This window comes from Elaeis guineensis, chromosome 11 (assembly GCF_000442705.2).
Source record: "Elaeis guineensis isolate ETL-2024a chromosome 11, EG11, whole genome shotgun sequence".
Lineage (NCBI taxonomy): Eukaryota > Viridiplantae > Streptophyta > Magnoliopsida > Arecales > Arecaceae > Elaeis > Elaeis guineensis.
This window is the reverse complement of record NC_026003.2, coordinates 16,115,974-16,176,921: the sequence shown is the minus strand read 5'-3', so window position 1 is coordinate 16,176,921 and position 60,948 is coordinate 16,115,974. Positions and strand designations below refer to the sequence as shown.

At 36.8% G+C, this 60,948-nt stretch overlaps 1 protein-coding gene across 2 annotated transcripts; it reads left to right on the top strand.

Moving 5' to 3' along the window:
* The first annotated feature begins 2,028 nt into the window (after nucleotides 1-2,028).
* On the top strand, nucleotides 2,029-39,289 carry LOC105061540 (probable serine acetyltransferase 2). Of its 2 annotated transcripts, XM_073245386.1 has the most exons (11): nucleotides 3,249-3,446; nucleotides 3,569-3,628; nucleotides 4,155-4,290; nucleotides 4,442-4,537; nucleotides 4,661-4,685; nucleotides 7,390-7,473; nucleotides 20,462-20,556; nucleotides 22,859-23,064; nucleotides 27,755-27,828; nucleotides 27,934-27,993; nucleotides 38,959-39,289. In XM_073245386.1, exons 1-11 carry the CDS (start codon nucleotides 3,439-3,441, stop codon nucleotides 38,985-38,987), a joined length of 873 nt encoding a protein of 290 aa, XP_073101487.1. In that variant the 5' UTR covers nucleotides 3,249-3,438; the 3' UTR covers nucleotides 38,988-39,289. The 2 variants fall into 2 exon arrangements, with proteins under 2 accessions (XP_010943924.2, XP_073101487.1); XM_010945622.3 differs by lacking the exons at nucleotides 4,155-4,290; nucleotides 7,390-7,473 and adding an exon at nucleotides 2,029-2,486 and having other exon boundaries at nucleotides 22,898-23,064.
* Nucleotides 39,290-60,948: the final 21,659 nt, after the last annotated feature.

Sequence of the window (60,948 nt, the reverse complement as noted above, 5' to 3'; positions counted from 1 at the left end):
ATTCTTGGATGATCTCTCCTCCAACATGCCATACAACACCTCATCCGTCAAACAAGTCCTAATCATGGCACATATCTTTTTCTCCAAGAATACCCACTGCTTGTCAGTCATCTCCTTCAGTCTATCCTTCAAGACCGAATCCAATCCCATCTGAATTAGTAAATCCTCCATCCTAACTTTTTACATGGTGAAACTCTCCTTTCTATCAAACTTCTCAAATCTAACATTCAACCCACTGCTTTCCGTGATCAAACCAAATCACAAATAGCACAATAGGTAGATCTGAAAAATATCTGACTAGGGAGGATGGATAGTAGCCCTCAGATCTCTTCCTTCCCCACAAAATCTTGAAAAATTTGATCTGAAAATTACTACTGAAAACTGATCCTCTACTAATCTGAAATTTTCTGCTGCAGAATCCTCTTCCTCCTCCATGCTCAACTGGCTCTGATACTAATTGTTAGCAACCTGGTATTGCTCCAATACCAGCCATGGACCAATCTCTTATGTGGAAACTTGGATGTTAATCTAGCAAACTGAAGAAGAGACAAAGAGAAGCATGGTTGCTGAAAAATCTGCAGGCGTGCAGATTTCTGTGCGACAGCCTCTCCGAAACACCTCCTTCTTCTAATCCTCCCAAGATTAGATCGGAATGAAAATAAAATAATAGAGGCACGATCAACCTAGGAACCTATTATTTTAATGCCTAAAATTTTTGGAGCTTAGGTTTGAGGAACCAGCTCCAAGAAGATGAGACGTTCAGGATCCTTGTGCAGCAAATTTCTGGGACAGCAGCCACTTGACAGGATTTCTTCCTCTCCCAAGGTCCTTTCTATACCAGATCTGAAACTCACCTTTTCAGATCTAAAAGCTCCCTTGGATGGCAGCAAGAAGGTAGCAAAGGGGGCGGCAATCACTAGGGAGCGCTAGAAATCCTAGCACCTCTTTTCTTTCCTATTTTGATGCAGCGGCTAAAAAATCCTAGGATTTCTTACTACTAGTAGCATAGAGGAGATAGAGAGAGAAAAAGAGAGAGAAAGTTGAGGGAGAAAAGAATCTTCTATTAATTTCCTCAATCAAACTCATATACAATGTATATATCTTATATACAATGTCAATGTGACTAGATCCAAAAACTCTCATGGCTAACTCAATAGGATTGAACTCACTCCAAGCTCATGTATACTCATGACTTGACTTAATCTCACACCGTTGGACTCAAACCTAGCCCAATATAAGTTAGCTCCTCAAGGTCCAAAGCCCCTATACCTCAAGACTGTGAAGGCTGACATTTTTCACCCTAGAATCCAAAATAGCCCTAGATCCTTTGAGCTAACTCCATGGCTCAACTCCTGACCTCCCAAAACTTGAGAACACTACACCAACTCCTACATTATCGCTACTGTAATTAATATCACTGTTACCATCTCTATTATCTCTTTTTTTATTATTATTGGATCATGATGATTATATTATTAAAAATAATTGATTATACTAAATATATTTATATTTAAAAATATAAAAAATAAAAAATATTTTTATCAGAAATAAATATAGGAATGAACAGCATTTAAAATTTGACCACATATGGAACTTTTCCTTTCTCATGCATTGCACCAATGTCGTATTGCCATATAGAATCAACTAAATGAGTTAAGAATGTCATTATTCATCAACAAAATATAAGCCCAGCAGCACAAAAAAAAAAAAGAAGACATTATTCTTTTTTAAAATATTATTTTTTTACCCGCAGAAGCTAAATGATCGTTATAACACTGTTTTTAAATTTCTGACCGCGGCAACATAGCGTAGACCTGGCAATGTCATTATAGGCGTTACAAGGGCCGCTTGTTTTGCACCGTCAAAATCGATCAAACGGTTGACATCACTCCAATGAATTTAGCACGCTCATGAACTTTCCAGTGGTCAATGCTTGCTAGCCGCCCGGGCCCTACCCGGAGTGGGGCCAGAATCGTGATTCTCCCGGAAGCCACGGGCTTTTGTAGAAGCCCTTTGCCTTAGCGTTTTCTGTTCTCCGCAGCTCTTCCTTCCGCCTCTTGTTTTTTTGGTTCTCCCTCCCCTTCGTCGGTTGTTCAGGGGTGGAAGGAGTTTTGGCCGGGGAGGTCCATCTCGTCGTCCTCCTCTTTTTCGGAACCCTAGAAGTTAGCGTCTGGAGAAGAAACCCTAGGCTCTCGATCTTGGCTTCTCCGCAGGCGGAGAGATCTCTCTCGGTGTCTTCGATGTCGTGCAGCTGCCTTGTTCTCCAAGAAGTGGAAGACGGGGAGGAGGCCAAGTCCAAGACTAGGGTTTCTTCTTCTTCTTGTTCTTTTTCTAGTTTGTATTCGGGGTCTCGGAGATGTCGGTCGGAGAACATGTTCCCGATCTACGCCATGGGGAATTGGAAGCTGAATTCCATTGCCCGGACGATCCTTGATTCCGATGGCGACCCCATTTGGGACTCTGTGAGGGCCGAAGCTAAATCCGAGGTCGTAGTTTTTCCTTCTGTTTTATTCTTCCTTCCGTTAACTTAGTCAGGCAGTGCAAAGCAATTTCAATTGTGGTGTATATAGATCGGAAATTGTACGATCAGTCAACAAGTCCGATCATCCAACGCGGACTGTCCAGATTAAATTGGAAGTTTCAATTTTTTAAAAACGACTATTTTGACGTGGTCATGGGGGTTAATTTAATTTATTCATACATGGGTAAATGTACACACAGGGACAAGACTCCAAAAATAGATGCATAATGATCCTGTTCCCTGTATTGCTAAAGTCTCATGATGATTCTGACAGATATTGGACATTTTGTTCCCCTTAATTTCCCGTTTTTCCCTTTTTCTTTCCTTTTTTTTCCCTTCTTTTTTGGTGAGTAGATATAATAAGATGAATTGATCCTCCACTGCTTGCCGCCTTCTTTTTCTCTCTCTCTCTGTCTCTCTCGTTGTTTCCTTTTAGTTGGAGGTGGTGAGTTCCTCATAAAATGTGAGTGCATGAATAGTCGCTAGAAAGCCAAATAACTGCGTGACCTTCTTGCTATGCACAATGCATTATTATAGTTGCCATGTTCATCTGGCTGTTAAACATTAATAGTATGGCATTATCAAGATTTTCTCATGCTTGCAAAAGTTTCATATTGTTGTAATCAGTTCATATGATTTTTTCGTAATTTGACCTCTGCAGTTGGGATAAGGTTAATGGTTTTCTTGTGCTCACAGTTCCTAATCAGTATATATGCATATCTTTCAGGCTGAGAGGGAGCCAATTTTAAGTAGCTTTTTGTATGCCAGTGTTTTATCTCATGATTGTTTAGAGCGGGCATTGGGGTTTGTACTTGCTAACAGGCTCCAGAACCCGACACTGCTGGCTACTCAACTAATGGACATTTTTGATGATGTTATGATAAAGGATAGAGGTATTGGACGCTCCATTCGTTTGGATGCTCAGGTGATTCCTTTACCTTAATGAAGGAATCTGTGTTTCACTTGCATCTATATCTTTATTAGCTGACGATCTTTGCCATTAACATAGGATCATTGACCATTTGTACAAATAATTTTTTTATGCAGGCATTCAAAGATAGGGATCCTGCATGTGCATCATATAGCTGGGCACTATTATATCTTAAGGTGTAATATTCTTTTACAATATCTGATGACTATTAGTGGGCCTTTTCATGCATGTATGTATTTGTTTATTGCAGGAAGATGGGTGGTTACTTGGGCTAGGGAAGACATTTGTGGTGCTTTATATTGTTTTTGAATTAGTTTATCTTGTAGTATATATTATGCTTTAGTTAGAACTGCATGATTGTTTATGTACTTTCAGGATTGTCATTCCTTGCATCATATCATATAGCACATGGATTGTAGAAGCAAATGCTTTGGATGTTTGATTTCCCCTAGGGTGGAGAGCAGATAGCCATACAGTACTACTCATCGTTGGTCTTATGGATTATAATTGTTGATATCTGGCTTAAGCATTGTTTACTTTCTTATTTCTTGTCTTATGAGGTAGTTTGAATACTCGTTGATTTCCTTTCAGGGTTACAATTCTTTGAAAGGATATATCGGCATGTGTATTCTTGGAAATGATATCTCAGCATGTTTATTATAGAATTATAAATTTTCTTTCTTGCTTTTTTGAAAAATACAGTGTAAATGCTACTTTCCAAGTTCATACCGATAACCTCATCCTAGAACATGCACTGGGGAGGGGAGTTCCATCAAATGGACCCAAGTCCCATTGGCATATGATCAAATGCACTGGATGCTTGCTTTGTTCCCCAAGTGTGAGCACACAGCAATAAAGTATTGCTTATGAATAGGCTTATGGATATCTATACATTGATTTTTGGCATTTGTACTTTTGGCTTACTCATCCTATGTCATATAAAGTATTTTGTATTTATTACAAGCAAATACTTGTTTATTTTCTTTCAGGGCTACCACTCTCTGCAATCATATCGTATAGCACATGCTTTGTGGAACCAAGGACGTAAGGTCTTAGCCTTAGCATTGCAAAGTCGAATTAGTGAGGTGATTTCTCCAAAACATTTATCTTCATAAGCGTTGTTGATCCTCTTCCCTAAACACTAGTGGCAAACAGCGTGTAATTGTTTATCCTTTCTTATGTGGATTTCTTCGTTTTGTTTTGTGTAGGTCTTTGCCGTAGATATACACCCAGGTAATTTTACTTCTTTCCATATAGTGTTATGCTTTTCTAGAAAGTGCCAAACTTGGTAATATTATAAAGGAGTTATTTTTACATTATGAAGTTTCTGTTATCTCATATTAGTTGTTGCATGCTTAGTACAACAACACACCTGTGGGACCTAATGACTTGAAGATGTGTGATGTTGCTAGTCATAGTCTTTAGTCATTCAAGTTAGGTTGGTTAATATGAAGTTTGGCATTTTCTTTTAACTTTGTGGACTTGTTTCCACCCTAATAAAGAAGCAAATAAATAAATATATAAATAAATAAGGAAAGAAAGAACTTTAAAATGTTGGATGTATGCCCTAGAAGCCAATTTTGGCTGACGCATATCATATTTTTAGGATATATTTTTGTACTTTATGGATATTTATATTATCATTCATGTTTTATGTGTCCATAAATTATTCAAGAGATTAACAAGATGATGACACATATTCTCAAAGAGTTGAGAATTTGAGACGTATCATTGATGGTTAATTCTTAAATTGCTCTTGGTCATAGGATCATTATGGGGATGGTGATTGATCCAGATAAATCAGTGTATGGATCGCTTCCTTCGGACAGATGAATTTCGAGTCTGCGGTATAGTGATACTGGAGCGAGAGTGTAGGTGGTTGTTAGAGAACAACTAGCATTGAGTGTGACCAACATGAGAAGTCATATGGATGTCTGCTCACTCGTTAGTGACTTTCTCGATGCTGCAGTTGCATGACTGGTCATTTGACTTGCAGTGCTACAGCTACTCGCAGTGAGGCTGCTGGAGTTTGACTACACATAAACATTAGTCTCAATGAGCCATTGTAGTGGATGTTGGCGACAGTTGGTCCACTGTAGGAGTAGAGTGTGCATCAAGATGGGATCTATCAATCTTAGCAGAAGGAAGTAGTCCTATGGGATTTAAGAAGTTGAGTCTTTAAGTCTATGGCTATAGCAGAGTGATTAATGAAAATAGTTTCTATAAGAATCACATATGGATTCGAGTTGATTGAATCTATTATATGACCAATGATGAAGTTTAATGATTCATCTATGACCTGCCATCTGATTGAGACTCACGATAGAGAGACTGTATCATATGTTAACTACATCTAGAGATTCATCACCTTTCATTTTGCTGGATTGCCACTACATACTGCTAGGTGTCACTGGTGGATTGTGAGATCTACGGACATCATCTCGATGATCAATGATCCTTGATGGATAGAGTTGGAATGGTTCCAATCCATTGAAAAGAGTTTCAATGATATTGTGATAGAGTTCACAATATATCTCATTACCAGATAGAATAGAACTTACGGAGTCACACACAAAGAGATATTTGACTGATCAGATGGTTGAATTACGATTATGAATCGTGATAGAATTTGATTATCAATTTGATTGATGATTGATTCAATGCAAAAGTTGCAATAAGTAACTCGCTAAAGAGTTAGTGAGCTATAGGAGGATTAATTAGCAATTGGATTGCTAATTGACTCAATTTGATTGAGCTATGGGGCTTGCATCAAGTTTAATTAAATTAGATTTAATTTGACTTGATATGGATTTGGTTTGATTAATCCTAATTGGGTTATGAGATAATCAAATTGCATAGAAGAATAATTTCTTGTTGAATTAGGATTTGAGTATAACTGAATTCCTAATTAGACTAGAATTTAAACAAGAGTGTTTTGAGTTTCTTTTTGGACTAAAAATTCTCATTTTCATAGGTGCACCAAATCTTAATTGGATTAGGATTAAATTGAGTTTGACTCAAGCACCAAGGGAGAGTCCGAAAGGACTAAGACTCCTCTAATTAGGTGATATCTAATCTAAATAGTTTGGGCTCCTAATTAGATTTGGATTTCAATCTATTTGGGTCTAATCAATTTCTAATACGATTAGAATTAATTAGAGTTTAAATTAGTTTAAATCAGTCATCTAAAGAAGAGTCCTATGAAGATCAAACTCTTCCTCCATGCGCCATAAAATAAGCCGCCATACCAACCAAATTTTGATGCCAATTATCCCACGCCCTATTCCTTTTTTTTAGTGTGTAAGAAGCCCTCTTAATCCCCTTTCTCTGTGAGGTATATGGGCACAAAAATCAGAAGGTGGTGGGCAGCACAAAATCTAGAGTCCTAGGTGGTTTGGACTCTTATCTCCTACTCAAAATCAAACTCCTCTTTGCCTATTTAAACTTGGGTCTTATGGGATAGTTTGAGAGGCTGATAGAGATCAGATTTGACGTGAAAACCAGAGGAGATATGTGCGTGAAAAATCAAAGGAGAGAGAGGGACGACGTGGTGCTTCATGGCGTGAGGTAAGTTGGATGTAATCCCTTCTTTCTTACAAACAACTAAAAATTGATTGTTAGGACATCTCTCTCTCTCTTGTCCTTGTTTAGACATGAGTTTTTTTCTTCTCTTTGTCTAAGAGTTGGACAAAAATTTCTACATCTTTAGCGTAGAGATTTGATGCATGAGTTTTGGAAAGAAAAGTGAAGAAATGATTTTTCTCATGATCTCTAGCATAGAGATCCACATCCTCTTATTATCTTCTTTTTCTCTAAGAGTGTCTTGAGAGAAAAGAAGATTTTTAACCATCAAAATGCTATCTCTGCAAGGGAGTTAGCACCCCGATGAGATCAAGAAGCTTCTGATCAGATTGAAGTCTCTTGTGGATATTCGTAGAGGCTGAACATTTGTGCGGTTTCAAGGGACCTTCGAAAGACATCCATGATCATCAGTTCGCGGTGAAGATTGACTCGTGCCAAGGTATGAAGTCTATTTATTTTTTTCTATTTGATTTCTGTATCTGAATCCTATCTCACATATGTCGATTCTGTTTATAGTTTTAAGATTTGATCTTGTGCATGTTTAGATTAAATTAGCTTTAATCTAAAAATTTTTAAAATTCTGCTGCATATTCATTTTGAAAAATTTTACATGCATGAAATCATGAAAATCCAATAGTGATATCAGAGCCACGTCATATACATGAGATTAAGATTTAGATCTGAAATCTGTAGAGAAAAATTTCAGATCCGAAAGTTTTTGATATCGTTCTGACATAAGGTTGTGCTGACATAACTTGTTATGCTGAATGATTGTCCTAGAACGATATTAAAATTTTTAATTAAACGAAATTTTAAATCTGATTTTTCATCATATATGTGATATATGTTTTGTTGTTTAGATCTAAAAAGAGTTTCGAAATTTATTTTATTTCGTATATATGATATATAAAAGTATGTTTAGAGCTGAAATTAGTTTTTATGATTTGAACTTATTCATGTATATGGATATGTTTGTATGTATGATCTGAAATTGTTTTGAGATCAAAATTTATTTTTCATACAAAGAATTTAGATCTGAAAATTTAGATTTAAGATCTGAAATTAGTGTTTGTGTATGAGGGATTGGTCATGAATAGATCAAATTAGGTCATGTAATTGGATTACATCTTGAGTTTCTGATTTGATTACAATGGGTCTAAATCGATTTAACAGTTGATCAAATCGAGTCAAGTGTTGATTAAGATTAGATCAATAGAGCTTAAGATCATACAATTATTGTTGATCGAATCAATTGACATCTATATGTAGAATCGGAACCTAAGGATCTAATTCGGTTCTATTGCTTGAATCTGATTCACCTAAGCTAACATATTCGGATCAATTAACCAATTGGTGTCTAAGGCAAGTAATTGAAAGATGATTATTTAATTGGTTTCATTTGCTGACCTAGTTAATTTATTGGTGTCTAAGGAAAGCAACGGGGGGAATCCCACCAATCTCTATTTATCTGATCAATTTGAAAGATTGAGTTTCAAATATGGTTGCTTGGCGGTTTGGTTTAGCCCATGCCAATTAGATCAATTATATGATGATTGATTAGATGAGATCTAAATCTAAAATTTTCTATAAATATTAAGTCCAATGATCTTCCACCGATGTAGATGTGCAGGTGTGCTATCGGCGTTGATTGTTCTCGACTGATCACAGTGGTTTAGTTGCATCGGAAATACGCAACCATTTTATTAGCAAAGAGTTACTCCAGGATAAAGATGGGGTTGGACTTAATAACTGTTAGGTGAGGGACCCAATGATGGCTTTACAACTGCTTGTGAACGGTAGATCTGACTTAATTAAGAAGTATGGACAATAACTGTTAAGTGAGCCTACATGACTTAGAGATCAAGTAGCTGCAACATACTTAGAGAAGCATCTGGATAAAGAGTTATCCATGATTGGTGTGTGTGTTATCAATAACTGTTAGATGAAGTACATAGCATCAGTGGGACCACAGCACTCATTGGAAATCCAATGGTCGCCTTAGGGTTTTCGTTTCTCCATCCGGAGAGTGGGAGATCTGATAAAATAGTATCTCTTTTTGAATCTAAAAGTTTCTAAAGTAAATTATAAAATAAGTACAAACATCTAATTAGAATCTTTGCTCTCTGATGTTCATTGTGTCAGCTTCCAACCCTCTAGCTTAAATCCTAGATATCAATCGATTAATCGAAATAAATTACATAGACTGGCTCACAAATCTAAGAATCGTTCTTAAGTTTTAGAAAATTAAGCAATTTTCTCTATCAGGTTATTCTAATGCTAACAACATGACCAACCCAAAGTCAATGAGCTATACTTGATGAATGGATAGACAATGACAATAAAAATATGTGCTATATGTTGAAGTCCATGTTAGATGAACTCCAATGTATGCATGAGTACATGTATACTACCAATGATACATTGATTCATCTACAAGTGTTATGAGGTGAATAAAGTCGCACAACGCATGAGATGTGTATGGGTAGTCAAGTCTATGATTGTTGTTTGATAATGATCAAGGATATTAAGGAGCTTGAAAGGCTCGACATGATCATGCATAAAGAATTGCTTGCGAATTTGATCCTGTGATCCTTATTTAGTTTATATGGACAGTTTATGGTAAACTATCGTATGAATGACCATTTTGGCATCTTATCTGAATTGATCAAATTATTGTTAACAAAGAAATCTTGAAAAAGTTCAAAGGTAATTACCTGGAGAGTCTAAAGAAACAAAGATACGCCTATAGTAGGTATGTCGAAATTGCTCAATACCATCTTTACGATTTTCTCTTCTCTCAGTTGAGTTATAGATTCTAGTGATTTTTATAGAGTTTATGGGATGGTAGGGGGCTGAGGAAGTAATCCTTAAATTGGCAATAGGGCAATAGTTGCTGCTGTGGCCATTGGTATCTGTCTTTTGTGATTATCGTTTGGATTTAGTTCTTAGAGACAGTCTCTATCATTTGCATGGTGATGCATCTGTGAACTTAATTGAGCAAGTAATGAATGCCATTGGATCTGAAAAATCCAGAGTTGAGATAACCCTTGAGTATATGTGGAACCTTAGGCTAAGTCATATCGGAGAAGAAATGATTAACAAATTGGAGAAATATGGGCATTTGGGCTCATTAATTGCTGAATCATATCTAGTTTGTGTATTATCTTTTTGAGAAAAAATGATCAAGCTACTCTTGTGGGACAAGAGGAAAAGGACCATTGAGATACTTATCTTAGTACACATTTGATGTGTGTAGCCCATGTGATGTGCTAACAAAGGAGTTGTCTCTACTTCGTTATCTTTATCGATGATTAGTCATGGTATGGATAAGTATATAAGATACAAATTTGAAATTTTTGAAAGATTTAAAGAATTCAGATATAAAATAGAGAAGCAAATCGAAAATTCTTAAAGGTACTTCGATCGGATCGAGGATGCAATACCAATGAAAGAAATTTCTCGATTATCTCATAAGATGGCACAGTTTCATATTGGACCGCTCTTAGTATATCTCAGCTCAACGAGATAATTAAGAAGAGTCATGGAACTATATGAGATATGGTCTGATCCGTGGTAGAATTCACTGATTTATTTTGTTTCTTTAGGGACATACTTTATTTCTAAGGAATTGAATTCTCTTTAAATCTGTTCCTATCACACTGTATGAGATATGGCATAGTGAGAATTGAATCTTAGTTATTTCGAGATTCAAGGATGTCCAGCCTGTGTCAAGGACAGCTGGTGGATATATTAGAGGATAGATCTATAAAGCTCATCCTAAAAGAGTTTGGGATACTACTTTCTGAAAGGATTACAATGTGATTGTGACCCAACATGCTATCTTCTTGAAAAATTGTTTAACTAAGATGAAGCAGTGGAAGGAAAGTTAAGCTCGGAGAGAATGTCTCTGAAGAGCAGCGAGCCTTGAGACCTAAAGAATCTATTTATGATGAGCCAATATAATACATATATTCCTCTTCCACCTCGTACATACAGTAGGATCTCCTATCCTCTAGAAAGGTACTTAGGTATGCTTAACAGAGGATGTAGAGAAAATCATTTCTCATAAGAGATAGAAAATATAGAGATGATCCAAAAATCTACAACGAGACGATGTCAGATATTGACTCCAAGAAGGGATGTGAATTAGCTATCCTGACTAGATATCTTTTGAAAATTTCTATATGGAGTAGCTTATGGATTTCACTTCTCGTGATATGAGATCACAAAATCTGTAATAATCTTAGAGTTGGAACATTCATTTCGATGATATGATCAAACTGTTTGATTAGAAAAGATGAATGTATTTCCAAAAGGATCAGTGGGAGTGTCCAATACTGATATCGGTTAAAATATAGTTGTATATAGAATTCTCCATGAAAGATATAAAGCAAGCATCCTATATTCTGAGAATATAAAGATCTATAGAGATAGATGCAATGGGATGCTTGTATTTTCACAGATAAAGTACATAAACTAGATGCTGAAAGGATTCAGCATAGAAAATTTGGAGAGGGGTCTGCTACTCTTTTGGGCATAGATGTATGCCATATAATGTATTTGAACTGATATAGTTAATACTGTGAATGTCACGAGTAGATATCAGTTGTATCCAAGCTGAGAGCACTGGATTGCTGTGAAAATATTCTTAAGTACTTAAGAAGGACTAAGGATTTGTTCTTAATTTTGGAGAAGGATCAAAGCTAGAAGTGGAAGGATACACCAATTCAGATTTTATATCTGTCATTGATGGTAGAATGTCTATATCATAGGTATAATCATGTCGATATCTTGGAAGGATTTCAAGCAATCGATCGATGAAAGCTGAGTACACTGTAGATGTATAGGATGTATTCTGATTTTAATATTAGTTACAAAATTGGTAGTCATGCCATCAGATGCCATGATACTATACTCAAAAACAATGACACGATAGCTCTTGCTAAGGAGCCTAGGTCTCATCAGATATTCAAGCACATAGAGCAGCAGAACACACGACTACCTCAAATAGAAATACATAGATGTGCAGAGAGCAAACTCTACATGAGCTGTGGATAACTCACTGATAAGTCACTTAGCTACCCAAAGACTAAAGTCTGTTTTGAGAAGATAGGGCTTGACACATGGCAGATTGGCTTGAGTGCAAGTGAGAGATTGTTGGACGTATGTCTTAGAAGTCAATCTTGACTGACGCATATCATATTTTTAGGATATATTTTTGTACTTTATGGGCATTTATATTACCATTCATGTTTTATATGTCCATGAATCATATAAAAAGATTAATAAGATGATGACACATTCTCAAAGAGTTAAAAATTTTAGACATGTGCCATTGATGATTAATTCTTAAATTACTCCTGGTCATAGAATCATTATGGGGATGGTGATTGATCCAGATAGACCAGTGCATGGATCACTTCTTTCGGACAGATGAATCTCGAATCTGCGATATAGCGATACTGGAGCGAGAGTGCAGATGGTTGTTAGAGAACAACTAGCACTGAGCATGACCAACACGAGAATTCACATGAATGTCTGCTCACTCATTAGCGATTTTCTCAATACTGCAGTTGTATGACTGGTCTTTTGACCTGCGGTGCTACAGCTGCTTGCAATGAGACTGCTGGAGTTTGACTACACATAAACATTGATGTTGGTGACAGTTGGTTCACTGTAGGAGTAGGAGTAGGATGCGCATCAAGATGGAATCTATTGATCCTAGCAGAAGAGAGTAGTTCTATAGGATTTAAGAAGCTGAGTCTTTAAGTTTATGACAATAGCAGAGTGATTAATGGAAAAAAATTTTCATGAGAACCGTATATGGACTCGAGCTGATTGAATCTATCATATGATCGATGATGAGGTTTGACGATTCATTCATGACTGCCATCTGATGAGACTCACGATAGAGGACTGTATCATATGTTAACTGCACCTAGAGGTTCATCACCTTTCATTTTGCTGGATTGCCACTACATACTGCTAGGTGTCACTGGTGGATTGTGAGATCCACGGACATCATCTCGATGATCAATGATCCTTGATGGATAGAGTTGGAATGTTCCAATCCATTGAAAAGAGTTTCAATGATATTGTGATAGAGTTCACAATATATCTCATTACCAGATAGAATAGAATTTACGGAGTCACACACAAAGAGACATTTGACTGATCAGATGGTTGAATTATGATTATGAATCGTGATAGAATTTGATTATCAATTTGATTGATGATTGATTTAATGCAAAAGTTGCAATAAGTAACTCGCTAAAGAGTTAGTGAGTTATAGGAGGATTAATTAGTAATTGGATTGCTAATTGGCTCAATTTGATTGAGCTATGGGGCTTGCATCAAGTTTAATTAAATTAGATTTAATTTGACTTGATATGTGTTTGATTTGATCAACCCTAATTGGATTATGAGATAACCAACTTGCATAAGAGAATAATTTCTTGTTGAATTAGGATTTGAGTATGACTTAATTCCTAATTAGACTAGGATTTAAATAAGTGTTTGAGTTCTTTTTTGGATTAGGAATTCTCATTTTTATGGGTGCACCAAATCCTAATTGGATTAGGATTAAATTGAGTTTGACTCAAGCGCCAAGAGAGAGTCCAAAAAGACTAGGACTCCTCTAGTTAGGTGATATCTAATCTAAATAGTTTGGTCTCTTAATGAGATTTGGATTCCAATCTATTTAGGTCTAATCAATTTCTAATACGATTAGAATTGATTAGAGTTTAAATTAGTTTAAATCAGCCACCTAAAGAAGAGTCCCATGAAGATCAAACTCTCCCTCCATGTGCCATAAAATAAGCCCCCACGCCAATCAGATTTTGACGCCAATTATCCCACGCCCCATTCCTTTTCTTTAGCATGTAAGAAGCCCTATTAATCACCTTTCTCCGTGAGGTATATGGGCGCAAAGATCAGAAGGTGGTGGGCGGCACAAAATCTAGAGTCCTAGGTGGTTTGGACTCTTATCTCTTACTCAAAATCAAACTCTCCGTTGCCTATTTAAACTTGAGTCTTATGGGATGGTTTGAGAGGCTAAAAGAGATCAGGTTTGACGCCAAAACCAGAGGAGATATGTGCGTGAAAAATCAAAGGAGAGAGAGGGACGGCGTGGTGCTTCATGGCGTGAGGTAAGTTGGATGTAATCCCTTCTTTCTTACAAACAACCAAACGTTGGTTGTTAGGACATCTCTCTCTCTCTTTTGTCTTTGTTTGGACATGGGTTTTTCTTCTTCTCTTTGTCCAAGAGTTGGACAAAATTTCTACATCTCTAGCGTAGAGATTTGGTGCATGGGTTTTAGGAAGAAAAGAGAAGAAAGGGTTCTTCTCATGATTTCTAGCGTAGAGATCAACATCCTCTTATTATCTTCTTCTCTAAGAGTGTCTTGAGAGAAAAGAAGATTTTCAGCCGTCAAGATGCGATCTCTGCAAGGGAGCTAGCATCCCGGTGAGATCAAGAAGCTTCTGATCAGATCGAAGTCTCGTGTAGATATCCGTAGAGACCGGACACTTGTGCGGCTTCAAGGGATCTTCGGAAGACATCCATGATTATCAGTTCGCGGTGAAGATTGACTCATGCCAAGATATGAAGTCTATTTATGTTTTTCTATTTGATTTCTATATTTGAATCCTATCTCACTTATGTCGATCCTGTTTATGATTTTAAGATTTAATCTTATGCATGCTTAGATTAAATTAGATTTAATTTGAAAATTTTTAAAATTTCGCTGCGTACTTGTTTTGAAAAAATTTGTATGCATGAAACCATGAAAATCCAACATGAAATGGATGTATTTTGAAAGGCATATACAATAAACTGGGCTCCAGTCTCTTTTGTTATCTTGTTGTGACTGATCAAGAATGTAGATTTACTACTTGCCATCATGCTTTTTAAGTTTAACAGCAGTCCTTTCACTTGCTGAAGTTGTGTTCACCACAATTTAATACCAACTAAGGGGGTTGGAATCATGTTGAGAACTGATTGTAAAATATTGTCAGACTTTGTGGGTTGCATAACATGACTAGTGAAATGTGTGCAATATGGATGGTCTAAAGCTTGTGCTAAAGGTTAAGAATAAGTTCATCTTGTAAGCAAAATGGTAATTAATCATTTACTTGATTTGTACCTAAGTATTTTGCTAATTAAGGTAGCTATGTCATCACATGCTGATCTTCTTTTCCATGTAATGTCATGGGCCCATCTGTATATGTTGGTTTCTGGCCTTTTGTGATTTCATTGGTAGACCATATCATCGATTTATTGATAGTACAAAGTTTCCATAAAATCATATTTGAATTGAAAAATGTGATATTTGAAAAGCATCTTTTATCTCATTAGCCCATGGCTCTCCGAAGAGCCACATTACAAAAAGTCTTGGCCCTCATCTAAGAAAAGGAAAGAGACCCACCTTAGGTGAGAATTGAAGATTTGGAGGGCCATCCAGCCCACCAAGAAGTAGTTCACCATATTTTACTTGTTAGATATCATTTTGTTTTTTCTTTTTCTCTTTAATTGCTTCTGGGGTATGATAGCATGGGAATATGTGCTTGTGATATGAGCATCCTGATTTTGTTAAGAGTACCCGAGAAACTATATTGTGAGTAATGAAACTGATTAAAATCCATAACTTAAATGGTCGGTTGAGACCCTAAATGTTGGCACTAAATTTAGAAAGTGAACGTTGAGTATATCAAGTGGAACAAGAGATGAGATGTGCCCTCAGCTTCCCATTTTACAAAAGACATCAATCCTCAAATTCTGAGTTGTGTCCCACCTGAATTACTTGGGTAGACACTATCAAAATACTCAACAGCATCAACTGCACACCCTACAACATTCTACTGCATTTAGGAATCAGGAGTTCGGACACCTGAAAGCCTTAGACCTTCATTCTATAAGATTGACTGCTTAACTCTGCTTCAGAACTATCATTTTTACAACCTAGAGCCATGCTATACTACATTTTATTCTAGGAGCAGATAATGTATCCACCTCCCAACCTAAACCTGACTCTTCACCCGAGGAGTTCTTCTCCATAATACATCCTCCAACATCCTTAGTGTAGCCATTTTGAATTCCATTAGGTGCCCAACAAGCCTGTATGATCCTCTCATTGTTGAGTAATACAGACTGGTTAAGGGCTTCTTAGTTCATCCGTTACATATATGTGGCCTCTCCTAACCAAGATAGCAGATTAAACTTCGAAACTAAAACCCAGCCAAAGGCTTTTAGAAGTCATGGTTGTTTCATTTGTCGAGTATAACTTGACATCTTCTCTCCAAGGTAAGGCAATTAATCTTTGCATAGCCTTTCAAGATGTTAGTGACTAGAAAAGAATTGTCAATAGTTAATATATCCATCTTACCAAGAAAAGATGGGAACTAACAAATAGGAAAACACTCCCCCAGCATGTGTTCTCATCCTCCATCCCCCTCCCTGTACATGTGGGCCAGCTGCAATTCCAATGCTTCATCTACAAGCAAAATTAGAAAAAGAGAGGTTGCATTTTTCTCAAAACTCAAAACACTTCATGCTTTTGAAGAAGCCAAAATTGATCTCCTAACCACTAAGATACATAGGCTAGTTCTAGACTTTATTTAGTTAACTCTTAATTGAAAGATGGAACTAAACTACAATCAAGCTTGAACCAAGTTTGAAACTCTGAATCATGCTTCAAATAGCTAAATTCAAGCTTTAATTGATTTCATTTTGATCTGAGGTATCAAGCTGATAGATCAAGCTTGTGTTCGGCTTGATTTGGACAAAAGCTCAAATTGGGCTTAATCAACTAATAAGTGAGTCAAGCTTGATCAGAAACACAGCTAAGCTTGATTACACCTCTATATTGCTAGTTTAGAGTTTCAATATGGCAGTAGGGAGACTGAGGAGCTACGATACTTTGTTCAGGTGAGTATGTGGGATACGCAGGTTAGTTTTAATCAATGATGACAATGGAATCTTGTTTATTACGATGGTTTAAGAGGGTTGTGTGGTAGTTGTTTGCAGAATGTATGAAGAGATAAAGATTTGGTAATGTATGTGGTTGTAGATCTCTAGTTGTTTGTTGGTTTGGAATTCTGAAGGATTACTTTGTGATGGGAACCAGGGGTTAGCATGCATTATTAATGGTCATCAACCCAGATCTGCTAATTGATCTTAACTGACAAAAGGAAGGTTCGGTGGGTTCTATTATACTATCTTTATAGATTGGCCTGTAGGGAGTCAGATCTAGAGTGGATATAGTGTCAGTTGTGAGGATGAGGGGTTTGAAAGCTTCTTAATTAGATCTTGTAACTAGATCTGTGATAGATCCGATGACTGGCACAGTAAATGGAAGAACGTAAACCTGAAATACAGAGAAAAATGGAGAATGAACAATGAATAGAGAGAAGGGAAAAAGGAGAGGGGAAATGAGAACTATTGAACCAATGGTTCAAACAAGGGGATGTTTTCAGCCAACCGGTGCCATGTATAGAGACTGTCCCCTTCTCTCTAAAGAGGCAGATCACACATTTTACAAGGAAGTGTTGGTCCTTCATTGACTTACACACATAAAGAAGGCAATCAGAAGAAAAGGTGTACGACAAATTTACCTTTGGGAAGCATTATCTAAGATTCCACTTAGATGTTGTCATCCTAGGATAGGCTTTCCTTTGTAATGGCTAGCACTAGATCTTTCTCTTATTATTTGGGCGCATTTTTATCTTTTAAAGTAGGAACATAAGCCATTTTTGGCATCCTATAGCTGTTGGTGGCACAAAATCAAGAAAAGCACAATACTAGAAACTCAATTTAAAATACAGCCTAGTTTGCCTTGTGGCACGAATCTAGAAATTCACTAGTGAATAGTTGGGAATTCACAAGGTTTTAGTATCATATGTCATTATTGTATTGTTCAATACTTGGTCAAAATGTTATTGTTTTAGACTTTTGATGATTTACATGTGATGGATGGTAAATGTATGGCCTTATCAACAAATATTTCAATGGTCCTTTTTTTTTTTGGGGGGGGGGGAGTACATTAAAATGTGGTCAATGTGCCCACTTTACCGAAAAAGTTATTTTCCAAATCCATTTTCATCTTTGACTAGTGTACAAATAAATGATCAGTTTTACTCTTCCCATCCAACACAACATATTTAGTATTTTTATTTATGTGAAACTCACTAACTCTTGTATGCCTTTTCTTTTCTTTTTTTTTTTTTTTTGATAAAATGGGCTACTCATACAAGTCTAGTATGAATAACAAGCAAAAGAGTCAAAAAAAGGATATCACAGAATGGCATGGGAATGATTGCCGCTTCGATCCACAAAATCCCTCTAGAGTGCCCTACTACAAAAGCGATCACTTAGTCCGTAGCACTATTTACCTCACAATAGACATGCTTGATGTCCATCGAGGCATACTCTCCCACCAGTTGCCATATGTCTTGTTAGAGTGGGTGCACCACAGTTGTCTTGGACTGCTCCACATCCGACCCACCATGACTACATCCCCCTTAATGACAAGGCGATCGGCTCTCATAGTCAACTAGTGAAAGTGATGCCTGCCCAGCCTACTTGTGGCTTAGTCTCCAAAATGGTATATTGAAGAGGTGGCTCTCGTCTATCGCCACAAACCTTAAGTCCGGACCACGAATCACAAGCCCAGCTCCACTTCTGCTACCATTCACACTGTTATCAAAGTTGACTCTAAGAAAGCTCGATAGTGGGGGCTTCCAGATAAGAAACACTAGTTAAGTCACCGCATGAGTGGACAGGGAGTTCCAGATGTTCCAAATCATCAAGGCCGATCCAATGGACGATGGTTGAACCATTTCGACAGTTTGAGTTAGATTCCTCTCTAGAGTAACCCTTGTTGGCTGCCATCTTGTCTAAAAGATGTCGTTATTCTTGGAGCTAGATGTGATAAGCAATATAAGCTGCCTTAGTGCCCCATAGCTTGGATGACTTAACCTCTATGCTCCCCTGTTGTGCCTCAAGGAAAAACTAAACTAGCGATGTAATATGAGCAATTAGAGGGAAGAGCCTGGTCAACCACTAGACCTGCACAGCTCTCGAGCAGTGAAACAGGATGTGGTTCACTGTCTCGTCATCCGACTCATAGTAAGGACATAGATGGGAGGTCTATACCTCTGGCTCTTAGAATTGCCCTAGTTGGCAAGTAGCACCCTGCGACCTTCCATAAGAACATGCTAACTCTCGATTGAACTTGGAGTCTTTAAATCCAAGCCGCATCCAATCTCTTGAATGACTCCCCTTTGTACAAATCATAAAGTAACACAGCCAAAGCCACGTTTTAATGGAAATAAAGGAAGACACGAAACAAAGAGAATAGCAAATATAAGAGGAAACTCTCTTCTAGAGTTTTAATTCAATATTAAAATAGACTGCCTACAACGTTGGCTAAAGGCTCTATCTATAAAAGAAAAATCCTAACTTGATGCCTAAGCTACCTAGAATATTCCAAGTTTATTCCGAATACAAAATAGGTACAAATTAAAACTTCCAACTTGTCCAGAATCTTTAGGGCTTCCGTTGACCTGTTAAACGAATGAATTTGGCCCCAAAATTAGATTGTGGTGGCAAAGCTGTTAGGTACGTAGAGCACGAAAAGATCTTTTCGAATTGGGGTCTTATAGATGATTCTGACTTCGGATGAGAGATTCATGTCCGTTTTAGCATGGCAGGGTCAAAACCACAAGCACAATCAACTTGATTTCTTGTCCTTTCGGGTCTGGTCCACCAAATCAAGATATTTACCAGCTAAGGCATCTACATGATAAAGGTCTCTGATCACTACCCTTAGAGTTTAGGCTGACCCTCAGACTCTAACATCCTGGCCGTTGTGAAGAGGAACCACATGGGACAGCACCCTTGTGTGCCTTTTCACTGACCCATGTCGTGAACCATATGACATATACTGTTGTAGCACATTTAAGTCTCAGTAGTATCTTGAGAGTGAGAGCCTTAAAATGAGGGCTTTTCCACTTTGCATTGTTTCTAGCCTAGATATCTTTCTATATCTTCCACTGCTTTAATTGACAAAAAAAAGCGGCAGTTACAGCTTTTGCCCCTCAATTTTAGATGCATATGTTAGATTGGCCCGGTCAAATAAATTGTAAACTGTTCCAGTGAACTGAAATAAGGTTGCTAGCCACCAATTATAGTGAGTGGTTCCCTTTCCATAGTCACAATTATATCACTTAAATGAACAAATATGTGTATTCATATTCTTTTAAGAGTAAGGCACTCTTAATCTGCATACATTGCCTTATGTTATGATTCTGAAGATTCGACTTATGTCATTTCTATCACTATTTTTCTTGTTTTAGCAAGTGCTTGAAGCTCCAATGCTGTGAAATATATGTCAAACTCAGTTCTGATTCTTTGTTATAATTCTATTCAGCTGCAAGAATTGGAGATGGAATATTATTGGATCATGGAACAGGTTTAGTTATTGGTGAAACCGCTGTTGTAGGAAATTGTGTCTCTCTAATGCAGGCAAGTATACATCTTTCTTTTCGTGCATCTCATGTATTGATGGATACAGTGATAGTAGTCATTTTGCTGACTTTCCCTGTAATACCTCTCTAATGCTTCATGTTCTTGTGATGGTACCTTGTGGGGTAAAACTCTAGGAGGACTAACTTGACTGAATTTATCATCTAGGCGAGGCTTTCAGTATCAAGAATCAGCCTTTTCAGACTAAATTTTAAATAGAAGTTTATTGATGATTAAAAAATGCTGAACCCTGTATTTCTGGAGGGAATCTGGACATATGGTCCTCCTATCATTCAGATAGGATTCTGAAAAATATTTGGGCCTTTATAGGGCTTTGTTGCCTATGGGTTGCAAAAACTGGCTGATTGAAAAGCTTAATGAGACATGACCCTATTTCTGCTGGGCTTGATGCAGGAGTTTCTCAGTTTGGATCTGGTTTGAGTCTAGTTTCTTGACCTGGACTTTTAATAAGTGGAGTATGTACCAGAGCTTTCATCCAACTCAAGTCATGAGATCATTGTTTTTGAGGGTTGTGTTGGTTGGGTCATGATTGTGGGTAGGATTTTTAAGAATGGTTGGTAGATGGCTTGGGGTTGAATTGGTTTCCAGCTGAGGCACATGCAGCAAAGTAGATCAGAAGTAGGTCTTTGGGTACTAATCGAAGAGTCCTTTCTAGATGTTTGATTGGGTTAGGCAAGGTTGCATATGTTATTATGCCAACTTGACCCAACCCAACCCAACCCAGTCCTACCCATATTTCACAACAACTTCTGTTTATGACTGCACCAAGGTGTCCGTTTAGTATAAGTAAAAGATAAACATCATTTGTAGTAACACAGAGTTGGAACTGAAGGGTACATCAGAAGTCTCTGCAGCTGTTAACTTGTGGTTTAGTTTTGTATTGGACATGTAGCACTCTAGGATATATGTAAATTCACTTATGGTCCAAGTCTAATAATCTGAAATCAGGCATCCTTTTGGTATTCCTGCTCTAAAAAATGTTTTAGTTCTCTTTAGTCGTGAAGAATTATTTAGTTAACTTGTGATTTCAATTGGCATTGCACTGATCTGGTTACATACGACCCAAATATTTATGGTAGTAGCTACACTTGGTCTTCCAGTGCGATCCCATGAAGTCCTAATTGGGGTAGGTACCTGACTACTAGTGAGGAAATGTGAGGCCAGCTGTTGAGAATGCTTGAAAGGGATAGTTGAAGTTATTTGTTTGCACTGAAATTTTTGTGGCCTGCCACCCTATCACGGGCAAATGATGATGAACCTTTGTAACGACTGAATTCATCATAAAACCAATTCAAGCATCCTTCATAAAGAAATAAAAAATTAGCAAACCTTCCTTTTTCCTGTTTCTCTTCTTTTTTTACTCTTTTATGTTGCTACATCATTCATTTCTTTTCCTTCTTAACCAATATGATGAGGAATAAGTGGCATTATATTTATTTAGGTCGGCGAGCACACTGATATAGTATAGATACAGACCTGTCAATTAATTGAAGCTACTTGTTACACTATGTTATCAGTCAAGAGGTATATCTTCATTGTTGTAGCAGTCAGTTTCTCTTCTCAACTACTATCTTTCTCTGCAACCATAAGAAACTACCAACTTTCTCGACTTGTGAAATAAAACTAAGACCTGTAATATCTCCATATATTTAATGCTTTCCTTTTGAGAAGGTCAATATTAATTGAATATAAGTTGTGCCATGTACATTATTGTGCAAAAACTAATGCTTCACATGAAGCAATCTGAAATCCTTGAGACAAGATTTGGCTTTAGATTGACTGGTTGGATTGCTAAAATTAGATATGCAATCCACCATAGGAAGCACTACGCTTATTTTAAATGGGAAGTAAGAAACTAGCTGTGACAATGAGGCAATTGAAATATTGAGGGAAAGCACAATGAATTTGATATTTCTTTGTCTTTTCCTTTTTTTGAGGAAAGACAAGGTGCATTCCTTTATGTTTATTTAATAAATAAAGAAGACAGAATCTTAAAGGTAAAGAAGACCTGATAGAATATGGATTCTGCCTACATTTGTTCTGATAATCATTGTAGTTCTCGTCCATCTTGTTTTGTATTTTCATTTTTTTATTGAGGAATTAATAATTTTGCTACCATTTATTCATTCTTGTTCGAATTGGTGTATTTAGTGTTAATATCTAGATTATGACTTATCTTTTGTTTTTTGGTTATTATTTTGCCTTTAATAACGTGTTAAACCTTTCATTCATTTAGAAGACTTCTAAAAACTCATGGAATGCCTCTACTTTGGTAATGAAGGGGAGGTTTATTTCCTTCCATGTGAAAATTTGGTCACAGGGTGTTACATTAGGAGGGACTGGTAAGCAAATTGGAGATCGGCACCCTAAAATATGTCAAGGTGCTCTTATTGGAGCTGGTGCGACAATCCTTGGTAATATTGTAGTAGGTGATGGTGCTATGATTGCAGCTGGTTCCCTTGTCTTAAAGGATGTTCCTCCGCACAGGTTCAGAATAAGTTATCCTTATTTTCTTGATGAAGCAACATGTTCAAAATGTTCCAGTTTGTTGTATTTTCTTTAACTTTAAATATTGCTATTTCATTCTATATTAGGATATAGGGTTCTGATATTTTGTTTTAAGTAACTTTATGTGCTTTTCAATTAACTTTTTGTTGAGAAGTATGGAAGATGTTACAGTTCTATAAAATGGTCAGCCTGGAGATAAGACAGATATAGGCTGTAAACCCAGCAGCTAGTTGGACCTTTTCATCCGAAATGGTGGTCTTCCTCTCTTTTTCTGTACAGTGGGACTAAAGTAGGGAGCGCTTGAAAAGTGTTTTGAAGCTTTTACAAGCTTCAAGGATTGGTGTTTGGATGAACATGAAACATCAACAAAATCCTTTACATAATTCCAGAAAAATCACAAAAAATCATTAATACTCTAAAAATTCTAACAAATGTACCAATAGTGGAAAGTTCTAGGCTATCTAGGATAGAAGCTAAAGGCACAAGATGCAGGGAATAAGGTTATAACATAAAGAGCTGGGTACAAGGCAAGGATTTAAATCCTGTCAGAAGAAGAGGGTACTGTTGGTATCATACAATTCCGACAGGAGACACATAAAGAGCTGGGTACAAGGCAAGGATTTAAATCCTGTCAGAAGAAGAGGGTACTGTTGGTATCATACAATTCCGACAGGAGACCAAGAACTGGGATATCACTGTGCATTTCGAGTGTTAGGATGGACTGACAATTTTTTACTTTTCCTTTTTCTTTCTGTTTCAGTGCATCCTGACCATCCTATCTTGTCCTGCTATCATATATCTCAAAAGCAAACCCTGGATGAGGCCTGATGCCAAGATTTAAACTCTTCATACAGGGTCATACCGTGATACCGCTGCATGTGTATGGTTGTTAGAATTAGATGCCCTCAGATAATGTTGGTTACCTGTCAATGTGTTACTTGTTATAGATATGGTTCAATATGGATGACCACTTTGATTCTTGCTGGAAGTTGCTTTGGTGGTGAAGCCTTACCAAGGGGGTTGCTAGTGGAGTTCCTAATCCTTGGTGAGCACCTAGGCTGATCAAGCGGCTATTTTTTTAAAGAGTGCCCTAACCAGTCATGGGTACAAATCAATGCTAAACTTTCTCATTAGCCCATATAGAAGAGAAGGACTGAGACAAGAACAAGAGTAGAAGACTTTGGGCGTTTCCATGGACTTAGTTATTGATTGAATTGGGGCCATACAGATGTAGCAACGGTAAGGATAGTTTTCCATGCTTTAATAAGGAACCTTCAGTCTATTTCAAAGATGGAACCAGGATATGCATGTTGGAAGATGTCAATGTTGGCCATGTCCTCACATCTTGGATAATGACATTATTAAAGGATAAGGTTCAAGGAGAGAATGATGATAGACTGTTAACACTAACTTCTGGAGCGAAGCAATATCTGGAGGAAAGATTAAGCAAGGTAATTTGGAAACAGGTGGATAGACCATCATGAGGATTTTGGTTGGTGAAAGGATATCTTTAAGATTTGAATGGGCATCCTGAAAGTTTTTATAAACAGGAAAGTTCCCCAAAAATAGGGTTTTGCCAACATGGATATGGAGTCTCTTCAGTCAAATCACGATGACACTCTGCATGTGATTGGGATCTCAAAACAGTTGATGTTTTGATCAATTGTAAGGTGGGATATATGTGCAATCCTATGTATTGCATGTTGTGGATATTGTGAAGTGATGAAATGGGGTTGATTAGGTGATTTTGTAGACCATCTCTCTGATTGACTTCTTGTTGTTCTGTTGGAATTTTGGGATGAATTAGTAGGTCATACAAAAAGTATTCATATTTTGGTTTGTATGTAGGTCTGAGGAGTGACTGGTTATTTATAGTTAGATAACCTTGTGATAATGAATTTGAACTTGGACAATTCCAACTCACCTGTCCCTCTTTTAATACTTTTCAAAATTAATTTGTGTTCTAGAAGCTTTGCATATTAGATCAGCAATATTTGTTGCTTGTAGCATGGTCTCACCTGCATCATCCAGTCAGATTGAAAGAAAAAAAGGCTCAGATGAAGTAAGCTAAAACCTCGGAGGAAGTCGATTATGGAAGGTACTAAAGCAATTCATTGCCTGAATACTATTTTCAATGTATAAAATTAGAGATTCTTAACCTAAGTGGTTTTATTTTTAAATGCACTCATATATAGCACTTAGGTAATGGACTCGTTTGCTATGGTGATTCTGAAAGGAGGAAGGATGAAGTAGAGAAAATAGAAATAAGAAAATAGGAAACTTACTTTTGTTAATAGGATGAAACAAGAGTTAAGTAGTTGGTCTTATTCGAAAAATAGAACTTGCTCAATTCTACTCTCCAAACTTGATGACAATGGCCTTCATCCTTCCACATATAATTATGTTGATGGACATCATCACATGATCAAAAATTTGGGACTTACCTAAGGTCAAGGCATCACCAACCTATATTAGAAACGCACTCATTGGAGAGGCAGGAATCATTTGGCTATCTTAATTTGGAGACAATGTTAAAGTCTTTACCCCCAACCATATGTTGTATAAATAGAGAGCATATATTTGAAATGAAAAGGCAATGCTTGAAATTAACAAAATTTCCTTATCCTAATTAGGCACCTTGAGACTCAAGAAATTTCTAAAACTCCATCATCGTCTATTTTGGTTCCTTAATGGCATTGAAACTTATGAAAATCTTTATTCTAGCTTTGTTTAGCAAGAATACTAATTCATATTCGTAGTAGTAGAATTGGAATGCCATGATTTTCATAATCATCATGCCATCAACTTATACTCTCAATGTCTGTTAGAAGTAGTGGCAAGGACTCAAATCACATGAAAAGGGGCACACAACGTCCTAACACTCGGGACCCCATCCCATCCCGATACTTTGGAAGGTGGGATGCCCTACCATTCCACCGGGACTTGTATCCTTGTTTAGGCATCCTTGATTTGGAAGAAAATTGATTTCATTAAGGATATCTACGCTGTGAGATGTCCATAATCATTGCTCCATAAATAATACAATGTTTTAGCACAAGTCAATATAATAAAACCATTGTACTTGAATAAGCCTTCTCATGGTCTCCATAGTTTGCGTAGAATCACTTTTCTTCATTTGTTTCTTAATCGAAAACTAAACTAGATAATTGTGGAAGAGATATTCATGTGAATGGCCACTTTAGCTTGAATAAACATTCGATGGTAAAGCCCTGATTTGTTGCCATTTGGTATTGAGGAATTAAAAAGTAGTGCAATAAGAGATAGAAGGACAGGTAAATGGATGGGACAAGTTCTTATAAAGATGGATACTCGCTTGAAACAAAGAAATGTCTACTCTTGTAAAGTTGCTAAGCTAATTAACCTTGATGGTAATACTTTAACCCAAGGTTTCAGGTCTCGATGGGACATCCTGTGGGACATTAGGATGGGGTACCATCTCATGTGTCGGGACAGGGCCATCCTGCCAGCATCCCAGCATCCCGATCAGGACATCTTGAGACATCTTCTGTCCCAAATGTCAGGACGGGGTGGGATGGCGGCACATCCCATTTCATAAGAAAATCAAGACAGCCCCGTCCCATGGGATTTAATTTAAAACTTTGGTTTAGCCTTCCTTCATTCCTAGCCATATGCAGCATTTATAGAAATAAATTTGAAGTCAACATGAGGCCAATCATCACTTAAAATTATCTTGGGACCTGACCACCTTGAAACTACAGTCCAACATTCTTGGAACTCTTTCATCTTCTATCTTTATTCCCTTTATATTAATGACTTTGAATTTCATGAGTTTTATTAATTTCCTTTTTTTCCTCAGCATATTAGTTTAGATTCTTAGTTATTAGATTAAGACAGTAATGTATGACCATGATGTTGTCATAGACATCATTGGCATTGATTGATGTTTATCAATATATACCTGTATTCCTGTGTTGGGTCATAAACAATGCAAAGCTTATATTCAGGCACTCTGATATGACTACCCTCTTAGACCTTCCTTTATATATTGATCTATTTTAAGAAGATATGATATTCACTGTGGCCATTTGGTTATCATTTACTATTTGAGCATCATGACCTTAATAAACCATTTTATTGGTTGAAAGATCTGGTTGATGATATAGTGGACCTCGATCTAAACTGTAAATAGTTCTAAGATATATGGGAATCTAATTGATTTTTTTTTTCACATGATCTTTTCCTTCTTTCATGGTGATTCGCCTCTCATGTTTTTAAAGAATTTATAATATAGCATTTGTCAAAACAGTTTCTCAATCTACTCCTGATGGAAGATTTAAAGTACTAGTATTATTATTTTTTTATAGAGTTTTTTATGCTTATGTGCATTAATGCACTCCTCTGGCAAGATTTAAGCATATATACCATGGAACTTCCAGAAATGCTATTGTTTGCTAGATATGTTGAATTTTCTTTATTTTCTTTTTCAGTATGCATAAAGTTTCAATTGTATACAGATATGTTTGTGAATTAGGAACATGAATAGCTTAAATAGTTGCTATGGTTACTTTTGTCTTTTCTTGTGATGAGAAAATATCACTGTTGTTTTTACTTTAACCCTTTCGTATAGCAGCAGGACATATCAATTGGCACTGAAATATTTGTTATGCTTTTATTTTTTTATTTAAAGCATGGCAGCAGGAAATCCGGCTAGGGTAGTTGGTTATTTAGAAGATGAAGATCCATCTCTAACCATGAAGCATGGTAAGTTGTTTTCAAAAGAAGTTTCTGTTAGGCATTATACTTGTACAATTTAATTGTGCTCTTAGCTTAATTTTAATTCCTTATATTATGCTGTTTCAATGTCAGATGCTAGGAAGGATTATTTCGAACATGTAGCTGTTTCTTCTACGGATGGGAGAGCTAATGGTGAGTATTTTCCTTGCAGTGCGGCCAAAAATTTATCTTGATAATGACATTTAACCATCGTTTCATGAAATACATGGTGGTTTCCATCTTAATTTATCATAAGCCTTGTCTATATCAAAACTAAGCCACAAGAAGTTTTCTAAGAAAAGAGAGAACCATGTGGTGTCAAATCATATCAGTCAATTTTAATTAAATCCTGCAAATTCAAGGCACATTAATTTTCTGGTTATTGGTTCTTGTGATTGAAAAAGATTGTTATTCTTTGCAATATAATCCATAAATGGGATCGAGATATAAACCATAAATAGGTCCGAGGGAACAGCTCATTTGAGCACTTATTTTTTGTGCTGATATTCTCTGAATGATCAGGGATGATGCAATCAATTGTTTGAGGTTTAGGCATGTTGCAAGCCTGCTGATGTTGTTTTCCTTTTTGAAACTTGACTTTTCTTAATAATCCAAATAGCCTATCATGTTATCTTCTTATGTATTTCACTATAGACACCTCCCTCTATCTATCTATCTATGTGTATATATATATATAGACCCACACACATATGCACACAAACATATATGTATGTATGTATTACATTATATAGATATATATATGTATTACATTTTATATATATATATATATGTATGTGTGTATATGTATGTATGTATGTCTCTGTGTGTGTGTGTATATATATATATATGTATATATATATGTATGTATGTATGTATGTATGTATATATGTATATATGTATATATGTGTGTGTATATATATATATGTTTGAAAAGTCCAAAGAGTGCAGACTAGCCACAGAGCTTGGATACGGTTTCCCGATCGGAGATCCATGGATCACAGACGCTCTCTCTCCCCACGGCCTTTCTCCTCTGAAAACGTCCTTCTCAAAGCCCGGGCATCCATCCAATGCATGATTTTTGATAGCTTTCATATTTGCGATAGACCGAGAAACTTTCCACCTCTATTCCTAACTTGAACGGCTTTCCTTTGATATGAAGTCGTCACTTTTTTAAGATAGAAGAGAAGCTTTCTTTTGATATGAAAAAATAGACAGTTTTTTGTTTGTGAAGTTGATATCGTAGCTCTGTCTTGATAGTATCATGAAAGAAAGACCCTAGAAAGGTGGCTTATAATGAATCTTTCTTAGATGAAAACATGCCCTACATGCTTAGATGAGAACATGTAGTGCCTCAACTAAACTAATAAGCAGAGCAGAGTGAAACAATAAAAGCAAGCGTGCTCTTATTATATGTTATACGATGCCACTATTGGGATGAAACAATGCCAACTAGAGCAACTGGAACGAAGTGACCAGCAAGCAGCAAGCTAGCATAGGCAATAGTGTCTGGATAGCCCAATGCTAATAGCTCTAGCTTTAGATTTGTAAGGCTAGTCAGCCGACTTATATACTAATAAGTAGAAAGAATCCCTTTTTGAACAAGAGACTAATGGAACGACTTGGGGACTCTAAAAGCATTGTCAGGCCAGCAAGGTACTCAGATAGGGAGAGAAAGATGAAGGGGAAGCTTGATTGAGCTAAGGTAAGAAAGCAAGTGCTAGTAGAAGGCTAATTTTTCTACCCCATTCCGATGAATCCAAGGTCAGCCCAAAAGCACCCAATTGGAGGTATCCGCATCAATCACGTAAAACTTCACTCTAGTGAGCCAATCTCCCAACTTCAATTTTAGCCATATGGTTCTCATCGCTTCTTAGCCCCTTGGATTAAACCTTTAAATGATACAATTTGCAGCCTCAAGATCATGAGGTTGATGTCCAACCTTCCTTAGGGTTCGTAAAGGTAAGAGGTTCACTGCTGAATCGGGATCAACTAGAATACTCTTTACAGGCTTTCTGTTAAAGATATCTTCAAGCTACTACAGGCGGTTGTGCTCATTGGAATCCAGTAAGAAATCTTCTTCAAAGGAAATGGTATCCACTTCATAAGTGGCTCATCCCACAATGTGGATCTCCACAGCATGACCCTTATACAGTTTAGGATTCTGTAAAGCCTTGATGAGGGATTCCCATATATATCCTTGGAGAGCATTAAAGCGTCATACACACTGAGGAGAGCCAGGATCCATCTTAAATGAGAGACAACATTATAATCGATGGGTTCTGGCTCCTTTGGCAAGCTTGGAGGTGGAATTGGCTTAGGCAATGGTAATAGAGGCTGCTCATTTGCAACCTATATAGCTTTCCCTTTATCTTTCTTCGGATGCGGCTAGGGTAACTGCTTCCCATCTCATAGCTTCATTGCATCAACCTCTTGTTTAACAGGTTTAGAAAGTTGGTCGGGGATCTTATCATGTTGATTAGATTCCTCTATCAACATTACAGCTTCATTAGCAAACAAGAGGGGTTCGTCATCCTATCACCCTTATCATGTGCAGTCGCATCTAATTCTGAGGATGCTTCCTCATAGGTGGTAATGTGGCAGGTGGAATACTGGAGGTGGAGGTCTCATTTCAACAAAAAGGTATAACTTGGGGAACCAGAGGGACTGCATAAAAGCATTCTTGCCACAGATTGTCGAGGGTAAATTGAAACTACCTGGTATGGAGCTACCTGAACAGGCTGTTCTTTGAAAACTCTCTTCTTCTTGATTGACAGAGCATGGTTCTTTTTGCCTCCAGCCTTTTGGCATAAAATCATCCCGGACAACCTCATGTGACTCCCCTTGCTCGTATTCTTCAAATTCCTCCAACCATTTGTAATACCATTCCATGTATTGGAGGTATTCATCGTAGGTCATCATCTTGCCGGTTGTTTGTTTGAGTGGTTGGGCAGGGATGGTCTTTCTAGGCTTCTTCTTGGAAACCATTTTCTTGTTATGAATGAGAGTTGGAGCAACAGAGGAATAGTGATCAGCTTTTGGAACTTTCGAGATAGCCCGAGAACATGGTACATCGATTGACTTTGTCGGCTTCTTCCTCAAAACCATTATTCATCCCTTATCTATGTCTGAATTGCTATCAGAGTTAGTGCCAGATAGAGAATCTGCCCCTTGCTTTCGACCGTCATCACCTTCCCAATCTTTGGTAGAGGTTGCCGCATCCATGGTAATGACATTGGCTGTTTGCATTGGAGAATCTTGCTGACATCTTGGGGAAAGTGCAAATACCTTATTCTGAATCGCCTTTTCTAGCCATTCTTTGAAGGGATTACCATCCTCTATAGTATGTCCCAGATGGCGATGGTAGGGGCAATAGTTTGGTTCATTCACCTTGTCTATCTTATTGGGCTTGGTCGGATTCGGCAAAGCTAACAGACTTGGTCGGATTCGGCAAAGCTAACAGACTTTGCCTGGTTACTTCATTAAAGAGCTTTCGAACCTTTTCTCTTTTGAAGGAGTAGGTCTTATTCTTTAATTCCTCTAGAGATATTTTTTCTTTATTTTGTTGTTCAGCCCTAATTACAATAGGTTTTGCATGCGTCTGAAGAGCAAGCCTGGGCAGGTTCTGTGGCATATGCCGTTTGTGTTTGAGATGAAAAATCTTTTGTCCATCTCCTGACGGTAGCAGCAGTAGACTCTTATTCTTATCAGGCTCACACCAACCCCTTACACCCGAAAAAATAGAAGGGTTGGACTGGTAATAAAGTTTTGTTGAGACAGTAGCATCCGATAGATCTTGAAGTCTTGAGCTGTTGCATGCATATTTGCATTGTGATCCATGAGTGCATACCATTTAGGCATATTTTTCACCTTTTGATCTTGATTTAACTTCTGAGAGCAATTTCTCACCAACGCCCTCCATCGGTTGATATATTGCTCAACCATTTCATCTTTATTTTGCTTGATAGCAGATAGTTCTTGAACTGAATTTTCCTAGTGGTAGGGCTTGTAAAATAATTTTTTCATTGAAGGCCCATCTAGAATCGATGTAGGTGGTAGCTTCGAATACCAAGCAAAAGCGTCTCCCTGTAAAGATAAGGGGAATTGTCGAAGCAAGAGGGACTCGTTGTTAATCGTATTACCACATATTGCTTCGAAGTGTGCCAGGTGTTGCTTCGGGTCTCCAAGCCCATCGAACTTCTGGAATTGAGGTGGGTGATACCCTAAAGGAAAAGGAACCTGGTCATGCATGGTAGGCAGGAGACGGCCTATCGGTCTCTTCATATGGTTTGTTTTTCTGAACCAGTTGCTTGATTTTAGTAGCGAGGGTGGTGTCTATGATCTTCTTTGCTCTATGAGTTTTGCATGGAGCTTGGCCTCCCCTGATTTGTCTTGACACCTAAGTCATCATAAATTTATTGTGGTGATGGAGACCTTTCATTCTCTGATTGATCGTCGACAAGCGCTCGTGCCTTCAGCTTTTGGTTTCTCTCGACGAAGTTTAGCATTCAACTTCTGGATTTCTCGATCAAGAAAAATTTCAGTTGGTTTCTTCTTTTTAGTAGCCACATCACCACCATCAACTGCTACCCCATCAGCTCCTGGCTCTATGTCCCATCTACTTTGCCTTATCTTACAAGAACTCCTTTTCTGTGTTTTCCTCTTTCTTTATAATGATTTCCATGACTAATCGATGTTACTGGGTTTGTCTTGGAGATCAATGCCTGAAGATCCAGCATATAACTCTGGCTGAAAGTCCTGGTCCTACTTTTGCCTCTTCTTTCTGTGCATGCTTTTCCAATGCATCTGTGGATCTTCTCTTCTTCTCTGAACTCGACAGAGCAGAGTTTGACTGGTGTTCTTTATCATTGTCACTGTCAGGAGATGATTGAGCTTCGGATCCTTCTGATGGATTTTCTTCACTAGGTTCCTTATTGTGTTCCTTGGTTCTTCCTCAGTAGGTTCTTTTTCGTAAGGTTCCTCTTCATTTAGTTCTTCACATGACTTTTTCTTCGGACGGGGCTTCTTCCTTTCCTCACTAGGCTCCACACTCTCAACGTCAACATTCTCATCATCACTACCATTTTTGATGAGCAAGCTTTTGGATCAACTGAAGCTCCCTGCTTCCCCATACAACAAGCAACCTTTTTCTAATGTTAGGAAGCCCTTTCAACTTGTTTGAAAGAAAAAGAGAGCTGAAATAGAGATTCTCTGAGGTCCTTGACTAGGAGGAAGATTTTGCCTAGAAAAAGTCTCAAGTCCAATGGCTCCATCTTGGTGATAGCAACAAACGATTTTTATACACCTCCATTCATGCTAGGAGAGCCCAGAATACTATCCGCTATCTTAGAGATGGGGGATACCACACAAAAAATTTAGGATATAAAGAACATAACAGAAAAATTCTTCTTCAGGTTCTTAGGGATTGACCTTGAGACCAATTCCTCCTTCGAGCTTTTTTTCTTCAAGAAAATACCGACTCCTAAGGCTAGCTCTTGGCTCACTAGAAAGGTCTCCTTTTAGGAGGTGGAGAGCGTTGTGAAAGAAACTAAGTTCGATAAATTAGATAAGGCCCTCGGGTTAGATGGATTCCTTGCTGCCTTCTTCCAGACGTGTTGGGATGTCATTAAGTTTGATGTGTGGGCAGCCATCTGAAACTTTTTTCTATCAGGAAGACTGATTAAGGAGGCTAGTTATACTATCATTACTCTAATCCCTAAGATTGAGACTGTTGATGGGATTGGAACATTTTAGACCCCTTTCTCTTTGTAACTTAAAAAAAAAATCATTTCAATCCTTCTTTCTGGAAATTTCTTTCTCAGCATCCGAGAATTTAAAAACTCCATTTGTTGATAAATCTCTCATACTTATCATACTCATATCGATAAGATCATTGAACCTTTAAGAGTAAATACCTGATTTGGATTCAGCAGGTCTTTTTTTCTTATTCAACCAATTATGACATCCCTTCTTCCCCACTTGATGGAAGTGCCTATTATAGAAATGTGGATGCTACAAATTTGGAAGTTCATGGGGAATCGACGATTCTGATAGTTTAGATTGTTCTTTATTGGGTTGGTGTTCTAATAATATAGATAGAATAGAGTGGTTAGGAGAGAGAATCAATGTTCCGTAGTACGCCCAGTTCATCAGGTTCTACCACTGCAGGACCTAATCATAGTCCAAATCTGAGTTTGATCCTGGCTCAGAAGGAATGCTAGCTATATGCTTAACACATGCAAGTCTGAATGTTATTTTCGTGGAGCTGGGCAGAAGGAAAAGAGGCTCCTAGCTAAAGTTGTCTTGTCCTGCTTTAAAATTACAGGGCGCATGCTACAGCTTTTTTGCCTCCATTTGCTGGAATTGGAATAGTTAAGAATAAAGTGGCGAACGTGTGCATAATGCGTGGGAATTTGCTGAACAATTCGGGTCAAATCCTGAAGAAAGCTCAAAAGCGCTGTTTGATGAGCCTGCGTAGTATTAGGTAGTTGGTCAGATAAAGGCTGACCAAGCAAATGATGCTTAGCTGATCTTTTTGATTGATCAGCCACATTAGGACTGAGACACGGCCCGGACTCCCATGGGGGGCAGCAGTGGGGAATCTTGGACAATGGGTGAAAGCCCGATCCAGCAATATCTCATGAGTGAAGGACTATGCAGCTTGTAAAGCTCTTTCGTTGAGTGTGCGATCATGATAGGACTTGAGGAAGAAGCCCCGGCTAACTCCATGCTAGCAGCCGCGATTAGATCGGGGGGGGGGGCAAGTGTTCTTCGGAATGACTGGGTGTAAAAGGCACATAGGCGGTGAATTGGGTTGAAAGTGAATGTCATCAATAACTAACGGAGTGCTCTCGAAACTAATTCACTTGAGTGAGATGGAGGAGAGTGAAATTGTGTGTAGGGGTAAAATCCATAGATCTACAAAGGAACGCCAAAAGTGAAGGGAGCTCTCTGGGTCCCTACAGATGCTTGGGTGCGAAAGCATGGGGAGTGAACAGGATTAGATACCCTAGTAATCCATGTCGTAAATGATGAGTGTTCGCCCTTGGTCTACGCGGATCAGGGGCCCAGCTAACATGTGAAACACTTCGCATGGGGAGTATGGTCGCAAGACCAAAACTTAAAGGAATTGATGGGGGCCTGCACAAGCGGTGGAGCATGTGGTTTAAGTCGATACAACGTGCAAAACCTTATCAGCCCTTAACATATGAACAACAAAACCTATCCTTAACGGGATGGTATTGACTTTCATACAGGTGCTGCATGGCTGTCGTTAGCTTGTGTGTATATATATATTCTACTTTTTTTGAATAAGACCTCTCTATTTGGAAAACCATGCCATTTTAGTATATAATATGATATTTACATACCACCCCAAAAATTTCAAATGATATACTAGGTTGCCAATTTTGTTCTGATTTTACATAAATATCATTGATCGTGAATGATCCTCTTGTGTACTTGAAGCTTCCACTTTAATGTCCAATAACCAGTTAAGGATTTTTCATGTTCATATTGTAATAACATTTGAATTTATATACAAATCTCTTGTTTTTCTATGTCTTTCCATGTCTCAAGACTTTTGTATCTTTAGCTGCCTCGTACATGTTGGTTTGTGTGTTATTTTATCTGATGTCTCGGCTATTGAACTTTTTCCAAAACAGATGTTAGAAATTTGGAGTTACTCTTCAATTGTGGTATATTATTATTTCATGTTGTATCATAGTCCATCTTATAAACATCTTATTTTTCTTAATGTATGAATTAGATGAATTAGCATTTTATAAATATGTGTTCTTCTGAAAACATTTTATCTTATTTCATTTAAATTGTAAAGCAGAACAAGTTAGAATAGTTGCATTGGTTAAAAAGGCTTGTCTAAGGTTCACCTCTCGGACGAGTCTTGCAATGCATCTCGAGGCTTAGTGGCAAGGCTTTTTGAAATAAGGATGTCACTTTATGAGTTCTATGTTAGGTGACACCTTGGATGTCTAAATCATTATGGGAGAGGCACACAAATTGGGTTTGATAATTTAACTATCAAAAAGCCAGCTGGAATTAGCTCGGTTGGAACTTGGAATCCTCTTGGCTTCTGCACACAGGAGAGTTCCTGGCTACAAATCCAGGTAGCATTCTCACCAAATTTCTACAAAAAAAGAGTAAAATAGATACATTACCAAACATGAGGGATGAATTAGATGTCTAATCTATATGATGCTGTGAGGTGACTTTAAACTTCAATACATGAGATAGGTTTTCTGGACAGTAAACATTAAGATTCATACACATTGTGGTGTAATGTGGAAAACATATGCCTTTAGGCTTGCACCTCACACTATCACACCCAGACCCAAGATCATGAGTCGGAGGTGGGGGCAATCACCGCATGCTCATAAGGAACTCTCTTTGTAAGCATGCAAGACATCTTAACACGATATCATAAAGTAAACAGTGAAATAAATTATCAATAAATTAATTCTAAAATTTAACTGAAATCTAAACAAATCTAAGCTTAATGTAACACAAAATTCCAAAAAAAATATTTGATAGTCTTATATCAAATTTTGACATAATCTTAATCTAAAATAAAAAATCAAAACTCTTCTTTTAATCACAGTCTCTTGAAGTATATCCCTATGCCATCTTAGTTCTTAAAATTTGTAAAATAGTAAAAATAGAATAATAAGCTAAATAATCTAGTAAGTAATAAATACTTTAACTAAATAAATTGGGTAATAACATAGATAATAATTACTGAAAATAAGTATATGGGATATATCAGTTTAAAACTAAATCTAAATATACAACAATATCAAAACATGTATGCGAATCAGTTCGTCCACAAAATTCAAGTTTTCACTCATAAATTCAATGTCTTTCAAATATTAAGTTCATTTCATCATTCATGACTATGACCACATTTCTTATGGTTAGACTAGAAAATGAGCTCAATGATAATCAAAGTGCCACTTCATAATCCTTAATGGTAGGATGTCAAAGTGCCAATATAGAACCCTCATTGATAGGGTATCAAAATGCCAATATATAATCTCACTGGTGGGGTATCAAAATGCCAATCTATAACTTCTACTAGTAGGTTATCAAAATGCCAGTATATAACTCTACTGACGTGGTGTTGAAACATAGTTTGGCTATGAGTCCCAATCCATCTTGAATCAAAACTCTCTCAGAAATAATTTCATGTTCTAATCCTAAAGATTCATAACCCATGCGATATTGAAATCATTGGGTATAGTTCACACCAAAATCAATACGTTCGATTATGAATTATTTAGTATTTAGAAAAAAGGATATATTCAATAACTAAAACTACTATGCATCAATTTCATAAATCATGAATAATTCAATATAGAAATATTTCATAATTTATTGATAAATATGAAAAAAAGTTTCTTTATTTATCTTGCGAGTAAAACTATCTGATAGATCCAATTAATTCTGAAAATCTCTTAGATCCTAATATTCAAAAATTATATTCTTATTAGATTTTCAACATTATTATTTTAAGAATAAAAATCCTAAGTTTTGACACACTTATAGGGCTGGCCAAGCGGGAATGCCCAACATCCCAATTGGTCTGATTTAGGTCATCTAATTGATCAATTACAAATCAAGAATTATTCTAAGATGCAAATAACACCATAGAAAGTATTGATGGTGGAATTTAGCAATGCCTGGTCTAGGCTAGGGTGGGAGCTGGCATGTCGTCCAACGACGATAATTCAGGACATTCTTTATCAGGGTTGGTCCAAAATTATTAGAAAAAAGACCCTTCTCTAGGATCTAGTAAACCCTAGTAGAGAGAGACAAGATAGAGAGAGTAGGGGAAGAGAGAGAAGAGAAGAAAGGGGGTGAAATGGAACTTCTCTCTCTTTCTTTTTTTTCTATTTCTTTTTCTTTTCCTTTTTTTCTTTTTTTGGCTTCTTGGCAAAAATAAGGGAGCTCACACTCACCCTTCCCTAAAACAGGAGGCCTCATGATCAGTTGTGGCTATGACCGATGGTGGTGCTGGCCATGATGACGTAGTCCTACAACTGACGGTTGGTGGTGAAGATCTATGTAGAAGAAAAAATCAAAGAAAATTGGCTAAAAATAAGGGAATCCAAAATTGGAATAGGGTCCCTTCTTCCCTACCAAATTTGGTGACAATTTGGTTGGAAACCATGATTTAGGGGTCAAGGAGACTGTGGAGAGGGGTTATTTAAGAGATTTTGGGACCTTTACCTAGCTTCTGGGGGTATTTTGGCCGTGGCAGTTGCGGATAGTGTCTGGATGAAAACTCGGACAAACCCCAGGCGTACACTAGCAACTCCATATCCAAGCTCAGATCTTCGATGTGGGATTGAAGGGGGAGGCAGAAGGACTCTTAAAAAGATCCAGAAAGGATGTCGGAATCCGCCTTAATGTCGGATTCGATCTGATGAAATCGGGAGTCTTCTTCTCTCATCGAAGGTGGTGAGTATCTGCTTTCCCCCTTTTTTTTTGCTGTTCAGCTCTGGGCTGACTTCTTATGTCTAGGCTGATCAAATGGACCGGGCCCAGCTCTCCATTAGCCCACTTGGGCTGGGTTATCACACATGTTATTGGCTAAGGTGAATGCAATCCTCTGGCAATGTAGATTTACTCATATTGGTTGCACATCCAATGTTAATGTGTTAATTGGAGTCAATAAGTTTTTTTGCCTCAAGGCTTAGACCTCATAAATGTTAGTGGCAGTTCTGCAGCAATGTAGAGTTAATCATTCAGGCAGCCAGTGTTAATATGTGATAAATGTCATTAATAAATTATTCATGAAAAGAAATCTAAAATAAATGTAGAATTTCACCTTGAAATTCATGGATAAGTTTTATGTACAAAACAATTTGAGTAAACAGTTATTTAGATATAGAATTATCTACAATTTCTTAAATATTCTGAAGTAACTTTAATGTATTTAATTCAGAATCCAATTTTACAATTCTATTCAAATTACATTTTATGATCAAAGAAATGCTTCGTGGCACCATTGTTATAATATTCTGCCTCCTAGAAAAATAAATATTTGTGGTTAAATTGTGTTCCTTATGATAGTCATTTAACCGTAATCTGCTTCTTTTGCAGGGACTTTTCACTGCAAAAAGGAAAGTTGAATGGGAGATGCAGAGTTTAGATATATGATGCGGCCCTCTGTGCCTCATCGGCATTACCAGCTGGCTAATGCTATGTTAGACACCCCCTTCTTAAAGGGGCAGTTGGGGTAATGCGCTTTTCCCAAATCCTCCTTGGAGGGGTCCAACACCAAAAATAATGTTACTTGGACATAATGCTTAGAATACAATTTGTTGTTTTACTTGTTAATTTGTGTGATATATAGTGTTTGTGGTTATAGTTAACTGAGATGTCAAAAATTTTGGTATGAAATACAATATTAACAATGTTTCTTGATGTTTTAGTATGGCTTTCATTTTCTTTTGAAATGAAGCCGCTGTGCAAGTCATGAGAAAAATTACAGAAACTTTCATTGAAGTTCTTGTTGACCTGATGTAATGATGAATAAACAAAATCTATTTTTTGAGGAAAAATGATAAGCAAGGAGGGTACATGTCAAAATTTTGTGATTTCTGTGATAGTAAGATAGTGCATTTATTTCTTTGTGTGGGCATAAACTCTTTCCGTGTTCTTTGACTCTGATTTTCTCTGGAATGCATTTTGTGCCATTGAGCTTACTGTTGGTGTGTTTGATGCTTAAGATAGCGTTTGGAACTGGAACGCTTGTAGTGAGTGGGCCTGACGTTTATCTTTAAGCGTGAGGTCCACAGGGTTCATGGGCCCTATAAGAGGGTTCAGGTTTGATCTTTTCTGTGAAAGAGGGAGTCACCTTCCTTCGTGCAAATCCACCGTTGGGTCGCACGATAGCCCTTTGAGAGAAGTGCAGGTGGATCAATGGAGTTCAGAGTGCTGGAGATCTGTGCAAGGTGTCATCTGAAGAAGATCAATCGTTTTTTCATCTGAAGGATACATCCCAAACCCTACATAAGAAGGCAGGACTGGTTAATTTAACTTCAAACTTACAACATGTAAAGTTAATGATTCATTAGTACATTAGTCTTGATCAAAACAAGCGAGAGATGCAGCAGTCCACCGTCGCTGCTAATAGCAACAGATGACAAGTATATAAGCAATAGTCTATAATTGCCATTTATTTGCTGAATAATTATGAATTGTTTGTTGACAATATGCAAATTCAGTGGCTTTACAAAAAATGGATAATTTGAACACGTGGGAGTAATTTTTGCAGTTTTTTCCTTTTTTTCTTTTACAGTTTAAAAGTTTGTTCAGAATTTTTTTTTGCAGATTTAAAATATGTGCAAAATTTTTTTGCAGATTTACTGCAGCTCTGGAATATATGCTGAAGCTTTCTACATCTTTAAATTCTGAGCAAATTGATGTTCGGTGGGCTTTAAATTCTGTGTAAAATTTTTCTGCCTCTTTAAAACCTATGTGAAAATTTCTGCGTTTTCAAAATTTGTGCAGAAATTTCCTGCATCTTTATAAACTGTATAGAAATTATTGCTCTTTTAAAAACTGTGCATATTATTAGTTTTTCAAAAATCTATTGCAGCTGCTTTAAAAAAATGCAGAAATCATAAATTTATTTACTTATTATATTTCTTAGTGCAATTATTTAATTTTATTGTTATTATTGCTCTTTATTGTCAAATCAAATGAGTACTAACAAAAAAAATGAATTGGCATATTTGGATTCATCATAAATTTGTAGGACAACTCAAAAAAAGTAATATTATTTTCTCAAAATTTGTCTAAGTCTGAAAAAAATTTGGTAGTTAATTAAGTAGTGATTTATTTAGGAGTGGAGTCTTAGAATTATTGAGGAGGATGGGGCTTAAGCTCACATGCCCAACCTCTGTTATTGGATCTCATTAAAGAGGTTTAATATGGTAGTAATGAAGTTTATTGAGCGATCGCATTAGAGCACATTCTTAGAGTATATTATCTCTCATCCCTATGACAAGTGCTATTATTAGTGATAAAATATTAAAAAATATTTAGTTACACTCTTTATCATACCTTCAACCTAAGATCACGAGTTCGGGATCACGATAATTGCTATATACTCATAGAGAACTGTCCTTGAAAACATACAAGGCATCTCATTACGATATCATAAAATAATAATGGAACTAATAATCAATAAATCAACATTCAAATTTAATTAAAATAATTAAATCAAATATCTTACAAAATAATATTTTAAGATATTGCATCAAACTTCAATATATTCTAATATTAAAAAAAGATTTCAAATTATGATCCTAATCTCTTCTAAAATGACTTTCCAAGTTAAGGTAGTTTTGAGTCAATAAAAATAATAAAAATATAGAGTAATAAGCTACACAATCTAGTAAGTAATAAATATTTTAACTAGATAAATCTAGTAATAATAGTATATTGAGAATAAGAATACAATGTACATTAATAGAAGATCAAATTCAAAATATACAGCACTATCTAAACAATAAGCATACAGTTATAATCTTTTCAAAATTCAAATTCTATTCATAATTTTTTTTTTTCAAAATATCACGTTCATATTGACAACCATGAACTCAATCAAAATGCTATTACATGACCCCAAATGGCAGGATATTAAAGTACTGGCATTTAATGCTTCATTGATAGGATATCGAAGTACTAGTATTTATCGTTCTAACGGTAGGATATCAAAGCATTAGCATTTAACATTGTATTGGCAGAATATCAAAGTACCAGTATTTACTGCCTCACTGGTAAGATATCAAAGTAATGATGTTTGACATCCCATTAGTGGCATGTCAAAGTACATACGTTTAACGTCTTATTAGCAGGATATCGAATAACCAACGTTAACCACTCTACTGGCAAAATATCAAAATGTAGTCTAATTATGAGTTAAAGTCTATCTTAAATCAAAACATTTTTTTGAAGATATTTTTTTAAAATCTAAATCAAGCAATGTATAAGAACCATGCAACGTCGAAAATCAATCGGATACAATCAATATCAACTTCAACATGCTCAATCATAAATCATTTAATATTTTAGAAAAAGGCATATTCAGTAATTAAAATATGATGCATCAATGTCATAAATCATGAATACTTTAATATAAAAAATATTTTATAATTTATCGATAAAATTAAAAAAATAAAGCATTACTTATTTGACAAACGAAACCAACCGATCTTTCCAATTAATTTTGAAAATCCTTTTTAGAGCCTAACATTCAAAAATTATATTTTTATTAGATTCCTGCCATAATCATTTAAAAATAAAAATCCTAAATTATGAAACCATGGAGCTAACCACATGGTAGTGCCTAACATCTTGGTTGATTCGATCTGGCGTATTCGATTGATCAAATATAAATCAAAAATCATACTAGGATGCTATGGATGATGAAATCTAATAGTACTTGATATGGTCAGGGTGGGGATCGGTATATTGTCTGGTAGCTATAGTTTAGGATCCTTTCATTGGGATCCATAAGGTCATTGAAGGAAAACCTTTATTAGAATAAACAACCATAGAGAGACAATGCAGAGAGAAACAATCTAGAGAGATTTTGTAAAGAGAGACTAGAGAGAGAGAGTAGAGAAACTAGAAAGTAGAGAAGAGATAGGAAAGAGAGAGAAGGAGAAGAGATAGAAACTCTTTTTTTTTTCTTCTTTTGAAACAGGGTACTCAGGTCCCTTTCTTTTTTCTGGAATATAGTAGTCGATGGTGGTCATGGCCGTTGGTGTTGGCCATAGCGGCACAGCGGAAACCCACATCACAAGCAATCGATGGTGATGATCAACATCGAAAAGTCTAAGAAACAAGAAAATCAAAATCAGAATAGGGGTCCTTGTTCTTGTCTAAAAATTCGATGATGGCCAGTCGAAAACCATGATCCAATAGCTAAAAAAAAAGGAGAGAAAGGTCAAATTAAGATTGCCGGCCTCTTATCTGGCTTTTCGATGACACTTGGGCCGTGATGCCGGTAGTATTATCAGATAAAGACCAAAAAGAATGCCAAGAAACCTCGAACTTAGGGCTTCGATCTCTAATGGCAAGGATGGGGAAGCCCTCTTTCCTTAAATAGGGTTGGAGGAAGGAGTCCAACTCTTTTCTAGCTTCGATTTCTATATCGAGAAATCAGGGAAGAAGAAGACTCCCATGGAGAGTTGTTTCTTCCCTCAGCAATGCAGTGCACATCATGCCACACTTTTTTTTCGCCACACTTTGAAAGCCATTCGGCTTTCTTTTGGGCCCTTATCTTGGTGGCTGGTTAGTTAAGTAGACTAGGTCCAGTTTAATATTAGGCCCATTTGGGCCAGGAATTACACTCTTAAAAATCCAAGACAGAAAATCAGTAGGATATTAGGTCACAAATACGTTTAGAGGACTTGTCTATATGCAAATTATAGTATAGATTGTGTTTAGGGGTTTGGGCTAACTCTAACAAAATTCTCATGAAAAGTCTAGGTACTAAGCATAAGGCCTTTAAATGGCATTGATTGCAAAAAGTCTAAGTACTAAGCATAAGGCCTTTAAATGGCATTGATTGCATAAAGACTCAATTGATCCATACACGCATGATAAGTTGAAGTGAGACAAAGGACCTAGTTTAAGGTCTAAACCATTATGGTTTTTTCAAATGGATACCATTAACATTAAATAAGGTTCAGTCCATAATATAGCTCACTCATTGCACAATATAATTTGCCCAGATATACTTTATGATTTTAAAAAATTTAAATATTTTATTAGGGATTGTTGGAATTTTAATTTAAAAAGATTTAAATATTTATCATCTAAATTTTGGTTAGTTTAAAAGCTATTAAATACTTTTTTATTAGATATCTCTTTTTAAATAGCTATGACTCTTCGGAAGAGATCATTAGTTTCTAAAAAGGAACGGCGTTTCCAAAATACCACATATCTTCAGAACCATCGCATCTCCTCAGTCATCTGAATAGACTCTATAAATAGACTTCTTTAGGATATATAGAAAACACATATACATCCACTTTCTCTGGTGCGCTTTGTTGCTGTTCGATAGACTCTACTTCCATACTTCCCATTTTTTCATTTTTCCTCCATCTTTTCTTCATTAATTCTATTTTTGGGCAATTAGAGTCTTTTGGATCAAACTATCTAGAGATCGTGTTTGTTAGAGGAGGATCAAGTGGAGCCAAATTATTGTACCATAGAGATGAGATCACCATATACCTTCATATTGGGGGCAAGTTATATTCTTGGGACAATGTACATCACACGCCTCAATCTAGGCAATATCTTTTTAACCTTCTAATTTCTATTGTAGATTGTTTTCTTTGATAATGCTATTCAAAAATAATAATAATAAAAAAAAGGCAACATAGCAATATCTAAGCTATATTCCTCTAACATATTTGAAGTACCACATTTAATCACTGTACAATATGCCCCATTTAACCCCTACAAAGTAGATCTAAAGTAATCAATATTAGAAATAATCAAATGCTAATATTTGAATTTTTCTCTATTCCAAAGAAAAAATATTACCAATTAATTTCTCCAAAAATCATACTAAAGCACCAAGTATAAAAAAGATTTTAATCAAATGCAAACTAATACTCTGGTCTGTTCTTTCTAGTATGTGAACCCACTTCAACAATTTAATTAATCAATTAAATATCCTACAAAAATTCTCAAATTTCATAGGGTCATTGTCCAATGATTTAGACCAAAGCATAGGCAAGGGAAATCAAAGAGCATACCAATTTCTAGGGGGGAATAGAGATAAAACAACTATCTTGCCATGAGGTTTGCTCCCATTAGCTAGAAAACTATGTATCATTCGCTTAGCCAGAAAACCAGCTATATATATATATATATATATATATATATATATATATATATATATATATATATATATATATATATATATATATATATATCATTTTTAAATTTTTTTCTTTCATTTTTTTTATATATAAAATAATAATTTTATCTTTAGACTCAGCCCATCCCATTTAGTCCGGTTCATTAAGCATCAACCCAATGTAAAATGGAATTTTATATGTAGACTTAGCCCAGCTCATTTAGCCTAACTCATTTAACATCAATCCAACAAACCCAATTGAATCAAAGTTCATGGATCATTTCAAATATTTTTTATAGATGGTTGGTTTAGTTCTGTTTTGAACTTTAGAAAACTCGTTTAAATTAGTTTTGTTGGTGTGAGAATTCGTACAGCATCGGGATGCTGGAGTTGGTGGTGAAACTGGCCTCTCGAAGGTGTGACCTATACAAAAGTCTTGATCGGAGGTTGCTTCGATGAGGACCCTCCGATGTTTAAGTCAGAACCCTTGTTCAACAGAAGGAAGAGCACGAGAGGCAGAATAATGGCGTATGTTTTTGGAAGTCCTCTTTGAGTCTCCTTTAAAGATGGAGAGCTAGAGCTTCAGTTGATAAGTTGTTTGATATGATCTCACAATTCGCGGAGTGCGAGACTATTTGCTCAAAATTTTTGGGATGTGGCAGTTGTGGTTGCCTTATTAGTCTAGCGACAGTTGTTGTCTAGCTAGCATTGTATTTTGAATTCAGTGACCAACTGAATATTGTAGGGATGAGGATTGATCGGCGATAACTAGAAGTCGGTCGCTTTGTGCCACCATCGGATCCATTTAGCTGTGCATAGGTGGTTGGTCGGGAATGATCGATCGATGAGGGAACATCGGTGGTGATGAACAAGGGTTGCCGAGTGGCAGTCGATGGATTTTCATCTACTCAGGATGTAAAGCGTCGATCAAACAGTCGTAGAGGACTAGCTCGGTAAAAGTTGTAGTCGACCTTGAGTTGGCAAAGGCTTCAGTCAGTGAGCCCATTAAGCATGGACATCTTGGATCCTGGGTCTTTTCATATAATCAACCTATCCAGAATTTCTCCCAACACATGCGTCCTACTCTCAAGTTTGATTTTAATCAGATGAAGAGAGTATATCTGTCTTTCTTAGATCGAGGGTGTGAAAAGGCCTTTCAGTTGATAGGACATGCTCAATTTTTGAGGCGAAAATGAGGTGGTTTGAGTTGGGCCATCATGGCGGAATTAAATGAGCATCATTTCAAAATCTCCTTTCTGAATTAGGGCACCAATTTGTTCAACTGGCGGCAGCGGCTAACCAAGTAGGAAGACGTCGCGTGTGTCATGCGTTGTAGGTTGTTGGAAAGAAAATGATGCGACATTTGGAGAGTATCTTCCTCTGGCTATAAGTTATGGAAGCACCTGTCTTAGTCTTTCTAACTACTGCCAGATCCTTTTATTCTCTTTTTTTCTTTTCTGTTTTTGCTGTAGCTTCTTGGAATAAGAAGCTCTTCTTTTTCATCTACAGTGTGATTCTTTAGAGGGGCTTTCAAAGGTTCTAGTAGCTACTTTATTTCTCCATCTTCTCCTTTTGTTCATAGGTGGGTTTTCTCATCGTTCCCTTCTCACCCATCTATTTTCTCATTCCTCCTTTCTTTCTTTAGATATCCTTCTAGCCCTTTGGTTTGAGAATGGCCAATTAGAGTGAGCTTGATCCCAGTGGCTATAGTTCGGTGCTGAATCCTGATGATTTGGGAGGATACAGGTTTGGTATAGGATCTTTTCAGACTTTGATTTTGAGCTTCCTAGGGCAAATGAATGTGTAGATAACCTACCCCTGATCGGCTTGCTGTATATGAGGAAGTACTCTGGACAGACTTAAAATTTCTAGACCATCCCTTCATCCTTGATGTCTTCCATTTTTATGGTTTATCTCTCTGTGCCATTTTTTTGAATTCCTTTAGGTTTGTGATAGGCTTTTTGGTCATCTGTGTTATGGCTAATATTCAATCATTTGTTGATCTCTTCTGTTCCTTTTTTATCATCAAGAGGCATCCTTATGCTAAGGATTGATGGTATTTTTTTTTCTCTCAGAGGGGAGTTTCACCTATGATCAAGGGTACTTCTTCTGTCCATGGGTGGAAGGAGTGGTTCTTGCTTGTATCTAGTTCTCTAGTGGAGGACTGGAACTTGCCGAGCTAGGGTCAGTCGAAGTGTTCAGTGTTCAAGATCTCAAAGTTGGGGGTCGAGGAAGAAGGTCGTTTTAAGACCCTAAGGGATTTTAAAGCTCCCTCGACCAACAAGTTGGTTTTTGATGAGGACCTCTTTAACTCTAGACTCAGCCAAGTTGATCCCAAGAGTCAGTACTGCAGTTGCCCATCTTTCCTGCTTCATTCTTTAAGGTTGCTGACCAAGTTCAATCGTTTGTAGAGATGAGGCTTGAAGACATCATCAAGGTAAAGTGGAACCTTTCGAAGAAGAGGAAGGCTTCGACATTCGAAGGTATCTCTGAAAAGCTGGTGGTCCATTAAGAAAAGATCGCGGACGAGCAAGGCCCTGCAATAGAGGCCGTAGTTGTATTGATGACCTCCACTCCTCTGAGTTCATCTCCATTGGTTGTGGCTTCAATTTTGATGGATACTTCGGTGTCAGTGTCTCCACCATCCATGGCTCCCTTGCCTGTTTTTCCGACGTCTCCTCATGGAGCTGGGGCTCAGCCTCCTTCGGCCTAACTTTTTCTGCTGCAGGTCCAAGAAGCATACCTTCAAACGGATCCTGACGTTCACCTTACCTTGATTCTTGAAAATGCATCATTTGACGACTAGAGGGTCATCAAAGAAATAGCCGAGAGGTCGATGCTTCCTATAGAGTTGAGGGGCATTGGCAATCTGAGTTTTGACGACCTGCAACAGTACTCAGTGACCACTGTGCACTAGGTACTTTCCTCACTCTTTGATTTATCCTTTGGTTTTTCTTCTCCTCTCTTTGCTAATTGTGGTCTCCATGTAGGTGCTTCATTTCTTGGTCGTCACTTTGGGCCATTCGCATTGAATGGAGGTCAATAGAGTTTGTCAAAAGGTCAAGTCTAATGCCACAGAGGTACGCACACAAGCCGATGCAGCCAGGGGGGAGGTCGATAAGCTGAGGGAGTTCCTCAATAATGTTTCTATCGATCTCATGTAGAAGGGGAAGGAGCTTGAAGAGGTCAGTGCAAGGCCCACGAAGGTCGAGCAAAGGGTCGAAGAACAGGTTGCCAAGGTCAAGAAGTAGGCCAAGGACCAGATTGCCGAGGCTAGATGGAAGGCTAAGGGAAAGATCGCTAAGGCCAGTTGATTAGATATGGAGTCCTTTAAGGCCTCAATAGATTTTGAGTAGGAGATGGCTCAGGCAATTGACAGCTTTAAGATGTCGGAGGATTATCATGATGCCCTGGTTGCATTCGATCAAGAGTCCTTCAATGTGGGACATGAGACTAGATTTGAAGATTGCCTTTGCCTGGTTGTTGCCTGACTCCCTAAAGCTGACCTCTTCTTCCTGGATGAGGACAAGGGCGATGAGGAGGCCGTAGAGGAGCCGGCCTCTCCTAGTTCCATGGCTGCTGAGAGGCAGGTCGTGAATGAAGAGGCAATGATGATGTCTCTTTGCCGCCCACTGTTGGTCCTTCTGAAGCATCCCTGGGTCCCTTAGGGGTCGCACTCGATCCCTCTGATCTTCAAGGCAAGGTCGAAAGATGAAACATCTTCATAGCTCTTTCTCTTCTCTTTTTTTATTGTAGAGAAATTGTTATTAATGAAATAACACTTTGTCTTTCTTAAACTTGTATTACCTTTCTTTTGATTGTTTAGCTATGCCCACACGCCCTTGGCAGATATACTCCTCCAATTTCTGTCACTGAGCCCTTATGGACGGTTTCTGTAGCAAGGATCAGATCCTATATAGGCGACCTAGAAAAGAGAATCAAAAAGTTGAATAAGAAAGTTGTAGCTCGAAAGGAGTTGTCAAAAGCCAAGAAGGCATTGGATGAGACCTCAGCGGAAGTTGATCAGTTAAAGATGGCCAATTATCAGAATGTCGTGTTATACTCTGCTGAGAAGGCTCGACTGATAACTGAGTATGCAAGGTTGTCAAAGCTTATCGAGGGTGCCACTTGGGGCACCGCTGCCAAGCAGCAAGACCTCCATATCCCCTCCATTGGTCTCAAGATAGGATTTCAGAACTGAAGTCGTCAGAGGCTGTTGCCAAAGAGGTGAGGGGGCATTTCATCGATCATGTGGCACGACTTCAGAAGGATCTTCGTGCCACTAATAAGTATCATAAATATGTTAATAAGAAGCATCAAAATGCATACTAATTAATCTTTATTCTTTAGAAATTAATACTTTTTCTTACCTTTTGTAGGAAAGATATCTATCAATGCAAAAAGCTCGATTCGTAGATTAAAAGTATTCAAATTGAAAGTAGATTGGATCCAAAACAAAGACCAAAAAAGGACCAAATCTAACCCACCAACCGATTGGTCCATAGAACTAAGGCGTGGTCCACAGGCGATCTACTGCATGGTGCATGGATCGATGAGTGCCAGCCCCACACATGGCGCATGGGAATAGTTTCCGTCGACATTTATCACGGCACATGGGTGATTTAGTGGGTTCACGGGTACACGGGTGTTCATGCGGGTGAGCGGATCGGGTTTGCACCATCTTATGGCTGAGGCTACATAGAGCATGGGATCGGACGGCTAGGAAAGTGCACTCCCATATCAAGTGGTGGTGGTCTACCCTATTAGCATGATCAAATGGTGGTCAGGCCTTCCTTGCATGATCCAATGGCCAGGAGTTGATGCCAGGCTAATCCAAATCTAGACCTGATTGTTCACACGATCTGACGGCCCAGAACCCCCTGATGGGGCGATCAGATGATTAGCAATGATTTTGACCTGATTTGAGGGATGATGAAGCTGATCTCCATCGTTTGATTTCGATCGAAGGGTTGTGGCTCTTCACATGACTTGGATGCTGATTCCACGCTATTCCCATGCATTTTGGATGCGGTTTGGTGCTTTATTTAGAGGGAGGCCATGGGCAAGAAGGGGGAGCAGTGGGGCAACTGTCGAAGCTATTTCTTTATTTTTTAGGTTTCGGTTTAGGATTTGAGAGATAGGGAGAGTGGAGAAGAAGAAGAGAACTTTATAAAGAGGAGGTGCTGTGATAGGGTTCTGAATCTTTCAGAAGATATATCCAATCCGAGCCATGCTTGGCTAAGGTGTAGTCTGTAGGAGAGTACAGATATTCTTACATAATTTTAAATATTTATTTTTATTCTTTATAATTATTAAAATACTTTCAAATTTTATTCAATTTTTTTTATACTTGATTCCTGAATAAATTACCTATAGGTAGGATGGATCATGATCTTGACAGGATATGGTCCATGCTTAGCAAAGGTAATCTATTCTAGGATTTCATATTTACATACCCTATTAGGATCTGTATAACCTAATTGTTGGATAGCTTATACTTATGGGATGGACCATGATCTTGATAGGATATGGTTCGTACTCGACAAGATAGCCTATGCTAGGAATTTGTTTGGAAGACTTCTAATCGATTATGAATTTTAAATACTTAGATCAGAACAAATATCAAAATGTATGTCTGTGATCATCTGAAATCTGAAGATGTCTTTTTCGTTATCTATTTTTCTCAATTTCATCTATGATTTAAGTTAATTTTTATTAAAACACTACTAACTTTTAAGAATCCAAACTTTCTCTTTTGTTTAGTTAATTACATCTTAGCCTTCTAATTTCAATGGATACGATCCCGACTCATCCTATTTATATAGTTTGAGTTAGATTTTTAATTTTGATCACCCATGATAGTGATCAAATTTTGGCATCATTATCGAAAAAATAACAATACACTCGCCCATGTGAAGGTTAATGATTTAAAGATCTAGGTAGGGATAATTTAGAAAAAATTTAAAAAAGATTAATTATTTTTTACTTAATTTTCATATTGGTTAAGTACTAATATTCTGATGACATACCTCACTCTCGCTCTACTGAACATCAATGGTCCTTTGAAAAAATTACTCAGTAAAACTTGAAATTCTAAGATAAAAGGTATCTAACTCTAGTTTTTTTACTCGAGGATGAGTAAGGTTCAAGTTAGGGGATGTGATAAGTACCATAAATATATTTATAAAAAATATCAAAATACATGCTAATTGACCTTTATTCTTTAGAAATTGATACTTCTTACCTTTTGTAGGCAAGATGCCTACCAATGCAAAAAGTTCGATTCGCAGATTAAAAGGATTCAAATTGGAAGCAGATTGAATCCAAAATAGAGACCAAAAGAGGACCAAACCCAGCTGGTGCATCATGGACCAACTGATCGGTCCATAGATTTGAGGCACGGTCCACAGGTGGTCTACCACATGGTACGTGGACTGGGCTAATGTGTGGTGCATGGGAACAATTCCTGTTGGCATTTATCATGATGTATGGGTGATTTAGTAGGTTTGCAGGTATGCAGGCATTCATGCAGGTGAGCGGATCAGGCTTGCACCATCCTACGGCTGAGGCTGTGTGGAACATGGGATTGGACAGTCAAGAAAGTGCGCTCCCATGTCAAGCGATGGTGGCCCACCCTATTAGCATGATTAAATGGTGGCCAGGCCTTCCTTGCATGATCCAATGCCTAGGAGTTGATGCCAGGCTGATCCAGACCCAGACCTTATTCTTCACGCAATCTGATGGCCCAAAACCCCCTGATGGCATGATCGGATGGTTAGCAATGATTTCGACCTGATTTGAGGCATGATGAAGCTGATTTCCATCCATTTGATCCCAACTGAAGGGCTGTGGCACTCCACATGACTTGGACACTGATTCCACTCTATTCCCATGCATTTTGGATGCAGTTTGGAGCTCTATTTAAAGGAAGGTCATGGACAACAAAGGGAAACAGTATGGTAGTCACTGAAGCTATTTTTTTATTTTAGGATTTGAGAGATAGATAAAGTGGAGAAGAAGAAGAAGAGAGCTTCAGGAAGAGGAGGTGTTGTGATAGAATTCTGAATCTTCTAGAAGATGTATCCAATCCGTGCCATGCTTGGCTAAAGTACAGTCTATAAGGAAGTACAGATGTCCTTACGTAATTTTAAGTATTTATTTTCTATTCTTTACAATTATTAAAATACTTTCAAGTTTTATTAATTTCTTTTATGCTTGATTCCTGAATACATTATCTATAGGTGGGATGGATCATCATCTTAATTGGATATGGTCCATGCTGAGCAAAGGTAATCTATTCTAAGATTTCATATTTACATAATCTGTTAGGATCTGCACCACCTAATCGTTGGATAGCTTATACTTGTGGGATGGGCTATGATCTTGATAGGATATGGTTCATACTTAGCAAGATAGCCTATGCTAGGGATAAAAAGATAAAGATAGGGATAATTTAGAAAAAGTTCTAAAAAGATTCAATGTTCTTTACTTAATTTTCATATTGGTTAAGTATTAATACCCAGATGACATACCTCACTCTCACTCTACTGAAATCAATAACCTTTTGAAGAAAATTGCTTGATAAAACTTAAAATTCTAAGCTAAAAGGTATCTAATTCTAAATCCTTTCTTTACTTGAGGATGAGCAAAATTCAAATTGGGAGGTATGATAAGTACCATAAATATATTAATAAAAAGATTCAAAATGCATACTAATTGACCTTTATTCTTTAGCAATTGATACTTCTTACCTTTTGCAAAAAAGATGCCCACCAATCCAAAAAGCCCAATTTACAGATTGAAAAGACTCAAATTAGAAGCAGATTGGATCCAAAATGAAGACCAAAAGAGGACCAAACCCAGCCCAAGACCAGCTGGTTCATCATCGACTAATCGGTCGGTCCACAGAACTGAGGTACAATCCACAGGTGGTCTATCGCATGGTGCATGGATTGATGAGCACCGAGCTCACACGCGGCGCATGAGAATAGTTCCCGTCAACATTTATCATGGTGCATGGGTGATTTAGCAGGTTTACGAGTATGTGTGTTCATGCGGGTGAGCAGATTGGGTTTGCGCCATCTTATGGCTAAGGCTACATGGAGCATGGGATCGAACGGCCAAGAAAGTGCGCTCCCATGTCAAGCGATGGTGACCCACCCTATTAGCAAGATCAAACAGTGGCTAGGCCTTCCTTGCACGATCCAATGGCCAGGAGTTGATGCTGGGCTGATCCAGATCCAAACTTGATTCTTCATGCGATCCGATGGCTCAGAACTCTCTGATGGTGTGATTGGATGGTTAGCAATGATTTTGACCTGATTTGAGGCATGATGAAGCTGATTTCCACCTGTTTGATTCCAATCGAAGGGCTGTGGCACTCCACATGAGTTGGATGCTGATTCCATGCTATTCCCATGCATTTTGGATACAGTTTGGAGCTCTATTTAAAGAGAGACTATGGGCAACAAAGGGAGGCAGTAGGGCAGCTGTCGAAGCTATTTTTTTATTTTTAGATTTTATTTTAAGATTTAAGAGATAGGAAGAGTGGAGAAGAAGAAAATATTTTAGAAAGAGGAGGTGCTGTGATAGGATTCTAAATCTTCCAAAAGATGTATCTAGTCTGAGCCATATTTGGCTAAGATGAAGTCTGTAGAAAAGTACGGATGTCTTTATATAATTTTAAGTATTTATTTTTTATTCTTTATAATTACTAAAATACTTTCAAGTTTTATTTAATTTCTTTTATGCTTGATTCCAGAATAAATTACTTATAGATGGGATGGATCATGATTTTAACTGGAATGGTCCATGCTGAACAAAGGTAATCTATTCTAGGATTTTATATTTACATAACCTATTAGGATCTATACAAGCTAATCATTGGATAGCTTATACTTATGGGATGGGCCATGATCTTGATAGGATATGGTTTGTACTCGACAAGATAGCCTATGCTAGAGATTTGTTTGTAAAATTCCTAATCAATTATGAATTTTAATTGCTTAGATCAGAATAAATATCAAAATTTATGTCTATGATCATTTGAAAAATCTGAAGATGTCTTTTTTGTTATCTATTTCTCTTAATTTCACCTATGATTTAAGTTAGTTAGTTAGTTTTAATTAAGATAGTACCAATTTTTAAGAATTCAATTTTTTTCTTTTGCTTAGTTAATTGCATCTCAATCCTCTGATCTTTGTGGATATGATTCTGACTCATCCTATTTATATGTTTGAGTTATATTTTTAATTTTGATTATCCACAACAGTGATCAACCACCCAAGAGAAGATTTCTAAGCTCAAACGCTTGGGGAGCATGGTTATTGAATATAAATTAAGAAAAAGTCAGTAGGTGGTCATGAAATCTCGAGGTCTAATCGAACAAGGATTAGCCGATCCTACATCTCTGGATGATACAGTCAGACGTATGTTTGATGCGGTTACACGGCTGGCTTCTGGACATGCCAGAATCAGATCAAGATGGCTTTTCTGGCACTCGATCTCTCCAACTTTTCTCTCGAAGGTGACACCGAGTCCTCCTCCATCCAGAGTAGGTCTAGGGATGTGGAGATCCATGTGCTCGATCCAAATGGTGAGGAGGTTAGTGAGGAAGTTTTCGATGAAGCTTCGGAGACTGGGGCTGGTCATGATCGAGTGAAGTAATTTTTGATGTCATCAACTTAAGGTAATGATGCTCCTGTAATCATGATAAGCTATGTAAATGCAATAGCAAATACTCATCTTGTGTTGCCTTTTCTTTTGTTATGTGATCCCATTTGATATCATAGTCGATTCTCTTTCGGGAGATTCTTCGATTCTGAGGAGGACTTCTTGGTGCTCTTGCCATCACTTGCCATCACTCATTCCATGCATTAGTTGTAGGTGGTGCCCCGATGTTGCATAATTCTTGATGTATTTAAAATGGATTTGACTGGAGTGAGTGATGGTTGTGGAAAATGACAACCGCCACTTCTTTCGATGGAGTTGGATCTGAGAAGAGACGTCGGGCCCTTGAGAGTGCACCATGTGGCGATAGTCTGGTTCACAAGGCGTCAACCAAATTGACTTCCAAGGTGGGGAAGATGTGCCATTTATGGCTTGGAGGGCAGTCGTGCTATCTAGGCTGGTGATTGGTGGTTGGTGTGGGTGCTTGTGCTTCTAAATAGGGGTTGATGGCTGGTGAAGGCTTCATCCTCTATACTCTTTTCTACAACTCTTGCAAAAATTTTCTATCTTTCCTGCCACCATGATGCCCTCAAAGAAAGCTATTAAGGACCTTGTCAAAGAGAGGAGGGCTGCCACGAAGGAGGCCCGAAAGAAGGCGAAAGGCCATGGTTGTTGGATGTATGTCCTACAAGCCAATACGGCTGATACATTATAATAACTCTAGGATAGAATTTTATACTTAAAATATTGATTTGATCAATAAAATGATAAATTTTATTTTCATTCAAGAATGATGTATCCTTGAATCGTCAATAGAATTAATACTTTCGATACATATTCTCAAGATGTTGAGAATTAAAGGTATGTATAATTAATTTCTAAATATTCTGATCATAGTATCATCATGAGGATGGTGATTAATCTGGATAGATCGACGTACAGATTGCTTCTTTCTGAGTAGATGAGTCTCTGATCTATAGTATAGAGATACTGAGTGACAAATATAGATAGTTGCTAGAGAACAACTAGTGCCGAGCATGATCATATGAGAGATCATTTAGATTTCTACTCAATCGTCAGTGATCGTCTCGATGCTGTAGTTGTGTGAATGGTCCTTTGACCTGCAATGGTATAGTTGCTCATAGTATGGCTGCTGGAGTTTAACTGATACATAAACATGATCTCGTTGAGTCCTTATACGATGGTTGACCCACTATAGGAGTAGGATGTGCATTCAGATGGAATTTATTAATCTTGATCGAAAGAAGTAGTCTTATGAGATTTGAGAGGTTAAATCCGTAAGCTTATGGCCACAGCAGTGTGATTACTAAAATTTTTTTTTATGAGAATCACAAATTGAACTTGAGCTAATCGAACTATCATATGACTGATGATGAGATTTGATGATTTATCCATGATCTGCCATCTAGTCGGAACTCACGATAGAGGGACTAAATCACATGTAAGCTACACCTTGAGATTTTTTTTCGATTCTATTGGGTTGCCACTATATACTACTAGGTATCACTGGTGGATTATGAGAGCTCACTAGAGTTGTTCAGAATCAATGATCTTTGTTGAGTTAGAGTAAAATTATTCCGATCTATTGAAAAGAGTTTCAATGATGCTATGATAGAGATCATGGTATATCTTACTATCAGATAGAATTAAACTTATAGGATCATACAATAAAGAAATTAGATTTGGAATAAGTAATTGGACTTACGAAGTCTTAATTGGATTTAAAAAAATCTTATTGGATTCATGGTAACCTTACTAGCATATGATTGAATCTAATTTCTCTTAATACTTGAATTACTTGTTTGATAAGATTAATTCGAGTTAATTATCTGTTAATAACTTAAATGAATTAAATTTGTTGGACTTCAATTATTGGATGCCTAGGATTTTGGATCATATGTATTAGGGGTTCCAACCCCTAATTAAATTTCTTGATTGTTTTTGTGAGGTGCCACTTGATTTGATCAAGTTAGGGCATGCCCACATGGAGATGGCATGTTGGGCTAGGGAAGAGCGCTGCCTATCCTTTGGTTGGCATGTGGAAGAATGCCCTAGAGGGTGCCAACCCTTTGGTCTCCTAGGCATGGTCAAAGTAGTAGGACTATAATGAGTCCTAATGTGATTAGAACTTGTAGAAGGGGGCTGATTTGATTTGTATTAGGAGTCCAATGGCTCCTCTATTTAAAGGGCCCTTCGCTAAGAGTCTTAGGATCCAAAAATTATATTTATCCAAGCCTCCAAAAGCCTCCCCATGCCTCCCCCTCTTCTCCCTTCATGTTCCAACGCCGAAGCCCTGGTGGGCGTCCTCCATCATCCAACGCCCAAGACTGTTGGGTGGCATCACTTGGGTACTATTTTCAGACTTTGATTGCTGCATAACCAATAAAAGAAGAGCAAAAAAAGAAGAGAAGAAAAGATCAAGGAAAGAATCAAAGAGTTGATCGGGATCTAGGCTTCATTCAGATTTATAGGGTGATCATTCTTGAAAGATCAACACCATAAAGGGCTATTCCAAGCAGATCCTATGTGGATACCCATAGAGGCTAGGCACTTGTGTAGCTAAGGAAGAACTTACTCATTTTCAGATTCAGATTTGAAGAAAGAAAAAGTAAAATAAATATGTAATTCGAATAAAAATTTAGCATGTGTTCAATTTTAGCATTTGAATTAGATTTATGTGTTCTATATTTTATATATGCATGTATTAGATTAAACGATGTTCTAATGTTAATTATGCTGTATTATTTAGAAAAAAATTTTGAAACACATATGTATGCACCATATAAAAAATTTTAACAGTGGTATCAGAGTCACAAGTTTCATATGCATGAAATTGACATTCATATTTTTAAAAAAAATTTCAAAATCTAATTTTACTTGATACATGAGATATATAGATTTTTAATTTAAATTTAAAATTTATTTTTAATTTAATTTTTAGTTCATATATGTGATATGTGAAGGCATGCATAGATCTGAAATTTATTCTAGATCGATTTCTAGTTTATATATATATGTGATATATAGATACATGCATAAATTTAAAAATTATTTTAACTTAATTTATGATTCATATATAAGATGTATGATTACATATTTAGGTCTAAAAATTAGTTTCAGTTTGATTCATAATTTGTATATGAGATATATGATATCATGTTATGATCTAAATTTTAGTTTAGATCTGAATTTTATATACATATATATGATATATGCTTATATATTAAATTTGAAAATTAGTTTCATGATTTAAAATTTATCTTTTATGTAATAAAAAATTAGGTGTAAAATTTATTTTTAAAATTTGAAATTGATGTTTGTACATGAGGATTTTGATCATGAGTAAATCAAAAAATTAGATCATGTAATTAAATTACATCTATAATTTTTGATTTGAACATAATGGATCTAATTCAATTAAGTAATTGATCAAATCGAGTCAAGCATTGATTAAGATTAAGTTAATTAAATCTTTGATCATACAATTATTATTGATCAAATCGATTAAAATCTATATGCAAAATTTATTAACCTAAGGACCTAATTCGGCTTGATGGGTTGAGCTTGATTCGCTTAAGCTAATCTATTTGGACCAATTGACCTATTGATGTCTTAGACAAGTAATTAAAATATGATTATTTAATTGGTTTCGTTCATTGATCTGGTTAATTTATTAGTGTCAAAGGAAAGTAACAGGGGGATCTCAATCGATTCGTTCATTGATCTGGTTAATTTATTAGTGTCAAAGGAAAGTAACAGGGGGATCTCAATCGATCTTCACTTAACTAGCCAATTTGAAAGATTAAGTATTGAATAAAGTTACTTGGCGGTTTGGTTTAACCCATGCCAATTAGATTAGTTATTTGATAACTGATTAGATGAAATATAAATCTAAATCTCTTCATAAATATTAGGTCCATTGGTCTTCCACCGTTGTAGATGTACGGGTATACTACTAATGATGATTATTCTCAGTTGGTCACAGTGATTTAGTTACATCGAAAATACGCAATCACTCTATTAGCAAAGAGTTGCTCCAGGATAAGAATAGGGTTGGGCCTAATAACTATTAGATGAGGGATCCAATGATGGTTTTGTACCTGTATGTGAATGATGGGTTGAGTTTAACTAAGAAGTGTGATCAATAACTGTTTCGTGAGCCTACATAACTTAAAGACCAAGTCACTGTAATATGCTTAGAGAAGCATCTAGGTAAAGAGTAGTCTACGCATCGATGTGTGTTTTCAATAATTGTTAGATGAGGTGCATAGCATCGATGGGACTGCAGTACTCATTAGAAACCTAGTTATCATATTAGGATTATCGCTTCTTACCTGGGGAGTGTTGGGATCTGAAAAAATAGTGAGAGCCTTTATTTGCTTTCTAAAGTTTCTAGAGTAAATATAAAATTTAAAATATAAAAGTTTAACTTGAATCTCTACTCTCATAGTTAAATAATGTCAGCTTCAAACTCTTTCATCCACATCCTTGAGTCCAATTGTTTGATCAAAACTAATTTTAAAGACTGACTTAAAAACCTTAAGATTGTCTTGGCTTCTAAAAAATTAGACCATGTACTCAACCAGAATCCTCTAGTATTACCAAACCATCCTAGTGCTGAGTAGAGAGTAGTATATGATAAGTGGATGGTTGAAGATAGTTAGGTTAAATGTTATGTGCTAGCTTCCATGTCAAATGAGTTATAGAGCCAGTATGAGTATATGCCCATTGCCAGGACTATGATTACTCACCTATAAGAGTTGTATGGTAAGCAGAGCCACAATGCGTGCTTCAAAGTATCCAAAAGATTTTTTAATCTAAGATGTGCGAAGGGCAGTCGGTCCATGAATACTGTATGACAGTGATCAAAGACATAGAGAAGCTTGAGAAGCTTGGGCTGAATATGCAAAAAGAATTACCAATAGATTTGATCCTTCAATCCCTTACGAGTTCACATAGTCAATTTATTATAAATTTTTATATGAACAAATTGAACTGTATTATACCCAAACTAGTCAATATATTAGTCATTATTGAGGAAATCTTGAAGAGTTCGAGGGGTATTATTCTCGCTGTGGAGCGAACTTCTTCATCCAAGAGAATGTCTAGTTGGAAGAAGAAGAGTAAACCTATGAAGAAGCAGAAGAAGGAGAGTAAGCCAAAGAAGGACATTCTAAAGAAGGTAGTAGATGAGGAAAAGTGTTTCCACTATGATGCTGATGGCCATTAGAGGAGGAATTGTCTACTCTACCTGGAGAGCCTAAAGACTAAAAAGGGTGACAAACCTTTAGAGAGTGTGCTCGTAATTAAACAGAACCTAACGATTTCTTCTACTTCTAGTTGGATGTTGGACTCTGGTTCTAGTACTTATATATATACTTCAATATAGGGTTTAATAGAAAGTAGGAGGTTGAGGAAGGTGACATGATCCTTCAGATCGACAATGGAGCAAAAGTTGCTGCAGAAGCCATTGGTACTTTCCTCTTCAATTACCATCAGAATTTAGATTAGATTTAAAAGATTGTTATTTTATTTTTATGGCTAGTCAGAATTTGATTTTCATGTCTATACTACCATAAGATGATTTTGATTTTAATTTTAATAAAATTTTATTTTATTTATTTATAAAATAAATTAATTGTATGTAATCTTTTAATTGACAGTCTTTATCACTTGCATGTTGATGCGAATGTGAATTTAAACGAGCAAGTAATAACTACCGTAGGTCAAAAACAGACCCAAAGACTTAGAGACGAAATTAATCAAAAGTACTTATGACATCATAGATTAGGTCATATTGAAGAGAATAGGATAAACAAACTGAAAAAAGATGGAACCTGCTCTTTTGATTCAGAATCATACTCAGTTTGTGAATCTTGCCTTTGAGAAAAAATGGTCAAGTTATCATTTATAGGATATGGAGAAAGGGCCACTTAGCTACTTATCCTAGTACACATCAATGTGTATGGGCCGTTTGATATGCAGACTAAGGATGGTTATAGCTACTTTATCATTTTTGTTGATGATCTGTCACAGTATGGATATGTATTTCTGATGAGATACAAATCTGAAGCTTTTAAAAAATTTAAAAAATTTAAAAATAAAATAAAAAATAAATAGATAAATCCATTAAGGTTCTTTAATCTGATCAAAGAGATGAATATCTTAGTTAAAAATTTTTAGAATATATTAATGACAATGGCATAGTCTCTCAATGGACTCCTCCAGAAATACCTCAGCTCAACAGGGTATTCAAAATGAGAAATATGACCCTGTTAGATATGTTTACATCCATGATAAGCTTCACTGATTTATTCTTATATATTTGGAGACATATCTTATTAACTATATTCACCTATTGAATAGGGTTCCATCAAAATCCATTCCTATCACACCATATGAGATATGGCACGTTAAAAAATTGAGTTTAGGTTATCTGAAGACTTGAAGATGTCCAGCTTGTGTCAAAAGATTGATTGCTAATAAATTAGAGGATACAATTGTAAGAGCTCATG

What these genes read in the sequence shown, in the direction of transcription:
- LOC105061540 (XM_010945622.3), top strand. Translation starts at nt 2,241, where the DNA reads ATGTCGTGCAGCTGCCTTGTTCTCCAAGAAGTGGAAGACGGGGAGGAG. An exon ending in GGGCCGAAGCTAAATCCGAG is followed by an intron (nt 2,487 to 3,248) that starts GTCGTAGTTTTT and finishes CATATCTTTCAG; the next exon opens with GCTGAGAGGGAGCCAATTTT. An exon ending in TACGGATGGGAGAGCTAATG is followed by an intron (nt 27,994 to 38,958) that starts GTGAGTATTTTC and finishes CTTCTTTTGCAG; the next exon opens with GGACTTTTCACTGCAAAAAG.